The sequence below is a fragment of the Lolium perenne genome, chromosome 6 (genome assembly GCF_019359855.2).
Source record: "Lolium perenne isolate Kyuss_39 chromosome 6, Kyuss_2.0, whole genome shotgun sequence".
In the NCBI taxonomy this organism is placed as follows: Eukaryota; Viridiplantae; Streptophyta; class Magnoliopsida; order Poales; family Poaceae; genus Lolium; species Lolium perenne.
The window spans coordinates 68,900,242-68,972,330 of record NC_067249.2 but is presented as its reverse complement, the minus strand read 5'-3'; the positions used below and the strand labels follow the sequence as shown (position 1 = coordinate 68,972,330).

Here is a 72,089-nt window from a genome sequence, read left to right as displayed (position 1 = left end):
CCTTAACTTGAGTGGGTAATTGTAATCACTCAAAACCAAGAGAACTTAAGTAAGTATTAGATAATGAAGTTGGAGGAAGAAGTTATCGGAGAACAATCAAAGCCTAAGAAGATACTATACGAAGGAGTTTGACCATACTAAAACATGAGCCTAGTAGAAAGATTCCTTTCATGGAACCTAAAGAAACCAAAAGGAAGATAACTAGCATAAACTAGAAGCCATGATTGGATGGACTAAATGAGTCTAATCCATTCGTAGGAATAAACCACCAGGACCATGCTTATTGTAAATATCTTACCAAGTACCATTACTTTTGTTATGGTAGTAAGGGAAAACAATACTTTACCTTAAATGAATCTTTTAGAATTAAGGTTTGGACATCGCAGCTGGTACACCATAGTGCCATATTACATCGCAGCTGGATTACCGCAGCTGGTAGAACCAAGCTTTGAGTACCCAAATAGGAAGATGTCACCACAACCATTAGTAAAGGCCATTAACACAATAAGATGTCCTAATCCAAGAATCTTTGGAGAGTAAGCCTATAAGCTTAGAGTGTTGGAAGAAATCATAGAATTGAAGAAAGTATCAGTGCCAGACATCAGAAGACTCCAGGAAGGATCTGGACAAGGGATATATTCCACTATATCTAGTGTGATCACCATGGAGTTGAAGGATGGTGATCTATTCAAGACATTTCAACATTCTGAAACATGAGAGCGTTCGAACTTCGGGACGAAGTTCAGTTTAAGGGGGAGAGGCTGTAATATCCCAGGTTTAGAGGCTATAAAATAAGAGAACACCAAAGTGTGCATTGCATTCATGCATAGAAAATCCGGGGAATTTTCGCGCTTCAAATAAAACTTACCACAGTAACTGAAGTTTCACTTGACTTGCTGGAATTGAAGTAGATCATCAAGTCAAGCGCTATAAACTTCACTGTGATCTTTGCTAAAACCTTATTTTGGGTAGAGATGATTTGATCTATGGAGTAGATCAAATGGAAATAGAATTACAACAACACATTCTTTAAGAATCGAAGCCTAACTTATTAACACTTAAAAGTTAGCAACTACCTTTAGGTGTAAATTAATTCACTTCTAAACTTATTACCAAATAAGGTAAACCACAGGGTCTAAAGTGCATAAAAGCCACACATTCTTATTTAAATCATAACTTATTAAATACATGGAATATCATAAAACTAAATCCATTTACATTACAAATTATAGTCCACACTATTTGAATAAAACTAACTATGAGTATTTTGAAACTCATATGATCATGCCTTGGTGAAATCAAACCCAACTATCCAAATTTGAGGAATAACCTTCAACCTTGATCTTTTGATCAATATTATAATTTAAATCCAATCCAATATGATATAGTGACTCATCCACAATAATAAAACCATCCACAAGATATTTAGTAACAAATGCCACTTGGCTATCTAAAAATAAATCATATGAGAGGATATCTCTATGCCACATGGGATGAAAATATCTACATGACTTGCTTTCCAAGCTATTCCACCTCATGCTCAACGGATTGCTATGGATGAGGGCATGACAACCAAGCACCTTACTCACCAAACGAAAACAAGAGTCACCACCTATGTGTCATGATACTAGAGCTTGCCCAAGCCTATAAATAGAGCCACACCCTTCATCCATTTGCTCATCAAGTGCCATGATACATGGGAACAAACACATAGAGCCACTCCATGTGAATTAGCTAGGATCAAGATGAAGAAGCTAGGAGGTGGAGGCATACCACAAGATGCAGGTTTATCAGAATTCCTGAAGAACAAGCTACAGAAGATTAGAAGGTAGAATTCCTAGGCAAACCATTTATTTAGAGGATCATATCATCATCTCCTGAGTAGAACCTTAGGATATTCCAAGACATTGAGAAGTGAGAGAAGTTATAATACTAATCAGAGCCATGTTCCATTAGTGAAACATAACCAAAGCTTATGCTCATATTCTAATCCTAGTTGTGTATCACATTGGTGATCACTACTTAAACCCTAAACTACATTTTAATTCCAACCCATGGATTAACTTGGATTATAAATTAGAACCCTGCCATACCTCATGCCTATTTATACTTCAATTTAGTGAAGCTTATGCAAAACCCTAAACCTTTCAAGTAGAATTCACACCACATAAAATATTGTTTCCTTACTTGTGTATCATGTATCACAAGTATAAACCCAGCCATATATACCCAAGCTTAAGTGCTATTTAAGTAAGAAAAGTAAAACCAATATCCAATTCTATTTGGTATCCCAAGTACTTGTTTAGTTAACCAAATAGGAAAATGTATCATAGTTTGAACCATCACCTTAACAAATGAATTAACCATAATGAGCTTAGGATCTATGTTAAATAATTCAAGTCAGTAATTTGCTAAGCAAGATTAGTAATTACAGAGTTTGTTCAACCATCTTCTTAAACCTTTGGAAACAATTCTTCACATAAAATCATGAACCAATCCATTCCCATTGCCATTTATTTTAAACTCTAGCTATAATTATAATATGTACACAATCCATATTATGATGTACAAGTCAAACTTAACAAAGTGTTCACCAAGCACATGTTATAATTTTCAACCATTCAAACAGAGGGTTCCTAAATAAAAGGAATAGAGATAAACATTTAAAACCGTGTTCATTTTCAATTTAAAATGCATTTCACAAGAACACCAAATTAATATATTATGAAATGGTTGTTTATAAACAAAACAATACAACAGGTAGCATTATCAAACTGTTCTGATATTAAAATATTTTAGAATCTGCAAAACAACACATAATTCAAATCAAGTTAAAACCAGTAAATAAAAACAGAAAAAGAAAACAGAAATTTGAAAAAGAAAATGGAGGGAAACTTACCTGGCAGGCCGAACAGCACCGCAGCAGCCCATCACCACCACGTCCACCAAGCCCAGTATCAGCCCAGCCCAAAACCACTTACCGTTTGGGTTGCTTTAAGAATCGTGCGAGAGGAAAAAACGACCGTCGTCTTCCCCAGCGTCGACAGCGAGCTTGCGCCAGTAGGCCACGATCCTCGTCGACGATAAGCTTGTCCGGACGCGCCAGAAGGTTCCAGAACTTCGCCCTATTCATTTCGCGTCCGAGTCTATCCACGGGGGAAAAGATCTTCGCCGAACTAAACCTTCCAGAGACCGCCACCTCTCCACCATCGCCGTCGCCGTGTCGCAGCCACAGTGCTTCCCCCGACGTATAAAGCCTCGAGGAGAACCTCCGTGAAGCCTTTGATCATTCCAGACCGTCCTTATCCTTTCTCGTTCTCTCTTTCTTCCACACCGCATCAGTTCCTATCGCCGGCGAACTCCATGGCGCCGTCGATTGAGAGCATCCCGGAGTCCGTGGCGTAGCTCGTTGGATGCGCCTGCCGATGTAGGTTCTCCTGGCGGAAGGAATCGAGTAGGGGAGCTCAGGGTGAGGCCAATTTGGGATTTTCCCCTTACAGCGGTTCATCGGAATCCGCGATGCCGTGCTCGTCTCCGACCATCTCAAGCTTCGCCGAGGGTCTCATCATCTTCCTGGTGAGCTTACGCGTCTTACGAACCCATTATTTATCCTTAGCATCGCCTGTAGCTCCGTTTCAAGGTTTGGCCGGAGTGCGCCGCCGCAGCACATGGTTGTCGATGATGCTCTGGTGAGTTTCTCGGAAAACCGCCACCACCATCGTGTTCAGTAGGTTGAGGGGATCCAGAAATTTGTACTCACGCATCCCGGGAGGCCTTAAATCGGCGTCTCCGTCGTGCCCTGCCTCGCCGGCGTTGAGCCGCCGGTAGGGTGACGTGGAGAGGGACCCGCTGATCGTCATGACTCGGTCAGCTGCCAACGAGGCAGATGACTGGGGCTTGGCCCCACCTGTCTGTCTCTCTGTGGGTAGAGTGAATCGGTACGTTTAGTTTTTGTTTAATTTCAAATTCCAGAAAATTGCAGAAACTTTGTAATATCATAGAAAATTCATTTCAACTCAGAAAAATATAAATAATATATCAAAATGCTCACAAAAATAAACTCTATTCAAATAAAATATAAAACAAAAATGTGTGTCAAAATAAAAATCCATTTATTTTTAACTTCTTTAATTATGCCTTTTCATTTATCTAAAATACAAATTGAGTTCAATAAGTAATCAAGTTCTAAAATTAAATTTTAACTATTCAGTAACTAAATAAAATGTTAAGATTAATTTTGTTTACCATATTTGCATTAACTTAATTATTAGTGGTAATTCATAAACCCTAATTTGAAAATTCTAAGTTACTATCTTCTTAAATAATAATAAATCAAGAAAATACTAAAAGCCAATATTAATTTAGTAACTTAAATATTGTGAACTTAAATAATTTTAATTTGCAAGTTATTATTTTTAAAACCTAGTAATAATTGTTAAACCCTTATCTCTGAATTAAACCTAATTAGGAGTTACCCTAATTATTAATTCTTGTGTAAAATTAATAAAATGTTAAACCATTACTAATTTTGATTCAAAGTAATTAGTTACCACACCTATATTGCCAATCATCATTTTAGGAGTTGTACCATAATTTAGAAACCCTAATTTCAATTTGAGTAAGACCTTGATCCCATTATTTCATGTGATCATTTGAAAATGCTTTAACCCTAAACCCTAGTTGCTTATCACATGTGATCATGTGAATGTCACCTTACATAGAGAACCATATTATGTGACCAACAAATACAAGTCATGATCCATTAGCATAAAACCAAATCACATGAGATTATCATTTCATGTTCCTATTCTCAATTAAAACCTATATGCTCCACTAGTGCCACCTAGATATAAACCCTAGCTGGTTAATTGGATTAGTACCATTGATAACCACTCCATTATATCACACCATTAAGATCAACCTCAACCATCATAATTTAGTAGAACCATAATGATAAACCCTAGTACCAACCTTGTGTAACAATTCATATCACATGCTCCTATTCCACTACACCCTACTTAGGAAATGATAATTCACTTAGTTTAGAAACCATTAGAGATTACTTAGTGAAGCAACTGTGAAGTCATAGTAAACCCTAACTCATAACAACACCTTGACCATCATTCTTTGATATGATACCCATAATCAACCTTAGTAATAAACCTGCTACTACTTGATACATATAGACCAATTCTATTTAAGAACCCAACTAGTTCCTATCAGTGAAACTAAATGAATCCAATAGTAAACTCTAGAAGCCATAGCACCTATATATAGTAGTTCATATTCTTATTTTAACCTGTTCTTCAAAAGTTATTCTTTTGAAGTACAAATGACAAGCAAACCTTAGAAGCCCTAATCCTTCTTTGAAACACTTATCATTTCTTAAACAACATGTTCTTCAAAAGTTATTCTTTTGAAGTATAATATAAGTAATCATCAACCATGTTCTGTAGAACTTAAAATTGACAACTGTTCTTTACATATAATTCCACCACTATTCTTTATGTGTATGATTATTATGATGTCTTATATCACTTGGATATGATGCTAATATAACCAAACCCTAATAAGAACCTTGTTTGAGAACCATTCTAAAAGTGCAACACACCCTAAAGAAATCTTTACAACTCATCCATCCTAAATCATCGAGGTTAGGTTACGCTCGGGACGATTGCATCTCATACTATGCATTATAGCATCTTTGCCAGTTCTTTAAACATTGTCCTTACCGGACGATGATGGTATTTCAGAATTTGGAGTTATCACGTATCGAAGCTTTTGCCTGCATAATCTTGCAGTCAAGAAAGGCAAGTTCATCGCTTGCTCATGTCATTTGATTATTTGTATCAAACTATATGCAAAGTACTATACTTATCACTCATGCATTGAAAAGCAAAGTATTATTTTACAATTATGAATATGACTATGTGGTGGGCAATGGAACCATGGTATGTGTTGATATGGTGGAGGTTCCATTGCATGGGTTATATCACCCTAGGATTAATTACCAATGCCGTCCAGTGATTCTAGCGCCGTACAAACAGCGTTGACCATGAGATCTATAATGGCTCTGGGGAAGCCAGCCGTATCTTTTCCCTTCTGCACGCCAACGGATTGGTAGAGCCGGTGGGGTGTTGGAGGCACTGCCGCAATAGGTTGGGATATCCTTTTAAATCCCCATCCATTAGTGATGTTAAGCTCTACCATCTATGAGGGATTGTCCGGAGTACACCGTGAGTAAAGCCGTATTATCGGGGGAAGTCTACTAGGGGTGTACGGTTGGACAAAAGGGTGGGTTTGCAGTCGCGGAGAAGGCGGTGTGGGCTTGGATCTTACACCTGGCCTCACACCAAAGGAAGTGTGGACGGGAAAGCTTGCACCTGGTTGGCAACAAGGATAAGGTCTCTTATGGGAAAAGTAACGCACCTCTGCAGAGGATACTGAATTGTGACTGTCACTCCCTGTTCCGGGAAGGGAACTGCGAACGCGGCAGGAAAGGAACTCCATGAAGTTCTAGTCAACCTGTGAAGACTGACGGGCATAGTTTTCAGAATAAAATAAACCTTTTGAAGAAATGTTTATGAAAACTTGCATTGGCCTATGACTTTCTAGTCTATGGCTGTAGCTAGTGCATGATACACATATTTCCTAATATGAACTTGCTGAGTACGCTCGTACTCATTCTATCTCGTTTGAACCCCCTTCTTAGATCAAGGCACCGAAGGAGAAACTACCGTGGAACTCGAAGACAGGGGAGTCAACTGCAATAAGATGAGGAATCCAATCAAAGGAGTCAATGGAGTTAACTTCTGCATCAGCTATTATGGAAACCTAGACTAGTAATAGAAGGGAACCTTTCCCTAATCCTAGCACCTAAGTAGCTAGAATTCTATAGCAAGCCAAGTAGCTCTTAAACTTGAGTTAGCTATAAGATAGACTACGAGTCGTTCTTCTGGAGCTTTATTTGAAGTTTTACCTCACTGTAAAGTAGGAGGCTATGTGGATCTTATGTAAACAGTTCGTGTGTACTTCTATAGACATACCTTGGACTCGCATATGTTTCTGTTGTACCACTCTGAGAGATGTAATATGAGTGAAATGGTGTTTCACTTGTGTTATGTCAACGACTTGTGTACTACACCATGCAGTGGTACGCTGGGTCATCACAAGGTTGGCGCTGGGGGTCAAACACCGGAAACTCTGGCAATTCAGTCAGAAATAATGCGGAGATGAATGAGGACGCCACAAACCAGTTCCAGGGCAATCAGTATAATAGGGGTGACTATGAGGAGTACCCTATACTGATTGAGTCAGATACTGATGGAGGTAATACCTATGGCGGAGTCACAGGGGAGTATACCCGATGGGTGGATTATGATGTTTTGAATAATCAATTCATGAACATAGATTTCTCCCTCGGATCATCCTCTGATTCCGACTACCAGCCAACGGGAAGATCCTACGTTCCAGATTCTGCCAGGAGGATGACACGTTCGACCGGATGGAAGCCTGGGATGTACCGGGAGTGAAGTACGACTAGAGACCACCAAGGGAGGCGAGACTACAATACATAAGTACCACATGTATTGTAGTGTGTAATATTTGTAGAAATTTGTACATATACTTCAATAAGTGAGTTTGCATACTCACATCGACCTGAGTATTGTAATAAGACCACTTAAGTATGTATATGCATGGTATATGTTTTGAATGATTTGGATTTGCTTCTTGATTTCCATTGTGTGACTAGTTCTGTGCACAAAGTTGAGCTCAGAAAACTTGCGCATGGAGTAATTATGAGTATCACCTTGTGTTGCAGAACTAGGGGGATATGTCAGGACCGGTAGGTGAGGAGAGTGAAGCACAGCGCATGGAGCGCGAGGCTAAGCAGAAGGAAGAGGCTGATGAAGCAGCCAGAAATCAGTTTCCACCACCACCACCACCCATGACGCAGCAGAACTTCGTCCAGTACATGCAAATGATGGAGGAGAGGCAACGGATAACATTGGAGCAGCAGAACAAGTTTTTCCAGGAGCTGCTTCAACAAAACAAGGTGGAAAGACCTGACAACCAGGGAGTCACTCTGTCAGACTTCCAGAATACTAAGCCTATATCCTTCGCATACGCGCCCGAGCCTATGGACATGGAGGATTGGCTGATGGACACTGAGCGAAAGCTCAACACCGTTGGATGCAATGACCTGGAGAAGGTCAGATAAGCAACACACTTGTTGTGTGGACCTGCCGCATCATGGTGGGACAATATAGTAGCCGTTTATCCGGCTGGGAAGGTATTCACCTGGGAGGAGTTTAAGAGGAAGTTCAGGGAATCCAATGTCCCTAAAAGCATTGTGGAGTTGAAGCGTCGAGAATTTGAAAGTCTCGAGCAGAAGGATAAGGCCATCCTAACTTATGTCAGGGAGTTTTCGAAGCTGTCCCGGTACGCTGTTGAGGAGGTCAACACCGAGGACAAGAAGAAAAAGAGGTTCATGCGGGGATTGAATCCCCAGTTCAAGGTTCAGCTTAGGATGATGAGGGCAACTGAATTCCAAGAGTTGGTGGATGCAGCCATCACTCTTGAAGATGACTTCAAGCAGCTGCAAGATGAGAAAAGGAAGAAGGCTAAATTCGAGCCTAAGAGGTATGTCAGCAACAAGCCTAATACAGGCTTGAGTTTCAAACCAAGGTACAACAACAACTACTACTACAACAACAACAACAACAACAACAACAACAGGAGGAGGAATCAGGGATTCCAAACCGCAAACCAGGTCATCTGCCGCACCTGCGGATTTAAAGGACACACCTCGACGGATTGCAAGAAACCCAGGATAATATGCTTTGGGTGCCGTCAAGAGGGGCACATGATGAAGGATTGCCCCAATAAGAAGAATGGAGGAGGTCAGTCTGGAGGAGGAGGAAGCCGAGGAGGAAACACCGGAGGGAATTGGAAGAACAAGAAACCCTTCGGCAAGTTAAACTGCACCAGCTTGGAGGAGGTGGTTAACTCCGATCAGGCAGTGATAGTGTGGTGACCCGGCATACCACTGCATGGTGTAGTATGCAAGTCTGATATAACACCAATGAAACACCGTTCCACTAGCATTATATCGCTCAGAGTGGTACAACAGAAACATATGCGGGTCCAAGGCATGTCTATAGAATTACAACATTGACTCTGTTACATAAGATCATCACAGCCTCCTACTTTACAATGAGGTAAAACTGCAAATAAACTCCAGAAGAATGACTCGTAGTCTAGTCTTATCACGAACTCTATTTGTAGAGTATTTAACTAACTATTGAGGCTATGAATAGATTCTAGCTAAATAGGAGCTAGGTTTAGGAAGCTAGTTCCCTTCTATGGCTAATCTAGGTTTTCTCCTTGTTGGATGTGTATTTGACTCTTCTGACAGGGTCCTGTCCCTTGAAGTAGTTGTTGACGCCTCGGCCTTCGAGTTGTAATGTAGATCCTCCTTCGATGCCTCCATATCTAAGCAGGGGATTTAAGAGTGGGATGAGTACGAGCGTACTCAACAAGTTCATTATAGGAAAGAGGTGTTTGATGCACTAGCTACAGCATTAGACCAGAAAGTCTAATACCAATGCAAGTTTTCATAACCATTTCTTCAAAAGGTTGCTTTTATTCAGAAGAACTATGTCCGTCAGCCTTCACCGGTTTACTAGAACTTCATGGAGCTCCTTTCCGGCCGCGTTCGCAGTTTCATATCCCGGAACAGGGAGTGACAGGTCACGGTTCTTTACACTCTGCAGAGGTGTGTTGCTTTACCCATAAGAGATCTTAACCTTGGTGCCAACCGGGCGCGCAACCCGTCCACACTTCCTTTGGTGTGAGGCCCGGTATAAGGTCATAGCCAATCATATTCCTCCGCTAGCTCGCACACCCACCCTTTTGTAAGATTTTCTTCCCCTATATCCATGATGAGACCGTTTCGGGCATTTGTTCTCCCCTATACCGATTAAGGTAGACCGTTCCGAACAATTTTATATGCCTTCCCCTAGCAATCATGGATAGACCATTCCGGACATCTTACAATCCATCATAGACCGCATTACCGTGGGGACTTAAGGCTTCCCCAGCCTACCGCTTGTCCCTCAGGATACAAGTGTCTACGGCAAGCGCATCCGTTGATGTACAAGAGGTGGAAATACAATTGACTATTCCGTCCCACTCCAGATCTTATGGTTAACACGGGTATTACGGCACAAGAATCACTGGCGACATTTGTTGTTTAATCCTAGATGGATATAAACCCTTGCAATGGAACCTCCACCATATCAACACAATCCATGGTTCCATTGCCCACCACATAGTCATATTCATAGTTATGAAAGTAGTGGTTTTGGTTTTTATGCAATAGTGTTAATCATAGTACTTTGCAAGTAATTTGATAGAAATACTCAAATGACATGAGCAAGTGATGAACTTGCCTTTCTTGACTGCAAGATTATGCAGGCAAGGTCTTCGATACGCAATAACTCCAAATTCTGAAATAGCATCATCGTCCGGTAAGGACGATGTTTAAAAGATTGGCAAGGATGCAATAATGCATAAGTATGAGATGCAATCGCTCTAAACGTGATCTAACCCCGATGATTTAGGATTAGTGAGTGGTAATGATTGGTTTAGGGTGTGTTGCACTTTTAGAGTGATTCACATACAAGGTTCTTATTCAGGTGTGATTACTTGGTATTATAAACAGGTAGGTAATAAAGCATAATAATCAGTTGAGCACACAAAGAATGACAATTGGCATAATGTTATCAAGTAAAGAACAGTGGTCAGTTTTAGTATTATATGGCATGGTTAACGATTGATTATCATATACTTTTAAAGGATAACTTTTGAAGAATATGTTCTTTGATAAAGAACAAGTATGATAATTAGGTTGGGTTTCTATGGTTGAGTATGGTTTCATGTAGTTGCTGGAGTAAATATTAGATGGATCCCAACAAAGTTGGATTCATCAACACTTAGGACTTGTAAGGTTAAGATAAGTCTAGGCATCCTAAGCAATTCATTATACATGGTTGTTTGTCAAGGTGGTTTATTTTGCTAGTGATAGCTGGCTAGGGTTTATAGGTCCTTATAAGCAGGGTTGATGATGATTCCTTATTTTCTTCAAAAGAATAACTTTTGAAGAACATACTTCTCAAGTAATGAGAAGTATCGCAATCAGGTTGAGATTGTCTAGGTTTTACTATTGGTTCTATTAAGTAAGGAATAATTGGCCCCTAAATAGGATAGTGGATAAGTATCCCACACTAATAGGGTTTAGTGGAACAGGGTTATGTAAAGTAAAATAGTAGGTTTGGTTGCTGTTAGGGTTAATCACAATAGTGTGATGCTAAATAGGAATGAATAAGGATGATGACTTGGGTAATAGGATCTAGGGTTTACACTTGGTTAACCCTACTTAATTATCTAGGTCTGATGAAGATGAACACATGGGATGCTAATTAGTAGTGATAGGGTCCCCATATTTTATGTGGATTTGAACTAGTATTTAGTTGCTAGATATGAATCTATGATTATTGATGAAGTAACATGATCACATGTTACTTAGGGTTTAGGTTTGGGAATAATTTAGGTTTCACACATAAAATAGTGGAGCTAGGGTTTCTAAGGAGTTAGGGTTTTGGGTTTACACATGAAATGATGAGTTCCTAGTTTTCTTCTTTATGGAACTAGGATTGCATAATTACTGTTGAATTCCTAACTTAATAACTTCATTAATAAATTTGAAGTTATTAATAACTTTGAAATAATAATATTGGATTTGGTATTTTTATTACTTTTCCATGAATTAATAATTAAGATAGTTATTAATTAGGTTTAAATCCTTCTAATAAGGATTTAACAAAATAATAATTAAAGAAAATAATTTATAATGTTTTATTCAACTTCTTACTGGTTTTTTTTTTAGAAACTTTTCTTAATTTATTGAACTTTAATTGAATTTGGAATTAAAATTAAAGTCTTAATTAATAAGTATTAAATAAATGAATTTTTATTAAAAATAAAAATTTCATTTTATATTTTTATTGGATAGAGTTTTCTTTTCTAAGAATTTTAATATTTCATTTGTATTTTTCTGAATTATTATGAGTTTGATACGAATTTGTAAAGTTGCAACATTTATTGAATTGAAATTCAAAATGGAAACTGCTAAAGCTACACGGACTGAATACCCACACAGTCAATGACTAGTGGGGCTTAGCCACGTTGGCTGCCACGTGGTGCCGATGTGGCAACCAAGTGCTCTGCCGGCGGCCAGTGGTGGTCGACGCCGGCGATGCAGGGTTCCCGCGAGGGCGTGCGTTAGTGCATCGGAACGAGGACGACAAGGCGATGCTAGTGGTGGTCGCGCCGCCACCAGATGGTCGCCGGAGCTTGGCCGGCGGCGATGGTCTGCGGCGGTGGTCACGGGCCTACGGTGATAGGCTTGCTAGAGGAGGCTAGGGGAAGAGCTAGGATGCTCAGGCGAACCAGGAACTCACCGCGGACACGACAGGCTTGTCGACGAGGCGTGAGGGGGTCGACATCGCCGGAATTTGTCAGTCCCGGCGTCGGGGAAGACGAACTCGACGGCGTCGATTTAGTGTGTGGCGGCTCGATTCCTCTGGCAGGAAGAGCAAGTCGAGGACGGCGGTTCTGATGGTGGTCACGGCGAGGTTAGGGATGGCTCTGAACGGCGGCGAGGGAGATGACCGGGGCAAGCTAGGGTTTCGTCTGGGGAGAATTTTTGGAGCAGGGAGGAAGAACTCGAGGGCTAGGGTTCGTTGTGGGCCTTTATACGGCGCCAGGATGCGCCTCGTCACGTTGACGGTCGAGGAGAAGCTGCCACCAGCGAGTCGAAGCCGAGCACGGCTTCGTGCTGTCACCCCCGCGCGAGGAGAGGATGAGGACGACTTCGTCCCAAGATATTTAGACGAAGAGGTATGGGCTGTGGTTGCTGGGCTCGTCTTGGGCTGCCTCTGGGCTGCGTCTTTGAAATTTGTGTCTTTGGGCTGCTCGGCCAGTTGAGGCAGGTAAGTCTCCTCTTCTATATTTTTTTTCTCTTTTTGCTTTTTTCTATTTTCTGTTTTCAATTCTGTTTTATAATTCTTGTTTTAATTCAAATTTGAATCATGTGATACCATGCAGGTATCAAATAATTTGAATTTTAGTAGGACTATTAAAGAATGAATGCTTTCCTGCATTGTTTTTGGGATAAACATTTTATATATGTGAGCTACATTGCAAACTTTTATTAATCATGATTTTAGGCACTCATTTTAATTTTCTTTTTCTTGTGTAATCAACTCTGTTTGAAATTATTAGAATTGATAATTTCTACTCTAAGTGTTTTAGAGTTTAGCATTAGGGTTTGGTCTCTCAATTGAGAATTTAGCCCCTTGCATATGATTTTATGTGAACCTTATTTATTAGGGTTTTATCATTTCTAGTACAACCCCCTTGTTAAGGTTAATACTATCACTACATTTAAAAGTATCTCAGTAGGGATTGTTTCCATCATGGTTTATCTTGTTTACAAAGATAAATGGTTGATCACTACACATATGGTTTAATTATAGAACTTAGCATTAGGTGGCTCTTATGTTTTATAATTGAAACATTGGATTTAATTAATGAACCATTAGGGTTCTAATGATATTTACCTAGTGGCAATTAGTTTGAATCTCAATTATGGCATGGGTTTATATTATGATCACCATAGTGATACATAAACTAATGTTGGGATTTAATTATAGGTTGTAGAGATGAGGGGACACCATACTGCATTTGCTAGGGTTTAGTCTCCCCTAACCATGGTAATATGGTTACTTGCTTCATATCTTATGTGCTTCTCTAATCACTAAGGATTTGAGAATGGGCTCTATCTTATTCCATTGGACTTCTATTAGAATCCTTAATTCATCATTGAAGTAACTAAATTGGTTATAGTTCTTTTTGTAGTTAACTTTGGTCATATGGATGTATGATTTCTCACCATATAAAGTATAGAGTTTAACTCTAAAGTTTTCTTAGGTTCTTAAATCTATGGATTATAGATATGGTAGGATTCTACTTATGAGCACCAAGTGATTCACAAGTTAAGGTTGGAATATAAGCATATGGTTGCTTACTAGTGATCTCCCAGTAATTTCATGTGGGAATGAGATCTACTTATCCTATTAGGGTTTATTCTCAATACCTCAAGTTCTTAGGGTTTATGATCATCACTGAATTAATAATGATCAAGGTTTGGCTTCCTAAGGATCTCTCATTAAATGGGGTTCTCACTTCCATGATCAAGTATTGTCTTGATCAGCTAAGGTATAGTACTTATACTTTACTTTCTTGGATGGGACTACTATGGTTGCCTCTAGAGTTTATATCCCAGGAGATTGCCTGGGATAATTACTTAGGGTTTTACTCAAGGAATGATGGTTTAATCATTTGGATATTTGAATAAATCTCTCTCTTGAATCCAAGTGTTTTCTCAACTAACTTGAGTGCAACACCAGATCTTGAGCTCTCTTATATAGGAATGGATTATTCTACGGTTTATGGTATGTTCACAAGGTCTCATTGGATAATAAAGGGTTAAGTCTCCACCTAGATGCTTAGTTGGATTAGTTGCTACTTTACTTCATCATTTCATAGATATGATCTTACTCCATTTGGTATTGGCTATCTCACCACTCCCAATTGAAATGGTTTAACTCCTAATACTTTAGTTCAATGGTGTCCTTGATTCTTGATAGGTAAAGCTAGGTTTAGAATAAATGGTCTCTCTCATTTGGGAAGGCTTGAATAATACTCTAGGGTTCCTCTTGAAGATAATGTTGTGATCATATGGATATTTATATTCAAGATTTGCCTCAAGGTTTGTCATTGCTTCCCTAAATAAAATAGTACTCTCACCTCTTTATGTTTGATGTATAATAATATGGAATGGAGAAGGATATATATTTCTAGAGTTGATCTCCTTGTCTTGTTTCCAAGATTAAAGTAGAATGGATATCATAGGGTTTATGATAAGAGCATGGATTAGTTTAAGATATGGAGAAGAGAAGTGAAGAATAGTTTCTCCAATTATTGTTACTTGATTTCCAATTAAGTGGATGTTCATATGTTATGGCAAGGAATATCATGTTGTGATCTTTAGTAGTATCAAGTAGTTGATTCTTGATTAATAAGTTCTTGTGTTGATTTTTAATTCCATTTGATCTAACCCCTTAGATCAAATTATCTCTATCCAAAACAAGGTTTTAGCAAAGTCACATTGAGGTTTATAGCGCTTGCCTTGATGAGCTACTTCAATTCCACCAAGGTCAAGTGAAACTTCAGTTACTGTGACTGTTTTACTTTAAAGCGCGAAAATTCCCCAGATTTTCTATGCATGAATGCAATGCACACATCTGTTTCCTTTATTTTTTGTAACCCCATTACCTGGGATATTACAGTCTCTACCCCTTAAACTAAACTTCGTCCTCGAAGTTTGATCTCTCTCACGTTTCCGGAGTGTGGTTCTGACTTATGCAGACTACGACTTTTCTCAAACTCCGTATTGATCTTACTGGATATAATTGAATATATCCTTTGTCCAGATTCTTCCTGGAATCCATTAGGGTTTGTCTCTGAACATTAGTTTCTTACTCCAGTTCTATGATTTTTTTCTCTGAAATCTAATAATACTTGTTTCTGAGCCATGGCTTCTAATTTTAATTATTTGATTTCTTCCAACTCTATAATCTTGTTTCCTTTCTCATTGAAGAATCAATGATGGGACTTCTTCTGGTGCTGCTAGTCTTAACTGAAGACTAATTTGATAATATACTCCTAATTGGTAAAATAAGTCTTTGTTTTCCCTTACTACCAAAACTGCAATAATGGTACTTGGTCAGGTACTGACCATGGCAATGGTCGTGATGGTTTATTTCCTTAAGAATGGATTAGACTCATTTAGTCCATCCAACCATGGTTTATAGTTGATACCTATAACCATTTTGGGTTATTTAGGTTCCATGAAAGGAATCATTCCAATGGACTTAAGTTTTGGTATAGTCAATCTCGTTTGGTCTTTGGCCTTCTTGGGTTGTATTTGGTCTATGGTATTTTCTTCGTCTAACTTCTTTATGCTTAACTTACTTGAACTTTCGTACTTCTGAGTAAATACTAACCACTTTCTCAAGTTATAATCCACTTCTTACTTCCTCGAGGTATAAACCTCGGCTTCTGGTATAACATACTTCTAAAAGTAGTGTTCAACAATCTTATGAAAATAAGATTGAACTTCCTTTCAGTTCAGACTTTCTTCTACTATCTTGCTCAAAGTATTGAGTCCTTGCACATCCAACTCAATTTTTTTACTCTACCCCTTAGAGTTTTCTTATGGTCTTCAACTTCTTTTTCTTCCAACCATTGGACTTATGGTTAGAATATTGGTCTAGGTCTAGCTTATGGTTTGTATTCTTCTAAGATCTTGCGAAGAATGTGTGTGGTATATCCACTCAATTTGTGTACATCCAATGTGAATCCTTCGACTAAATGATTATAGGTCAGTGTTATTTGGCTAACAAAGTTTTGTTTGTTCACAATTTCTTGGTACAAATAATCCAATTATGGACTACTTGATATCAATTGTGGCTATTTGTTATCTAAAAATGGATTCTATTATAGGTTCTGATCAACTGGACGAGATATCTTCTACTTTATCTCGCAGTATTGATCCTATATCAATTGTGATCTTCTGATATCAACTATGGTCTTCTTATTTCTGCTATGGTTTCATAGGTCATCTTCCTTCTGTCAGGGTTTATTTTGCAAGAGAACCACTAACTGATACTATGAATATAGTATCCGAAGTGATTTCCCATGCATTCCCTCTTCCATGATGACTAGGGATCTGCTTGAGCTTCACCATAATCATCATATTTCTCACCTTCATGCTTCTTATGTACTAAAGTTGTCGTCGTGGTGAACGAGCAGATGCCATAGGATGGCTTAGATTGGGGCCGAATGGACGCTAGAGGATTCGGGGGAGGGTTTGCGATTAGATGGGAAGAACTTCCGGTTGCTTTCCTCAAGAACACAACCAAAGGCCGGTATACAAGAAGAGAGACAAGAGGAAGAACTCTTTACTAGATCGCTAGCTTCATTAATCTCAACATGGTTACAGGTTTGTGCTTTGTGCCTTGCTACCTTGTGCATGTGTCTCTACGTGCCCGTAAGGAGGGCTGCCCCCTCTCCTTATATAGGGGAGAGGGTGGCTTACAGTGCAAGAAACCCTAATGGCATCTTTGACTAGACAAACTACTTTACAAAGCTACTTTAATCATAGATGACGCCGGGGTCCTCTTTAATCAGGGCTGCTGATGTCCTCCGGCTTCTTTCAGCGTCATCCCTCTCTTTGGCGCCAGGGCTCTGATTAAAGCCACTTTGCTTAGCTCATCCTTGTCTTCTTGCTCTGAAGAGAATCTTTGACCAGTCCTGCCGACAGGCCCTTCACTCCGGTATCTTCTTTACCGGGTTCTGGCATACCCCCTTGGGGATGCCGGCTTGGCTTCACTTAGCCAAACTCCTACCTTTGTTTCCGGTAAGAATGTTAAACCGGTATCTCGATGGCTCAAACCATCCGGTTTGGCATGCCTTTGGCATACCGGGGGTTATCCCCCCAACATTAGTCCCCGAAGCTGGTATAGTCTGGTGGATTCTATCCTACAGACCATGCCAGGTTTTTATCTTTTTAGGATACCGGTTTAATCTTTCCGGCCTGAGCTTGGATCCGGCATCTTTGCCCTTTTTTGTCTTTTCTTCTCTTTGCAAGGCCTCTTCCGGCATCTTTTTTCTCCGGCATCATTCGCATTTACTCTTTCCTCGGCGAAGTCGAGAATATTTTGGGCCCCGCGCCTGTCAGTGACATGCGCACTGTTAACTGTCGCGCCAGTGTCAGTTGTCAGTTCGCTTCGACTCCCGCGCGGTCATTTAATGCACCACTGCGGATCCCACTAGCCACTTGGGATCCTGTGTGCGCTCCCGTGTGGCCTCCCATTTTCTCGCGTGTATCTCTTCGCCACGTGGCGGCCCGTGGTGCGAACCGTCGCGGGCCGCGAGGCGAACCGCCGCGGCCCAGCGGTTTTTGGCCCACGTCCTATCTCCTTTATAAGCACAACTGCCTCTTCTTCTTCCTCTTCTTCGCATTCCCCAACCTTCGCGCACAGTGTTCCTCGCCTCTGCGCCTTCACCGCTCTCCGTCCGCCGTCGCTCGCTCGAGCTCCGTCGCCCGGCGAACTTACGCCGCGCTTCCGCCAGACCTCGCCGTGCGGGAATCTTCCGCAGCATCTTCTTCGAGCGTGCTGCATTCTTGCTTCTTCGTGAGCTTCTCCGCCTCGCCGTCGATGGTGCTCGTTGGCGACCGCAGGTCCTCTCCTTCGCCGACGAAAGTCTTCCTCAGCGACTGCGCCGCTCAAGGTTGGTAGCAATTTTACTTTGCTCGCCATCTGCTTGCTTTTCAGATCTTGGGTCTACGGTGTTCTTATTTCCTCTTTTTCTTTGGTTTTCTTCTTACTCGTAGATCTTCACGCGGGGTTCAAGTGTGGGATTTCTGTTTTTCTGCCTACCCATCCAATGTCTGACGAGGAATCTTCCTCCGCATCTTCTTCTTCCCTTTCTGTTAAGCGTCGTAGACAATCTCCCGGCGAATCCACGGCTTCAGATCCGATGGACACCGATTCCGGCAACCAGCAGGAATCCGGTAGCCACCAAGAGTCCGGTGGCCACTTAGAATCCGGTAGCTTTAGCCAAGCATCCGGTAGCCACCTTGAAGCGAGTAGCTCTGGCGAAGCATCTAGTAGCTCCAGCCAATCATCCGGCGCGGAGCCTTCCCCAATCACTCGTGGAGCCTGGATGGGCTCCAATGTTACTGAATATGGGATCGACTGGTTATACCGGTCCCGCAGGATTCCGGAAGGAGTAGTCTGCCGGATTCCCGGTGACGAAATCGAACCGGATCCCGAGCCCGGTGAACATGTTGTTTTTCTTGCTCATTTTGAGCGTGGCTTCGGCCTTCCTGCCTCTCCCTTTTTCCGGGAGTTTTTAGTTTTTATAAACTCCAACCTCACCACCTTCCTGGCAATGCCATCTTCTATCTTTCTTGCTATGCCACCTTCATGGAGGCCTACATCGGCATTCGTCCCACTCGTGAGACGTTTGCCCGCTTTTTTTGTCTGCGGATCAATTCTGTCCAGGGCAAGGAAATCCCTAAGCCCAAGCTGCCTGTGGAGTGCGGATCTTGCATCGTTGGCTCCCGCCAAGGGAGCACTTTCCTTAAGTTTGCCGGCCTCGAGTCCTGCCGCGCCTGGCAAGGAACCTTTTTCTATGTGAAGAACGACGGCCGCGCCAATCTTATCGATCTTCCTCCGTTCCAAGCGGGGCCTCCTAGCAGAACCAACTGGAGCTACAACCCGAAGACGGATCATGCCGAAACCAACCGGGTGGTACGCTTCTTGGCTTCCTTGAAGAAGGAGACCAACATCTGCTCGGATGATATCATCCGCACCTTTATATCGCGCCGGGTGCTTCCTCTGAAGCGCCGCGTGCATAGGATGAGCGAGATGTACGGCCCCGGCGATCCTACCAAGATCACAAGCCGTCCTCTTAGCAAGAAGGATGTCGTTCGCAAGGCTAAGCAGATTTGCCAAACTGCTATGCCATTTGATTGGGAATGGGGCCTGCTTCCCCTCAGCACTACTAACCCTCCGACCCAAGAAGTAAGAGATTACGCAATTGGGGTAGTCTTTGCCGGTAACTTTCTGCTTTTGTTAACCTTCTTTTTTCGTGTTTCAGGCCAAGGACCGCTTCCCCCTCATCGAGGCAGAGCGACGCGGGATCTGCGTGAAGCGCGCCCTTGACTCCTTCGACCCAGATCCCTACATCTTTTGGAAGGATCTAAAGATGGGCAAGACTCCGGCTGCGCGCCTTGGCCGGTCTCCGCCGGAGCCAACCGGGTCCTCCGATGACCTGACCATGCTTGAGGTACTTTCTTTTCCGGTTTCTTGTACTTTTCCGCTATCGCTTTCTTGCGAATTTTTCCTTAGCTATGTTCAACTTACAGATCCACGAGCGCGCGCCGCCCCTGCGCGCTGAGGCCGGCCAGGAGTTCGTGGACAAACTCATGGCCCAAGGCCAAAAGAACAAGCTGTCGGCATCTGATGCCGGTCCCAGCCAGGCCCCTCCCTCCAAGCGCTTCCGGACTGAGCCCTTGGGGGAGAAGCAAGTGGGCGTGCGCCGCTACGGGCGCAAGGCGATGCTGACTGCTTCCGGGTAAGTTCTTCATTTTCTTGCTTGCCTCTTTTTGCCAAGTTCTTTTTCCGGTTGCTTTTTTCCAACTATCCTTCTTTCTTTCTTTCAGCCCCGCGCTCAAGCTTGGCTCAAGGCCATCGGGCTCTGAAGGTTCCGCAAGGACTTCAACCCCTCCTCCTCGCTCAAGCCCGGCACCCTCTGGTGCCGGCAACACCTCTGCCTCCCTTTCGGGGGGCACAACAAATTCGGGGTGTGCGGCCCCTTCATCATCAGATCACCGCACGGAGGAGGATCTTTCCTCTCTCCCAGAGAACCAAGACACCGGCGCCAGCAACATCGGCGCCGAAGAAGAAGAAGTTGCCGGGCGGGCGGAGCCTTCAGCTCCTCCCGTCCTTGAAAAGACGACAACTTCCGCGCCGGAATCTTCCGCGCCGGAAGGCTCCAACCTGGGTGATGCGCCTAGCGCTCCCCCTTCTCCACGAACCATTCTCATGCCACCTCCAGATGCTCCTCGCACCAAGCCCTCCAGGGCTGCTCCGACTGCGCCGCCGCCCAAGGCCTCCAAGCTCATCAAGGGGAAGGCGACGGCCTCCAGCGCCCCTTCCGGCGGCCAGCAGCCCCTGGTGCTGCACGTCGCCAAGGCCGCCAAGGATACCGCCACGAAGGCCACCGGCCTCCTTGGCCGTATTACTGAGTTCCAGCGCAAAGGCCGGGACCTGGGGCATCTTCTGCCCTACGCCCAAAAGTGGAACGCCGCGGACATGACTCCGGCGACCCGCGGTTTGGGCAAGGACAGGCTGCCGGCGCCCGACCCTGTTGGGGACCGGTCTTCCGAGGAGCACTTTATGCGGCTGCGCAGCGCCGTGAAGGAGCTCGATAGCGCGTGGTACGATGCCACGAACAATTTGATGGTATGTTTTACTGACTCTTTTCAACTTTTACCGGTTTCCTTGCTTCCGGATTTTTTCTATCTTTTCTTTAGTTCATGCCGGTTTCTCTCTTGTCTATCTTCCCAGTCCCCGAGTTTTGTGGTGAGAGCGCAGCTTTTAGCACAAAACTTTAACTTAAAAACTTAGCGCAAAACCGGCACTGCCAGTCCCCGAGTTTCGGGTTAAGAACTCTGTTCTTAGCGCAAAACTTAACTTAGAAACGCGCGAAACCGGCACTGCCAGTCCCCGAGTTTCGGGTTAAGAACTCTGTTCTTAGCGCAAAACTTAACTTAGAAACGCGCGAAACCGGCACTGCCAGTCCCCGAGTTTCGGGTTAAGAACTCTGTTCTTAGCGCAAAACTTAACTTAGAAACGCGCGAAACCGGCACTGCCAGTCCCCGAGTTTCGGGTTAAGAACTCTGTTCTTAGCGCAAAACTTAACTTAGAAACGCGCGAAACCGGCATTGCCAGTCCCCGAGTTTCGGGTTAAGAACTCTGTTCTTAGCGCAAAACTTAACTTACTTCTTTTTCTTGAACAGCTCACGGCTGACGCTCGGAAGGCCCTCTTTGAGGAGCTCCTGTGGGAACACCGGGACCTCGCTGAGGCACACGACAAGTGCCAAGGTAATTTTGTACCACCGGCATCTTTTTACCGGAAACCCTTTTTCCTTCTAACAGTTATAACTTTTGCTTAACAGTGATCCCGGAAGCTTCCATTGAGGCTCTCAAGGAGCAGCTCGCTGCCGCCCAACGTACAACTTTCTCGTTTCTCCTGTTAACTTGGTTTTCTTTTCATCTTTACCAGCGCAATCTTGTTAACATCTTCTTTTCCGGGTTGCAGGGGAGAAGGACCAGCTCATCCGGCGGCATCAGGAAGAGCTGAGCGCCCAGAAAACCAGCTACCAGGAGCTCAAGTCCCAGCTCATCCAGCTGGGGCTTGACCATGCCAAGGCCCTCAAAGCCGCTGAAGCTGATGCAGCGGCCAAGATGGATGAGGCTCTGGAAGATGCCAGCAATGCCAACTCGGTGTTGCTAGCTGAGCTGGAGGAGCTGGCCAAGGCCCAGAAGGTCGCCGAGGGGAAAGCTGCGCGGCTGGAGGAGGAGCAGAAGGAGTGCAACAGGATGGTGCTGCAAACCGACACGCTCGCCTATCGTAAGTCCTTTGCCTTTGCGCTTTCTTACTGCTGCCCGCAAGTCTTTTTTCTTCCGACCACATTTTCTTCCAGTTGCATTTTCTTCCGGTTGCATCTTTCATTCCGGTTGCATTTTCTTCCGGATTCCTTTCCTTAGCCTTTTTCTTTCTTTGCACAGGCCTTTTTCCGGACTCTCAGAAATATGCTGTCAAGAAGGTTGACGAGCGCCGCACCGCCCAGGGCCAAGCGAATCTTGCCATGCCATGGACGCCCTATGACCATCTGGTCGCGCTGAACGCGCGGGTGTCTCACATGCGCGCGATAGATCGCAACCTATCTGACATTCCTGATGTAGCTACCCAGCTCTTCAGGACTCTGTGGCCTGGCGAGGAGGTGCCGGATACTTTCTCCCTCATCAGCGATCGTCTCAAGGGCGCCGGCAGGAGGATCCGCGAGTGGCAGTGCTCTGCTGCCCGTGCTGGAGCAGACTCTGCCCTCCGCGTCGCTTGCTCCTGGTACCCGGAGCTGAACCTGGATGCCCTTACCGGAGTGCGCGAAGGCGCGGAAACCGATCTGGACCCGATTCTCACCGCTAAGCGGCAGGATTGTGCGTACCACATCGCGGAGTACGCCGACATGCGCACCTTCATCCCTCCCCCTCCTGACGTCAAAGATTATCTTGATGAGGAGGAGGATGAAGCCGAGGAGGAGCCTCTGGACGATGCTGGTGCTGGCGATGCCCCTCCTGAAGCTCCCGCTGCCTGATTACCTGCCTTAAGATTTACCTCTACTATGTTGCTCAGTCCTGCGTGTCTTTAAAACAATGTTCTGTTAAATTCTGCCCTGGTATGCCGGGGCTTATGATGTAAAACTTTAAGTCCGCTCGTGGTTGCCTGAGGGGTCCAGACGAACTTGTCAGATTTTTTCATCAGAGCATAGAGTGGCAGAGCTTTTTCTCCCAACCTGCTCACAAACCGGCTTAACGATGCCAAGCTTCCGGTAAACTTCTGCACATCTTTTAGTTCTCGAGGGACAGTCATTCTTTCTATTGCCCGGATTTTTACCGGATTGACTTCAATGCCCCGGCTTGACACAAGGAAACCGAGCAGCTTGCCGGCAGGGACACCGAAAGTACATTTTGCCGGATTAAGCTTCATCCGGAATCGTCTTAGGTTATCGAATGTTTGCCGGATGTCATCAATTAAGGTGTTCTTCACCTTAGTTTTTATCACAATGTCATCTACATAGACTTGCACATTCTTTCCAATTTGATCGAACAAGCACTTTTGCATACAGCGCTGGTACGTTGCACCGGCGTTGCGCAAACCAAAAGGCATAGTGACATAGCAATAAGCCCCGTGCGGGGTAATGAACGCAGTTTTTATTTGATCTTCCTTTTTCAATGGAATTTGGTGAAAACCGGAATATGCATCCAGGAAGGACAACAACTCACACCCAGCAGTTGAATCAATCACTTGATCGATCCGTGGCAAAGGAAAAGGGTCTCTTGGGCAAGCCTTGTTTAGGTTGGTGTAGTCAATGCACATGCGCCACACCTTCGGAGCTTTTGCCTCCAGGTTCTCATCTTTTTTCTTTTCAACCATTACCGGATTGGCCAGCCACTCTGTGTGCGTCACCTCCACAATGAATCCGGCAACAAGCAGTTTGGTTACCTCTTCTCCTATGATTTTCCTTCTATCTTCAGCGAACCGGCGCAAGGGTTGTCGCACCGGCTTGGCATCCTTCCGAACGTTTAAAGAGTGCTCAGCCAGCTCCCTCGGAACACCTACCAAATCATCAGTTGACCAGGCAAAGATATTCCGATTCTCACGGAGGAAGCTGACGAGCGCGCTTTCCTATGCTTGATCAAGCCCGGCACCGATGCGAACGGTGCGCTCTGGGTAAGCCGGATCCAGCACAATGTCCTTTGTTTCATTAGTCGGCTTGAATGCCGGTGAGCCCAAGTTTCCACTCATTGCCGCTAAGCTCAACTGTGAGGACTGAGCCAGCGCAACCGCTGTTTGCATCCTTTTCTTTTCCTCCGCGATCACCAGCGATTCCGCTAGGTTCGATCCGGCAGATGCAGTTTCCAGTGAGACTTTGTAGTTCCCCACCACAGTTAAGGGTCCACGAGGTGCCGGCATCTTCATCTTGAGGTAAGCCGTATGAGTGGTAGCCATGAAAGCTGCCAATGCTGGTCTTCCCAACAATGCATGGTAAGGACTGTCTAGATCCACCACCTCAAACTCAACATTTTCAACCCGGCAATTGTCACGTCCTCCAAATGCTACGTCCACCCGAACTTTTCCTATCGGGGCACAAGACAAGCCCGGAACAATTCCGTGGAACGTTGTACGCGTTGGCTGAAGCATGTTTTCTGTTATGCCCAGCGTATGCATGGTATGCTTGTACATGATGTTTATGCTGCTGCCGTTATCTATCAGCACCTTGCTGAACTTTACTCGAGTTTGTGGCCCTTTCATGATTGGGTCCACAACAAGAGCGTATCCACCCGGATTCGGCATGATCTTGGGGTGATCCTTAAATGACCAGGTAATTTCCTGATCTGACCACAGCATATACTTGGGGACTGCCGGCATCACGGCATTGACCTCCATGGAGCGGCGGTGTACACTTTGCCTATCTGTTGGCTCAGTGACAAAGACAACACAGCACATATGCGGGCCCTCGTAAACATTCCGGCCTAAAGGTGCCGGTGGAGGTGGTTGATCATCATCTTGCTCCACCCGGTTAACTTGTTGATACTGCTGCCGGTTTGGCTGCACCGGTAAGGCGTTTGCCCCGGTAAGTGGCAGTGGTGGTGGTAGCTGTTGTTGCCGCGGCATGTCTTGTGGTGGTTGTGCATCTTTTACTGTTCCCTTTTGCATTAAGTACTTGGTCCAGGTACAATCCTTCGTCAGATGGTTTGACGGGTGTGCCGGATTCGGTGTGTGCCACCGGCAAGGTTGGTCCATGGCAGCTTCCATGGTGTAGTTTGTGGGTTCTTGCGAGTTTCTTTTCTGGACCCAGGGTTTCTTTTCCACCCATTGTTTCTTAGGACCCGCCCACGGCTGCGATCCGGTTCTTTGCCTCTGACTTCCACTGGCCTCAGAGTTTTCCTGCACAGCAGCAACTTGCTGCGGACCGTACCTTCGATCCGGAAAATCTTCCCTTCTTTTGTTATTCCGGTTATCCCGGTGTTGTTTTTGGCGCAGCTGTTCCGGCTCAGGTTGCACTGCCGGCTGCGTTGGGTCTCCCAACGCATAGCTATCCGCCACACGTATCATCTCTGCCAACGTTGTCGGCATGTTCCGCTGCAGCTTTTGCCACAACGGTGAACCTCTTCTGCACCCACTGCTAAACCAAGCAATGGCCTGTGCTTCGATTACCCCTTCACAGGAGTTCCTTGTGGTGTTCCACCGGGCCAGATAATCCCGGTCTGTTTCGTTCGCGCGCTGTACGCACAGAGCGAGTTGCTGCGGCCTGTTTGGCCTTTGATAGGTGCTGCTGAAATTGCTCACAAAAGCCTCCTCAAAATCCAGCCAGCCATTTATGCTTCCTGCCGGCAACTTGTTTAGCCAGATTCTTGCCGGTCCAACCAAAAACAATGGTATGATCCTCACGGCCCAACGCCGATTCCTCCTCCTGCTACGGTTCCTCCACCGCCTGCGACGTATACCGTGGTTACATAATCCGCGAGCCAGTCTTCCGGCTTCGTAGTGCCATCGTATGTTTTTGTGTCACGGGGCAACATAAAGTTGCGCACTGGTGGTTTTTCTTTCATGATCCTTGGGCCAAAGCACTTTGGGCCTGGGGGACCTTCCTCCTCGACCATTTCTGACAAGTACACTCTATCCAGACGGTGCCTCGCATCCCGTTCCGGTAAGTATCTCTCTCTCAGGCGTTCTCCCAATGCATTCCGGAAAGCTGCCGGTCTTGCAGAATCAGCTTCATCATAACATTCCGGTACCGCGGCCCTTGCCTGCCGGTACCTCGGGGGATCTGTTTCCTCCTCATCATACGCTGCCCTTGCAGGTCGATAATTTTGCCCGGTTTCGTATCTACCGGCATGATTGTTTCCGGCATGGCCTCCTCTGGCGTAGCCTCGTTCTGCCCCTTGGCTTTTTCTACCGGCATCATGTTGCCCGGCTTGTTGTTTTCCGGCAAGAACCGGATCGTACACAGTCATCTGCTGTGCGTTCATGTCTTTTTCTCTTCTTCTATCCGGATGGGGGGACGATGCCTGCACATGGGACTTGCTTCCTGCATTCTTTGTTGAACGCACGGATTTTGAGGCCGCGGCCTTGTTCAGCTTAGCCAGCTGCTCAGCATTCTGCTGCTCAATAGTTTCCAGCAGCTCTCTAACACGCTCTTGCTGTTTTGCCAAAGCATCTCCGGAAAGCGACTCGCACAGCTCTACTGCAGCTTTAGCAGCTTTTATAGTTTTATCCGGGCTACTGTACTTAGGTTTTTCCACGATGCTAACAGATGCAGAGGTACTTTTGCCGGCATGAATTTCTTTGCGCAAATCCTGATCTAGGTTGCGAGCTTTTAGCCGGTTCTCCGGTATCCTAGCAGCATGCGCGCTAACGGAAGCAAAGCCATGGGCAGCGTTATACTCACGTACGGTTAGGTTCAGCTCGCGCTGCGCCCTGACGACGTCCTTGCCGCTCTCGAGTATCTTCTGGCGCTGCGCCTCCAGCTCCGCCTGAGCCGCTGCCGGGTCGATGTTCTGCGCGATGGGGGTGGCGAGAACGTTCATCGCTGCTTGGAGTGCTGTTTCCGGTGGTGCGGATGATGCTCCCGCAGCACCTGCGCCGCGCTCCAGTGGTGGCTTGGCTACACGGGTCGAAGCCGCACGACCAGCACCTTCACCCACAGCTTCTTTTCCTGCACCAACCACGCCGGTCATCATTACCTCGACGCTGCCGGCGGCGCGGCCAGCACAGAGCCATCTTGGCGGGTCCGGTGCCACCAGCACCGGCGAGAGGCGCTGGCGCACGGGGACGGTGCCGAAGTAGATGCGGTGGCTGCCAAACTCGATGATGCGGCCGTTCTTGGGGAAGATGCCGCCGTTGGCGAAGCAGCCCGCGTTGTCATTGATGAAGTCCATGGCGTAGATGCGCTGCACCAACGCGGAGACCGTACGCTGACCGGCGACGTCGAGGATGCCCGCCCGAATGTGAACTCCAGCAAGCGCCACTTCATGCCCCACAGTGGGCGCCAACTGTCGTCGTGGTGAACGAGCAGATGCCATAGGATGGCTTAGATTGGGGCCGAATGGATGCTAGAGGATTCGGGGGAGGGTTTGCGATTAGATGGGAAGAACTTCCGGTTGCTTTCCTCAAGAACACAACCAAAGGCCGGTATACAAGAAGAGAGACAAGAGGAAGAACTCTTTACTAGATCGCTAGCTTCATTAATCTCAACATGGTTACAGGTTTGTGCTTTGTGCCTTGCTACCTCGTGCCTGTGTCTCTACGTGCCCGTAAGGAGGGCTGCCCCCTCTCCTTATATAGGGGAGAGGGTGGCTTACAGTGCAAGAAACCCTAATGGCATCTTTGACTAGACAAACTACTTTACAAAGCTACTTTAATCATAGATGACGCCGGGGTCCTCTTTAATCAGGGCTGCTGATGTCCTCCGGCTTCTTTCAGCGTCATCCCTCTCTTTGGCGCCAGGGCTCTGATTAAAGCCACTTTGCTTAGCTCATCCTTGTCTTCTTGCTCTGAAGAGAATCTTTGACCAGTCCTGCCGACAGGCCCTTCACTCCGGTATCTTCTTTACCGGGTTCTAGCATACCCCCTTGGGGATGCCGGCTTGGCTTCACTTAGCCAAACTCCTACCTTTGTTTCTGGTAAGAATGTTAAACCGGTATCTCGATGGCTCAAACCATCCGGTTTGGCATGCCTTTGGCATACCGGGGGTTGTCCCCCCAACAAAAGTACTCCTCTGTTGAGGTAAGCATGAGTTTCTGATTGTACTTCCTTCTAAATATTGTGGTTGCTTCCCACAACTTTGTTTCCTTCATCTGATGAACCTTCATCTTGTCTTCAGAATTCGTCACTTCCTCACACGTTTACCATTACCCTCTAGATCTATAGCATCAAGTAAGGACTTGATATTGCAACATGCATTTGCATATCAAAGTCTAACCTCATGTATGGATCTAGTCAAACAATGAAAATCCAATAAAATCCAAGAAGATTCAGCTTTGTGCATATAATACACACCATCTTAAGCCTGAATATAACAGTTGAGTAAGACGTCTCTAAACATCAGGTTGAGATGTGTAGTATATACACCACATAATATAAGTTTATATCATGATACATAGCACGACTATAGGGGACTCTACTATTTGTCTCAACATTTACCTTAATTGCACATTTGCAATGAGATAAACTTGAAACAAAGTGGTCTAGGTTAGTTAAGATTAACTTAACTTTCTTTGGAAGTACTACTTAACCTTCATTTTATTGAGGACTATCTCACATGATATGTCTAGGTTCTAATATTGCTACACTAAACACATAACTATGGAAATATAGCTCATATACTTCCATATGTTCTTACCATATAACTAGGGTTCTAATATACTTGACACAGTTCCCATGGTTTTGGAACACAAATCTTGCACTATTGTTTTGCACTTGGCTTCTTATTGTACTCCTCTTAATTAATTATAAGGTTCTAGTCCATCACATAACGATTCTCAGGTGAATCATATATGATTTCTATCTCTACCATGTAGGCATATTTTATTCCTATCTCTCTTACTTACCTCTCATGATTGACTCATCATGGTCTATACTACCTCATAAAATTTATATTTATCACATGCTATTAGTTGTTTTCACAAGTTGAGTGAATTTTACCTTCCTATTACTTGTTTTGGTATACCTATTCTAGTATGCTATCTTCCTACTTTACTTATCTTTATTACTTGATATCACTCCTATTTCAAGTCTGAATAATTCTTATTTAACCATAACATTTGTTGGTACACATCTTCCAATAGGATATCTTCCTTATGGTTGTATCCTCTCTTCGGACTACCATGTATTGTATACCAACTGGGGTCTACTCATCTATTGTTTAAGGGATTTATGGTGTACTACATGTTTGGGATTATCTAACTAACTTTATTTTAGCTAGATAAGAAATGTTGACTCAAGTGTGTCAGGATTCTTCTCAAGTGAATATCCATCTCAAGTCATAAAAAGGATTTGGTTTACCTAGGACAACTTCCTATAGACACTACCAATCCTGTAGGTCTCCTTTTAAGGGTTTTAATCCTAGGGTCAAAGCATTTGCTCTGATACCAACTGTGGTGACCCGGCATACCACTGCATGGTGTAGTATGTAAGTCTGATATAACACCAATGAAACACCGTTCCACTAGCATTATATCGCTCAGAGTGGTACAACAGAAACATATGCGGGTCCAAGGCATGTCTATAGAATTACAACATTGACTCTGTTACATAAGATCATCACAACCTCCTACTTTACAATGAGGTAAAACTGCAAATAAACTCCAGAAGAACGACTCGTAGTCTAGTCTTATCACGAACTCTATTTGTAGAGTATTTAACTAACTATTGAGGCTATGAATAGATTCTAGCTAAATAGGAGCTAGGTTTAGGAAGCTAGTTCCCTTCTATGGCTAATCTAGGTTTTCTCCTTGTTGGATGTGTATTTGACTCTTCTGACAGGGTCCTGTCCCTTGAAGTAGTTGTTGACGCCTCGGCCTTCGAGTTGTAATGTAGATCCTCCTTCGATGCCTCCATATCTAAGCAGGGGATTTAAGAGTGGGATGAGTACGAGAGTACTCAACAAGTTCATTATAGGAAAGAGGTGTTTGATGCACTAGCTACAGCATTAGACCAGAAAGTCTAATACCAATGCAAGTTTTCATAACCATTTCTTCAAAAGGTTGCTTTTATTCAGAAGAACTATGTCCGTCAGCCTTCACCGGTTTACTAGAACTTCATGGAGCTCCTTTCCGGCTGCGTTCGCAGTTCCATATCCCGGAACAGGGAGTGACAGGTCACGGTTCTTTAAACTCTGCAGAGGTGTGTTGCTTTACCCATAAGAGATCTTAACCTTGGTGCCAACCGGGCGCGCAACCCGTCCACACTTCCTTTGGTGTGAGGCCCGGTATAAGGTCATAGCCAATCATATTCCTCCGCTACCTCGCACACCCACCCTTTTGTAAGATTGTCTTCCCCTATATCCATGATGAGACCGTTCCGGGCATTTGTTCTCCCCTATACCGATTAAGGTAGACCATTCCGAACAATTTTATATGCCTTCCCCTAGCAATCATGGATAGACCGTTCCGGACATCTTACAATCCATCATAGACCGCATTACCGTGGGGACTTAAGGCTTCCCCAGCCTACCGCTTGTCCCTCAGGATACAAGTGTCTACGGCAAGCGCATCCGTTGATGTACAAGAGGTGGAAATACAATTGACTATTCCGTCCCACTCCAGATCTTATGGTTAACACGGGTATTACGGCACAAGAATCACTGGTGACATTTGTTGTTTAATCCTAGATGGATATAAACCCTTGCAATGGAACCTCCACCATATCAACACAATCCATGGTTCCATTGCCCACCACATAGTCATATTCATAGTTATGAAAGTAGTGGTTTTGGTTTTTATGCAATAGTGTTAATCATAGTACTTTGCAAGTAATTTGATAGAAATACTCAAATGACATGAGCAAGTGATGAACTTGCCTTTCTTGACTGCAAGATTATGCAGGCAAGGTCTTCGATACGCAATAACTCCAAATTTTAAAATAGCATCATCGTCCGGTAAGGACGATGTTTAAAAGATTGGCAAGGATGCAATAATGCATAAGTATGAGATGCATTCGCTCTAAACGTGATCTAACCCCGATGATTTAGGATTAGTGAGTGGTAATGATTGGTTTAGGGTGTGTTGCACTTTTAGAGTGATTCACATACAAGGTTCTTATTCAGGTGTGATTACTTGGTATTATAAACAGGTAGGTAATAAAGCATAATAATCAGTTGAGCACACAAAGAATGACAATTGGCATAATGTTATCAAGTAAAGAACAGTGGTCAGTTTTAGTATTATATGGCATGGTTAACGATTGATTATCATATACTTTTAAAGGATAACTTTTGAAGAACATGTTCTTTGATAAAGAACAAGTATGATAATTAGGTTGGGTTTCTATTGTTGAGTATGGTTTCATGTAGTTGCTGGAGTAAATATTAGATGGATCCCAACAAAGTTGGATTCATCAACACTTAGGACTTGTAAGGTTAAGATAAGCCTAGGCATCCTAAGCAATTCATTATACATGGTTGTTTGTCAAGGTGGTTTATTTTGCTAGTGATAGCTGGCTAGGGTTTATAGGTCCTTATAAGCAGGGTTGATGATGATTCCTTATTTTCTTCAAAAGAATAACTTTTGAAGAACATACTTCTCAAGTAATGAGAAGTATCGCAATTAGGTTGAGATTGTCTAGGTTTTACTGTTGATTCTATTAAGTAAGGAATAATTGGCCCCTAAATAGGATAGTGGATAAGTATCCCACACTAATAGGGTTTAGTGGAACAGGGTTATGTAAAGTAAAATAGTAGGTTTGGTTGCTGTTAGGGTTAATCACAATAGTGTGATGCTAAATAGGAATGAATAAGGATGATGACTTGGGTAATAGGATCTAGGGTTTACACTTGGTTAACCCTACTTAATTATCTAGGTCTGATGAAGATGAACACATGGGATGCTAATTAGTAGTGATAGGGTCCCCATATTTTATGTGGATTTGAACTAGTATTTAGTTGCTAGATATGAATCTATGATTATTGATGAAGTAACATGATCACATGTTACTTAGGGTTTAGGTTTGGGAATAATTTAGGTTTCACACATAAAATAGTGGAGCTAGGGTTTCTAAGGAGTTAGGGTTTTGGGTTTACACATGAAATGATGAGTTCCTAGTTTTCTTCTTTATGGAACTAGGATTGCATAATTACTATTGAATTCCTAACTTAATAACTTCATTAATAAATTTGAAGTTATTAATAACTTTGAAATAATAATATTGGATTTGGTATTTTTATTACTTTTCCATGAATTAATAATTAAGATAGTTATTAATTAGGTTTAAATCCTTCTAATAAGGATTTAACAAAATAATAATTAAAGAAAATAATTTATAATGTTTTATTCAACTTCTTACTGGTTTTTATTTTTTTTAGAAACTTTTCTTAATTTATTGAATTTTAATTGAATTTGGAATTAAAATTAAAGGCTTAATTAATAAGTATTAAATAAATGAATTTTTATTAAAAATAAAAATTTCATTTAATATTTTTATTGGATAGAGTTTTCTTTTCTAAGAATTTTAATATTTCATTTGTATTTTTCTGAATTATTATGAGTTTGATACGAATTTGTAAAGTTGCAACATTTATTGAATTGAAATTCAAAATGGAAACTGCTAAAGCTACACGGACTGAATACCCACACAGTCAATGACTGGTGGGGCTTAGCCACGTTGGCTGCCACGTGGTGCCGATGTGGCAACCAAGTGCTCTGCCAGCGGCCAGTGGTGGTCGACGCCGGCGATGCAGGGTTCCCGCGAGGGCGTGCGTTAGTGCATCGGAACGAGGACGACAAGGCGATGCTAGTGGTGGTCGCGCCACCACCAGATGGTCGCCGGAGCTTGGCCGGCGGCGATGGTCTGCGGCGGTGGTCACGGGCCTATGGTGATGGGCTTGCTAGAGGAGGCTAGGGGAAGAGCTAGGATGCTCAGGCGAACCAGGAACTCACCGCGGACACGACAGGCTTGTCGGCGAGGCGTGAGGGGGTCGACATCGCCGGAATTTGTCAGTCCCGGCGTCGGGGAAGACGAACTCGACGGCGTCGATTTAGCGTGTGGCGTCTCGATTCCTCTGGCAGGAAGAGCAAGTCGAGGACGGCGGTTCCGATGGTGGTCACGGCGAGGTTAGGGATGGCTCTGAACGGCGGCGAGGGAGATGACCGGGGCAAGCTAGGGTTTCGTCTGGGGAGAAATTTTGGAGCAGGGAGGAAGAACTCGAGGGCTAGGGTTCGTTGTGGGCCTTTATACGGCGCCAGGATGCGCCTCGTCACGTCGACGGTCGAGGAGAAGCTGCCACCGGCGAGTCGAAGCCGAGCACGGCTTCGTGCTGTCACCCCCGCGCGAGGAGAGGATGAGGACGACTTCGTCCCAAGATATTTAGATGAAGAGGTATGGGCTGTGGTTGCTGGGCTCGTCTTGGGCTGCCTCTGGGCTGCGTGCTGGGCTGTGTGCTGGGCTGCTCGGCCAGGTGAGGCAGGTAAGTCTCCTCTTCTATATTTTTTTCTCTTTTTGCTTTTTTCTATTTTCTGTTTTCAATTCTGTTTTATAATTCTTGTTTTAATTCAAATTTGAATCATGTGATACCATGCAGGTATCAAATAATTTGAATTTTAGTAGGACTATTAAAGAATGAATGCTTTCCTGCATTGTTTTTGGGATAAACATTTTATATATGTGAGCTACATTGCAAACTTTTATTAATCATGATTTTAGGCACTCATTTTAATTTTCTTTTTCTTGTGTAATCAACTCTGTTTGAAATTATTAGAATTGATAATTTCTACTCTAAGTGTTTTAGAGTTTAGCATTAGGGTTTGGTCTCTCAATTGAGAATTTAGCCCCTTGCATATGATTTTATGTGAACCTTATTTATTAGGGTTTTATCATTTCTAGTACAACCCCCTTGTTAAGGTTAATACTATCACTACATTTAAAAGTATCTCAGTAGGGATTGTTTCCATCATGGTTTATCTTGTTTACAAAGATAAATGGTTGATCACTACGCATATGGTTTAATTATAGAACTTAGCATTAGGTGGCTCTTATGTTTTATAATTGAAACATTGGATTTAATTAATGAACCATTAGGGTTCTAATGATATTTACCTAGTGGCAATTAGTTTGAATCTCAATTATGGCATGGGTATTATGATCACCATAGTGATACATAAACTAATGTTGGGATTTAATTATAGGTTGTAGAGATGAGGGGACACCATACTGCATTTGCTAGGGTTTAGTCTCCCCTAACCATGGTAATATGGTTACTTGCTTCATATCTTATGTGCTTCTCTAATCACTAAGGATTTGAGAATGGGCTCTATCTTATTCCATTGGACTTCTATTAGAATCCTTAATTCATCATTGAAGTAATTAAATTGGTTATAGTTCTTTTTATAGTTAACTTTGGTCATATGGATGTATGATTTCTCACCATATAAAGTATAGAGTTTAACTCTAAAGTTTTCTTAGGTTCTTAAATCTATGGAATATAGATATGGTAGGATTCTACTTATGAGCACCAAGTGATTCACAAGTTAAGGTTGGAATATAAGCATATGGTTGCTTACTAGTGATCTCCCAGTAATTTCATGTGGGAATGAGATCTACTTATCCTATTAGGGTTTATTCTCAATACCTCAAGTTCTTAGGGTTTATGATCATCACTGAATTAATAATGATCAAGGTTTGGCTTCCTAAGGATCTCTCATTAAATGGGGTTCTCACTTCCATGATCAAGTATTGTCTTGATCAGCTAAGGTATAGTACTTATACTTTACTTTCTTGGATGGGACTACTATGGTTGCCTCTAGAGTTTATATCCCAGGAGATTGCCTGGGATAATTACTTAGGGTTTTACTCAAGGAATGATGGTTTAATCATTTGGATATTTGAATAAATCTCTCTCTTGAATCCAAGTGTTTTCTCAACTAACTTGAGTGTAACACCAGATCTTGAGCTCTCTTATATAGGAATGGATTATTCTACGGTTTATGGTATGTTCACAAGGTCTCATTGGATAATAAAGGGTTAAGTCTCCACCTAGATGCTTAGTTGGATTAGTTGCTACTTTACTTCATCATTTCATAGATATGATCTTACTCCATTTGGTATTGACTATCTCACCACTCCCAATTGAAATGGTTTAACTCCTAATACTTTAGTTCAATGGTGTCCTTGATTCTTGATAGGTAAAGCTAGGTTTAGAATAAATGGTCTCTCTCATTTGGGAAGGCTTGAATAATACTCTAGGGTTCCTCTTGAAGATAATGTTGTGATCATATGGATATTTATATTCAAGATTTGCCTCAAGGTTTGTCATTGCTTCCCTAAATAAAATAGTACTCTCACCTCTTTATGTTTGATGTATAATAATATGGAATGGAGAAGGATATATATTTCTAGAGTTGATCTCCTTGTCTTGTTTCCAAGATTAAAGTAGAATGGATATCATAGGGTTTATGATAAGAGCATGGATTAGTTTAAGATATGGAGAAGAGAAGTGAAGAATAGTTTCTCCAATTATTGTTACTTGATTTCCAATTAAGTGGATGTTCATATGTTATGGCAAGGAATATCATGTTGTGATCTTTAGTAGTATCAAGTAGTTGATTCTTGATTAATAAGTTCTTGTGTTGATTTTTAATTCCATTTGATCTAACCCCTTAGATCAAATTATCTCTATCCAAAACAAGGTTTTAGCAAAGTCACATTGAGGTTTATAGCGCTTGCCTTGATGAGCTACTTCAATTCCACCAAGGTCAAGTGAAACTTCAGTTACTGTGACTGTTCTACTTTAAAGCGCGAAAATTCCCCAGATTTTCTATGCATGAATGCAATGCACACATCTGTTTCCTTTATTTTTTGTAACCCCATTACCTGGGATATTACAGTCTCTACCCCTTAAACTAAACTTCGTCCTCGAAGTTTGATCTCTCTCACGTTTCCGGAGTGTGGTTCTGACTTATGCAGACTACGACTTTTCTCAAACTCCGTATTGATCTTACTGGATATAATTGAATATATCCATTGTCCAGATTCTTCCTGGAATCCATTAGGGTTTGTCTCTGAACATTAGTTTCTTACTCCAGTTCTATGATTTTTTTTCTCTGAAATCTAATAATACTTGTTTCTGAGCCATGGCTTCTAATTTTAATTATTTGATTTCTTCCAACTCTATAATCTTGTTTCCTTTCTCATTGAAGAATCAATGATGGGACTTCTTCTGGTGCTGCTAGTCTTAACTGAAGACTAATTTGATAATATACTCCTAATTGGTAAAATAAGTCTTTGTTTTCCCTTACTACCAAAACTGCAATAATGGTACTTGGTCAGGTACTGACCATGGCAATGGTCGTGATGGTTTATTTCCTTAAGAATGGATTAGACTCATTTAGTCCATCCAACCATGGTTTATAGTTGATACCTATAACCATTTTGGGTTATTTAGGTTCCATGAAAGGAATCATTCCAATGGACTTAAGTTTTGGTATAGTCAATCTCCTTTGGTCTTTGGCCTTCTTGGGTTGTATTTGGTCTATGGTATTTTCTTCGTCTAACTTCTTTATGCTTAACTTACTTGAACTTTTGTACTTCTGAGTAAATACTACCCACTTTCTCAAGTTATAATCCACTTCTTACTTCCCCGAGGTTCAAACCTCGGCTTCTGGTATAACATACTTCTGAAAGTAGTGTTCAACAATCTTATGAAAATAAGATTGAACTTCCTTTCAGTTCAGACTTTCTTCTACTATCTTGCTCAAAGTATTGAGTCCTTGCACATCCAACTCAATTTTTTTACTCTACCCCTTAGAGTTTTCTTATGGTCTTCAACTTCTTTTTCTTCCAACCATTGGACTTATGGTTAGAATATTGGTCTAGGTCTAGCTTATGGTTTGTATTCTTCTAAGATCTTGCGAAGAATGTTTGTGGTATATCCACTCAATTTGTGTACATCCAATGTGAATCCTTCGACTAAATGATTATAGGTCAGTGTTATTTGGCTAACAAAGTTTTGTTTGTTCACAATTTCTTGGTACAAATAATCCAATTATGGACTACTTGATATCAATTGTGGCTATTTGTTATCTAAAAATGGATTCTATTATAGGTTCTGATCAACTGGACGAGATATCTTCTACTTTATCTCGCAGTATTGATCCTATATCAATTGTGATCTTCTGATATCAACTATGGTCTTCTTATTTCTGCTATGGTTTCATAGGTCATCTTCCTTCTGTCAGGGTTTATTTTGCAAGAGAACCACTAACTGATACTATGAATATAGTATCCGAAGTGATTTCCCATGCATTCCCTCTTCCATGATGACTAGGGATCTGCTTGAGCTTCACCATAATCATCATATTTCTCACCTTCATGCTTCTTATGTACTAAAGTACTCCTCTGTTGAGGTAAGCATGAGTTTCTGATTGTACTTCCTTCTAAATATTGTGGTTGCTTCCCACAACTTTGTTTCCTTTATCTGATGAACCTTCATCTTGTCTTCAGAATTCGTCACTTCCTCACACGTTTACCATTACCCTCTAGATCTATAGCATCAAGTAAGGACTTGATATTGCAACATGCATTTGCATATCAAAGTCTAACCTCATGTATGGATCTAGTCAAACAATGAAAATCCAATAAAATCCAAGAAGATTCAGCTTTGTGCATATAATACACACCATCTTAAGCCTGAATATAACAGTTGAGTAAGACGTCTCTAAACATCAGGTTGAGATGTGTAGTATATACACCACATAATATAAGTTTATATCGTGATACATAGCACGACTATAGGGGACTCTACTATTTGTCTCAACATTTACCTTAATTGCACATTTGCAATGAGATAAACTTGAAACAAAGTGGTCTAGGTTAGTTAAGATTAACTTAACTTTCTTTGGAAGTACTACTTAACCTTCATTTTATTGAGGACTATCTCACATGATATGTCTAGGTTCTAATATTGCTAAACTAAACACATAACTATGGAAATATAGCTCATATACTTCCATATGTTCTTACCATATAACTAGGGTTCTGATGTACTTGACACAGTTCCCATGGTTTTGGAACACAAATCTTGCACTATTGTTTTGCACTTGGCTTCTTATTGTACTCCTCTTAATTAATTATAAGGTTCTAGTCCATCACATAACGATTCTCAGGTGAATCATATATGATTTCTATCTCTACCATGTAGGCATATTTTATTCCTATCTCTCTTACTTACCTCTCATGATTGACTCATCATGGTCTATACTACCTCATAAAATTTATATTTATCACATGCTATTAGTTGTTTTCACAAGTTGAGTGAATTTTACCTTCCTATTACTTGTCTTGGTATACCTATTCTAGTATGCTATCTTCCTACTTTACTTATCTTTATTACTTGATATCACTCCTATTTCAAGTCTGAATAATTCTTACTTAACCATAACATTTGTTGGTACACATCTTCCAATAGGATATCTTCCTTATGGTTGTATCCTCTCTTCGGACTACCATGTATTGTATACCAACTGGGGTCTACTCATCTATTGTTTAAGGGATTTATGGTGTACTACATGTTTGGGATTATCTAACTAACTTTATTTTAGCTAGATAAGAAATGTTGACTCAAGTGTGTCAGGATTCTTCTCAAGTGAATATCCATCTCAAGTCATAAAAAGGATTTGGTTTACCTAGGACAACTTCCTATAGACACTACCAATCCTGTAGGTCTCCTTTTAAGGGTTTTAATCCTAGGGTCAAAGCATTTGCTCTGATACCAACTGTGGTGACCCGGCATACCACTGCATGGTGTAGTATGTAAGTCTGATATAACACCAATGAAACACCGTTCCACTAGCATTATATCGCTCAGAGTGGTACAACAGAAACATATGCGGGTCCAAGGCATGTCTATAGAATTACAACATTGACTCTGTTACATAAGATCATCACAGCCTCCTACTTTACAATGAGGTAAAACTGCAAATAAACTCCAGAAGAACGACTCGTAGTCTAGTCTTATCACGAACTCTATTTGTAGAGTATTTAACTAACTATTGAGGCTATGAATAGATTCTAGCTAAATAGGAGCTAGGTTTAGGAAGCTAGTTCCCTTCTATGGCTAATCTAGGTTTTCTCCTTGTTGGATGTGTATTTGACTCTTCTGACAGGGTCCTGTCCCTTGAAGTAGTTGTTGACGCCTCGGCATTCGAGTTGTAATGTAGATCCTCCTTCGATGCCTCCATATCTAAGCAGGGGATTTAAGAGTGGGATGAGTACGAGCGTACTCAACAAGTTCATTATGGGGATCACCTGTGATCTTCGTGGATAAAAGAGATGGAGGTAGAAGGATGTGCGGAGACTACAGGAATTTGAACAATGTCACAATCAAGAACAAGTACCCACTTCCTAGAATACAAGATCTATTCGATCAAGTTAGAGGCGCGGGAGTCTTTTCCAAAATTGATCTAAGGTCCGGTTATCATCAGATTAAGATCAAGAAGGAAGACGTTCCGAAAACCGCCTTTGTCTCAAGGTATGGACATCATGAATACCTTGTAGTGCCTTTTGGATTAACCAATGCCCCAGCAATCTTCATGAATCTTATGAATAAGATCTTCATGCCATATTTAGACAAGTTTGTCATCGTATTCATCGATGATATCTTGATATACTCCAAAGATAAAACTGAACATGCTGAACATCTGAGGTTAGTGCTGCAAACACTAAGAGAACATCAACTCTATGCCAAGTTCAGCAAGTGTGAATTTTGGCTAGACCAAGTGGAATTTCTTGGTCATGTCATTAGCAAAGATGGAATAGCTGTTAACCCAAGCAAGGTAGCAGCAGTTTTAGATTGGGAAGCACCAAAGACTGTCAAAGAAATCCGAGGATTCCTAGGAATGGCAGGATACTATCGGAGATTCATTGAAGGATTCTCCAAAATAGCAGGACCAATGACGAAGCTGTTAAGAAAGAACACACCATTCGTGTGGTCAGAGGAGTGTGAGAAGAGTTTTCAAACTCTAAAAGAGAAACTCACCACGGCACCGGTGTTAGCAGTTCCGGAAGTTGGCAAGGATTACACCGTGTACTGTGACGCATCCAAACATGGATTGGGTTGCGTACTCATGCAGGATCGGAAAGTAATATCTTATGGATCGAGGCAACTCAGACCTCATGAAGTGAATTATCCAACACATGACTTGGAACTAGCAGCAGTCGTTTTTGCACTTAAAACTTGGAGACATTTCCTCTATGGAGCCAAGTGTGAGCTCTATACGGATCATAAGAGTCTCAAATACTTCTTCACTCAGAAGGAACTCAATATGAGGCAGAAAAGATGGCTTGAACTAATCAAGGATTATGATTTGACCATCAATTATACTCCAGGGAAGGCCAATGTTGTAGCAGATGCCTTGAGTAGGAAGAGCACTGGAGGAGTAGAACAAGAGTTATCACCGGAGTTGAGGAAGGAAATAAGCCAAGCCTAGATACAACTTTGGGAGAAAGAGGCTCATGAAGGGCTATCAGCTTTACAAGTAGCCGATGAGCTAAATGTTAACTTAAAGAATGAAATAATGATGGGTCAATTGGATGATCCCTTCATAGTAGAGGAGATGAGAAGTATTGATGAAGGAAGACCATCTAAATTCCACCGAGGAGAATCAGGATCACTATGGTTTCAGAAGAGGATTTGCGTTCCGGATATTTCTGAGATCAAGGAAGTAATACTCCGGGAAGCCCATCAAACATCGTACTCCATACATCCGGGAAGTACAAAGATGTACATGGATCTCAAGGAGTTATTCTGGTGGAATAATATGAAGAGAGAAATAGCACAATACGTGGCGGAATGCCATACCTGCCAAAGAGTGAAGGCTGAACATCAGAGTCCGGCAGGAAAGTTACAACCCTTACCCATCCCAGAATGGAAATGGGAGGAGATAGGAATGGATTTCATCACCGGACTACCCATGACAAATAAAAAGAAGGATATGATATGGGTAATCATGGACCGGTTGACGAAAAGCGCACACTTCTTAGCGGTAAATCAGCAGGATAAAGGAGAGAAACTCATCGATCTTTACATCAAAGAGATCGTGAGTAAACATGGAGTGCCCAAGAAGATCATGTCAGATCGAGGATCCGTGTTCACGTCAGCATTTTGGAAGCAATTACATGAAGCTTTAGGATCTAAGTTGGACTATAGTACCGCCTATCATCCTCAGACAGGTGGACAAACCGAGAGAACTAACCAGATCCTAGAGGATATGCTTAGGGCTTGTGCCCTAGACTTCGGAGGATCATGGGAGGAGCACTTGCCACTAGCAGAGTTTTCATACAATAATATCTATCAAAGCAGCATCAAGATGGCACCGTTCGAAGCTCTGTATGGAAGGAAGTGTAGATCACCCATATGCTGGTATGAAGCTGGAGCAAGCAAAGAGTTCAATCCTGATTATGTCAAGGAAAAGCAACAAATAATTGACATTATAAGAGATAGGTTGAAGATAGCCCAAAGTCGATAGAAGAGTTATGCCGATCAGAAAAGAAGGACATGGGAGCCACAAGTTGGAGACATGGTATATCTCAAGGTGAGCCCGATGAAAGGACTTCAGAGATTTGGAGTAAAGGGGAAGTTAAGCCCTAGATACATCGGACCTTTCAAGATTCTGAGTCAAAACCGAGGGTTAGCCTTTGAATTGGAACTACCGGGAAGGTTAGCTCAAGTTCACAATGTATTCCATGTGTCGCAACTCAGGAAATGCTTAAAGGCCCCAGATGAGCCAGTGTCATATGAAGAGCTCGAGTTACAACCAGATTTAACTTACATCGAGAAGCCAGCCAAGATTCTCGAGGAAAACTGGAAACAACTTAGGAATCGAGCTATTAAGTACTGCAAGATACAGTGGAAACATCATCCCGAGAGGGAAGCCACCTGTGAAAAAGAGGAAGACCTGAGGAAAACATACCCCGAACTCTTCAGGTATTGCAACCACAACTTCGGGACGAAGTTTTCTTTAAGGGGGAAAGGCTGTAATATCCCAGGTTTAGAGACGATCGAGGGGTAGATTTTAGAAAGGGATGTGCATTGCATCGTAAATTCTGGGGAAATTTCGTGCTTTTAAAACAAAACTGCATCGAAGGGGGACAAGTTTCTCTCTCGACACCTTACAAGGTTAGGGTTTCGAGAGTGCGACAAACTTGCTCTTATTCAACTAAACTAGGGTTTTGGAGAAGAGAGAAGGGATATTGCATCACAAACTTAAGTTGCATGATTGAATTCAATATTTAGTTGCATGATTGAATTCAAACCTAAAGTTGAATTTGAATTTCAAATTCAAACATCAAATAGAGATCTCATAATTCAAACTTGAGGAAATTCAATAAAGGAATTATAATAATATACAATTTGAACAATACAAATAATAAGTAAAGCTCATTAGAGAAAACCTTGAGCTTTATTGATTCACACACAATATACATTGTCTTTACAATATTCACAAATTGAAATAAAGGAATATTACAACACATTACAAGAATTGGAAAAAATAGAAAGAGAAATAAAAAGGAAAGTACAACATATTGATCTATCCTAAAACTACAAGCTAATCATCATTTAGTCTTGAGCTTGATGATCTTTATGTCCATTTGATCATCATCTTGATCCCTGCATAAAACACAGTAAACACAAGTTATGCCAAGTGGCATAGCCACTTGGCAGGTTAGAAAGAAATGGAATTGGAGAGGATATGACCAACAGCTGCCGAGCTGATCCTCTCACAGCCAAGTTCATGGCATCAGGCACACACACACAGGCAGCTCACACCGCATGTGTGCATGCAGCACAACACACAAGCACAGTGAGGAGTCACCAACTGCAATTAGCCAAGCTGTCGACCAGGAGAGCAAGGAAAGGGTGGTATATAAGCCTCCACAGTAAACCCTAAGCCAAATCCATCGACAGGCTGCACTGGGTAAGTCACCAGCAAACCAAGAACACAAGAACAGGAAGAACAGCATTGCTGTTCAACCTGTCCAAAATCATCACAACACCAAATCAAGCACCACCAGCTTGCAAGGAGGAGCAGGGCAAGCATAAGATCAACACAGCAGCTAAACCTCTACGCCAACAACTTTTCTAGGAGCTGGAGTGAGGTATAAAGCAAATCAATCTGAGCAAAACACTGATTTGCTCATAAATAAGCATACACTTGCATCACAGAAGCAAAGTGGGTAGAAACCCTATGTGTGAGTCATCATATGGCTAATAGCCAATTGGTGCAAGTAAAAAAGAGAGAACCCAATAGGAAGTCACCATGGGAACATTGTCTATGCCAAACCAGTGGCATAACCAAAGACATCCAGCAAGGGATGATCCTATCTAGCTAGCCAAAGCTACTTAGCACCTATGACCACTACACCATCAGACAGATAGACAAATTGTGTCTATTCTTGTTTGTCAACAGCAAAGCTCACTGGAAATCCAACAAGGAATTATCCAGTGAGGTATTCACTAAACCACAGCAAGCCAACATGGGTGGGAGCTTCCTGAACAGCAAAGAGTTGCTGTTGAGGCCACCTCAACCATTGAAACAGCCCAAACCATCAAGCCAAACACTTGTATCATCACCCAGATGGGTTCAAAGAGGATCTAGGGTCCCCAACAGATGTTGGCATCCCTCTAGCTCAATCAAATTAACTGTAAGAGTCATCACTGCAAGCAGTTCATCTCATTTATCCAGTAAACAAGGACAAGCTATACAGATAAATGAAATTCACAAATCACAAGTAACTGAAACACTTGCACATGATCTAGAGGATCATTGCAAGCATCAACAGATGCTTGAGCAAGCACCAGCACACACCAGAACAAGTCTGTGTGACACACACACATCACAGGGTGAGCAGCAGTGAGGCACGGGAACAGCACAACAGCTTTTACAAGCAACTGATGATCACTAGATCATCAGAAGCTTGCTAGAGCATGCTACAACATGCTAGAATCAATTCTAGTATCAATACATGGACCAGATAATTAAATCAACCATATAACATGAACAATTGCATCACAGATAAGTGAATACAGGCAGTACAACTGTATCCAGAAGCACTCCAACAAGGAATGGAGCTGCCAAGTCAACAACAATGCTCAATTGAGCATGACCATGAATTATAGCACAGAGATAGCACACCAGGAGCACTGGCACTTGCCAAAGGCAAGGATCATGCCTCATGATCAAGCCAGGGAAGAATAATCGCACACACAGGAGAGACAGGAGCAAGATAGCAGCAGCAGTAACAATTAAATAAAGCATAGCATCACAGTATGCTCATGAGCAAGAGCTCATGAGTTGCAACAGCAAGCTATAGAGCAGAATAGCATAGCACAGCAGCTAGAATCCATGGCAGATGCACAGCAGCAGCTAGCACAGCACCAGAACTGGCATGGCGCAAGGCACACAGAGGCGTAGTAGCAGCAGCATCACGGCCTGACCAGCATCTCCACCAGGAGAAGCAGGCCAGTGGTCAGAGCTAGACAAGAAGGGAAGGAGAAGAGGTAGAACAGGTAGTAGAGAAGGAAGGAGGAGGTGAGAACTTACAGGTTAAGCGGAGAGAAGCTCGGCCATGGCGGCACGGCGGCACACGCCGGGCGAACGACGACGCCAGGCCAAGCCAAGCCAGGCACCACCTCGCCGCAACGCCAGCACCACCACGGCGAGGCACACGGCCGCGCCACAGCACCAGGAACGTCGGCGGTGACGAGATCTGTAGGAAAACGTTGCATAGAAAACAAAAATTTTCCTATCGCGAACACGCAATCCAAGCCAAGATGCAATCTAGAAGATGGGAGCAACGAGGGGATGATCAAGACTAACCCTTGAAGAGATTCCAAAGCCTATAAGAGTAGGCTCTTATTGCTGCGGTAGACGATCACTTGCCGCTTGCAAAAGCGCGTAGAAGATCTTGATCACGATCGGTTCCGGTGCCACGAACGGGCAGCACCTCCGTACTCGGTCACACGTTCGGTTGTTGATGAAGACGACGTCCACCTCCCCGTTCCAGCGGGCAGCGGAAGTAGTAGCTCCTCTTGAATCCGACAGCACGACGGCGTGGTGTCGGTGGCGGTGGAGAACTCCGGCGGAGCTTCGCTAAAGCTACGCGGGAGATATGGAGGAGAGGGGGCGGCTAGGGTTTGGGAGGGGGTGGCCGGCCTCAAGGGGGTGCGACCAACTTGTGGCTTTTTTAGTGGCCGGCCCCCTCCCCTATGCCCCTCATTATATAGGTGGATCCCCAAGTGTTGGTGTCCAAGTCTTCGAATAAGACCCGAACCAAAAACCTTCCATATGAGGGGGAAACCTAGCCAAGCTAGGACTCCCACTAGAGGTGGGAGTTCCACCTCCCATATGGGGGGGTTGGCCGGCCCCCTAAGGGGGAGTCCACTTGGGACTCCTCCCCCACTAGGGTTGGCCGGCCATGGAGGTGGAGTCCCATGTGGACTCCACCTTCCTTGGTGGTTTCTTCCGGACTTTTCTAGAACCTTCTAGAACCTTCCATAGAACCTTCCGCGACATTTTAATTCACATAAAATGACATCCTATATATGAATCTTATTCTCCGGACCATTCCGGAACTCCTCGTGATGTCCGGGATCTCATCCGGGACTCCGAACAAATATTCGAACTCCATTCCATATTTAAGTTCTACCATTTCAACATCCAACTTTAAGTGTGTCACCCTACGGTTCGTGAACTATGCGGACATGGTTGAGTACTCACTCCGACCAATAACCAATAGCGGGATCTGGAGATCCATAATGGCTCCCACATATTCAACGATGACTTTAGTGATCGAATGAACCATTCACATACGATACCAATTCCCTTTGTCTCGCGATATTTTACTTGTCCGAGGTTTGATCTTCGGTATCACTCTATACCTTGTTCAACCTCGTCTCCTGACAAGTACTCTTTACTCGTACCGTGGTATGTGGTCTCTTATGAACTCATTCATATGCTTGCAAGACATTAGATGACATTCCACCGAGAGGGCCCAGAGCATATCTATCCATCATCGGGATGGACAAATCCCACTGTTGATCCATATGCCTCAACTCATACTTTCCGGATACTTAATCCCACCTTTATAACCACCCATTTACGCAGTGGCGTTTTATGTAATCAAAGTATCTTTCCGGTATAAGTGATTTACATGATCTCATGGTCATAAGGACTAGGTAACTATGTATCGAAAGCTTATAGCAAATAACTTAATGACGAGATCTTATGCTACGCTTAATTGGGTGTGTCCATTACATCATTCATATAATGATATAACCTTGTTATTAATAACATCCAATGTTCATGATTATGAAACTAATCATCCATTAATCAACAAGCTAGTTTAAGAGGCATACTAGGGACTTCTTGTTTGTCTACATATCACACATGTACTAATGTTTCGGTTAATACAATTATAGCATGATATATAAACATTTATCATAAACATAAAGATATAAATAATAACCACTTTATTATTGCCTCTAGGGCATATCTCCTTCAGTCTCCCACTTGCACTAGAGTCAATAATCTAGTTTACATTTGTAAAGATATAACACCTTGGCCTTCTGGTGTTTTATCATGTATTGCTCACGGGAGAGGTTTTTAGTCAACAGATCTGACACGCTCAGAAACGTATGTATTTTGTAATTCATTTGCGTCTCAACGCATTACTCATTTCCAAATGAGTCGGCATTAAATATGTTTGATCTTCTGGTGGAACCTTAATTCCGCTGTCTGAAATATGTCACTAATATTGTAACACACAATATAGCTTCAAAGTTCTGACTCTGTCGGAACTACACCAAGTTCTCAAAGAACCTCTTGACTTAACATCCTTTGTCATTGTCAAAATAATGACATACTCTGCCTTCTTTTGTAGAATCCGTCACAATATTTAGAACTATTCTAAATCTAGCATAGACAACTTCTAGCTCATTGTGCTACCTTTTAAAACAACACTTAGTCTAATTTGAGATTGAAATTTTATTTTCATATGTGACAGAACAAATATCGGTGCAACATCTTACAGCGATTTGTTTGTCATTTCTCCATACAAAACTATATATATATATATATTCTTGGTTCTTCTTAAGTACTTCAAGAATATTCTTACTGTTTTTCAATGATCATCTCATGAATCATTCTGGTATATGCTCATAACACTTTATAGCACATGATATCTGATTGTGTACATATTATTCGTGATCTATAATCACTCATGTGTTTTTACTCATTGAGTGTCAGATACACTCAAGTCTTGTTAAACCTTCACATGACAAGAACATTTTCTTAATATTTCTATATTGAACTACTTCAATATCCATCATATGTACTTTGACTTAAACTTATTTATGTGTTTCAATCTATCTTCATAGATCTTGACACTAAATTTGTTTCAGTCCATATCCTTTCATTGAAGTTAATTCTCAATGAAACCTTTTAATCAAGTATATAATTACATCATTTATAACCAACTATATGTCATCTACATAAGTATTATAAATATGTCTCAGCGCTCCCACTTAATTTCTTGCAAATGCAAACCTCTTCATCGTCTTTGATGAAATCAAAAACTCTTTGACTATTTCATCTTGGTGAAGATTCCAACTCCGTGATACTTACTTCATCGAATTGAAGTTCGTATACCTATCTAGTATTCTACGGACTAGCAAAACAATTGGTTGTATCTTGTATACATACTTCTGTTAAGTAGTGTATTTTGCCATCCTACTATCATATCTCATAAAAGAAATATGTAGTGATTACTAGAATAATCCACATAGACTATAAGCATTGCTACGGAAGATCTAATCTTATCGTAGTCAATTCTTTGAACTTTGTCGTAAACAACTTTTCGACAAGTTGAGCTTCTTCAAGGATATTTCATCCAAGTCCATCAATTTCATAGATCCATTTACTTTCAAAAAGTATTCATCTATCTTGGATTTCATGGCGTATAGCCATTTTAACGGAGTCAGGGCCCATCATAACTTCTTTGTTTGTAGTTGGTTTATCATTGTTCAAAATCAATCCTTTGTTCACAAATCATTTATTTGATCACAAAGTAAACCATACCTACAAGGTTCAATATGTACTTCGATCTCCATGGCTAAAACACTTTATAGTCATGGGAGCCATGATCGTCGTGGCCGCTTCCGAAACCAATTCCGATGTCGCGCTACTCGATCATTATGCTCAGGTTCATAAACCTTATCAAATTATATTGTCCTCCCACTCAAAAACTTCACTAGAAACAATTTCTTGGAAATAAGAAACATTGACAAACACTTTTGTCTTTGTCTCCATAGTGGGAAGAATTCCCAATCAATTCTCTGGGATAACCAACAAAGACATTCATCCGATTTTGGTTGAAAACTCTTAGACCAAAATTTAAAGAAAGGACTATTAAGGTTTATACCCATGCCATAACTCGTATGGTGTCATTTCAACGGATCATGATGATGCTCTATTCAGTGTAAAAGCGGTAGTCACTAAAGCATAATTCACAAAAATATAATGGCATCATAATATTTTATCTCATCATTAATCCAACAAGGTTTGGATACATATCTCGGATACTATATCATCATTATGATACTCCAAGAAATGTGAGTTGTAGAACAATTTCATAACTCTCTTAGATGTTCGCTAAAACTCGTAATTCAAATATTTCCACCATGATCCAATCATAGATATTTGACTTTTCTATTACGATGATTTCCACTTCATGCTGAAATTTATTTGAATCCATTCAAAATGTTTCAAACTTTTCCTTATTGAATATATCCACATATATACTCAATTCATTGTTTGAAAGTTTTCATGAAGTAGAAGAATCTCCCGCACACAACTATGCCCAGTGAACCATATACATCATTATGTATTTTTCAACTAAGTTTGTTGTCCGTTCAATTCTCGGCCTATGAACGGTATTTTAATCATTCTCTTTAGAAAAGATTTGCAAGCGCCAAATGATTCAAAATATCAAATGACTCCAAAAATCCATTTGCATGGAGTTCCTTCATGCGTTCCTTTCTAACATGACCTAAATGGCGGTTCCACAAATAAGTGGAATTCAAATCATTTGCCTTATGGCATTTTTAGCGTCAGTGTTATGTATGTGTGTTTCACCATTAAGATTTATAATAACTTATCCATTTTACATGGAGTAATGTCATAATTTAAACAACTCATTGTTTTATTTGACCAGAGCAAAACAATTATTAAGTTCTTTATTATAAATTCTAAGGGCTAGATAGAATGCTAACGACGAACATAATAACACTTTATTTTGTTCCAGGCGTGTATTCTTATCATATTCCTTGTCAGTCACTTAGGCCATTGTATTCTTGTATTGCGTTGTTTTGTATGACACTTCATACCAACCAATATAGTACTAATACCCAAGAATTTCATTGTGTGACTTAACTAGGAATACAACCATAACATGTATATCATTTATATACACCTGAGCTAGACTTTCTAGTCTTTTGTTATCTTTTTGCCAGAATATCTTTTGCAGTTTCTCTTTTAGCTTTCCTCATTATTCAGAAAAACACTTCAACATCAATAACTTCTAGGTTTGTTGGTCAAATACCAATAACCTTGAGGTTCTTACTTTGAAGTTGATCATCATATGACAAGTGTTCTAGATTTCACTTATTAGTAACTATGATGAACAATTTCATTCATAATTTTATCCATCAATTCATGACAACCTTTTTGAGACCATGTCTGTACATGCTAGGCTCATAAAGTTTAACCTTAGTATTCGTATGTGCAAATCTGGCTTGCATCCGTTGTAAGCACACGTAGAATCTATAACACCCGATCATCACGTGATGCTTTGAAACGACGAGTCTTAACAACGGTGCATACTAAGGATGATAACTTCATGGATATGCGAATATTATTAGTGCCCCAATAGTTGGAGGATTGTGACGCCTGGCGTCTTCAACCTTCATACATTCCCATAAAACTTATGAGTTTATGTAGTCTCACCAAATTATATTCTATTATCTTGTAATAAGGTCTTAGATATCACATATATCTCATACCTTGATTATTTCTGAAAACTAAATTTTCAGCTCCTTACTTTTCAAACAGATTTGAACTTCAAGTTTCATGGAGACAAGATAACTTTAGGTACTAATTGAAATCATAGCTCTTTGAATCAACAATGTGAGGTTTACTAAAAGTTTGCAATAGGACTTAATCAATTCTTGATTCTTTAACAATACGGTACCAATCCATAAAGTTTCTTGTCAGATTTTAACAGTATTTCTATCTCAATTACAAGACTAGCGCATGGTAGAAAACGGATGCCAATACTACAAAATTAATTCAAAATACTACTCAGACTATGTTTATGATAATTAGTTCATGTTTTAATCTAATTACTAATGAACTCCCACTTAATACAACATCCCTCATAGTTGTTAAGTGGTACACGATCCAAATTCACTACACCAAAAAACGATCATCACGTGAGATGATGTAGCTTCAATGGTGAACATCAACATGTTGATCATATCATCCATATGACTCGTGTTCAACCTTTCGGTTTCCGTTGTCCCGAGGCCATGTCTGTACATGCTAGGCTCGTCAAGCAAACCCAAGTATTCCGCGTGTGCAACATGGCTTACACCCGTTGTATGTGAATCGTTGAATCTATCACATCCGATCATCACGAGATGCTTCGAAACGACGAACTGTTACAACGGTGCATACGAGGGGAGAACACTTTATTATCTTGATATTAATGTGAGGGATCATCTTATAATGCTACCATCGCAATCTAAGCAAAATAAGATGCATAAAGGATTAACATCACATGCAGTTCATATGTGATATGATATGGCCCTTTTGTCTTTGCGCCTTTGATCTTCATCTCCAAAGCACGGACATGATCTCCATCATCAACGGGCATGATCTCCATCATCGTCGGCGTAGCGTCAAGGTTCATGGCGCCGTCTTCATGGTTGTTCACCTCATGTAGCAACTATTACAACTACTTTGAAATACTACTCAACATGAAAATTAAAGACAACCATAAGGCTCCTGCCGGTTGCCACAATACAATAATGATCATCTCATACATATTCATCATCACATCATGGCCATATCACATCACCAAACCCTGCAAAAACAAGTTAGACGTCTCTAATTTGGTTTGCATATTTTACGTGGTTTAGGGTTTTCGAGAGAGATCTAATCTACCTACGAACATGAACCACAACGTTGATACTAATGTTTTCAATAGAAGAGTAAATTGAATCTTCACTATAGTAGGAGAGACAGACACCCGCAAAGCCTCTTATGCAATACAAGTTGCATGTCGAACGAGGAACAAGTCTCATGAACGCGGTCATGTAAAGTTAGTCCGAGCCGCTTCATCCCACTATGCCACAAAGATGCAAAGTACTCAAACTGAAGATAACAAGAGCATCAACGCCCACAAAAACATTGTGTTCTACTCGTGCAACCATCTATGCATAGACACGGCTCTGATACCACTGTAGGAAAACGTTGCATAGAAAACAAAAAATTTCCTATCGCGAACACGCAATCCAAGCCAAGATGCAATCTAGAAGATGGGAGCAACGAGGGGATGATCAAGACTAACCCTTGAAGAGATTCCAAAGCCTATAAGAGTAGGCTCTTATTGCTGCGGTAGACGATCACTTGCCGCTTGCAAAAGCGCGTAGAAGATCTTGATCACGATCGGTTCCGGTGCCACGAACGGGCAGCACCTCCGTACTCGGTCACACGTTCGGTTGTTGATGAAGACGACGTCCACCTCCCCGTTCCAGCGGGCAGCGGAAGTAGTAGCTCCTCTTGAATCCGACAGCATGACGGCGTGGTGTCGGTGGCGGTGGAGAACTCCGGCGGAGCTTCGCTAAAGCTACGCGGGAGATATGGAGGAGAGGGGGCGGCTAGGGTTTGGGAGGGGGTGGCCGGCCTCAAGGGGGTGCGGCCAACTTGTGGATTTTTTGGTGGCCGGCCCCCTCCCCTATGCCCCTCATTATATAGGTGGATCCCCAAGTGTTGGTGTCCAAGTCTTCGAATAAGACCCGAACCAAAAACCTTCCATATGAGGGGGAAACCTAGCCAAGCTAGGACTCCCACTAGAGGTGGGAGTTCCACCTCCCATATGGGGGGGTTGGCCGGCCCCCTAAGGGGGAGTCCACTTGGGACTCCTCCCCCACTAGGGTTGGCCGGCCATGGAGGTGGAGTCCCATGTGGACTCCACCTTCCTTGGTGGTTTCTTCCGGACTTTTCTAGAACCTTCTAGAACCTTCCATAGAACCTTCCGCGACATTTTAATTCACATAAAATGACATCCTATATATGAATCTTATTCTCCGGACCATTCCGGAACTCCTCGTGATGTCCGGGATCTCATCCGGGACTCCGAACAAATATTCGAACTCCATTCCATATTCAAGTTCTACCATTTCAACATCCAACTTTAAGTGTGTCACCCTACGGTTCGTGAACTATGCGGACATGGTTGAGTACTCACTCCGACCAATAACCAATAGCGGGATCTGGAGATCCATAATGGCTCCCACATATTCAACGATGACTTTAGTGATCGAATGAACCATTCACATACGATACCAATTCCCTTTGTCTCGCGATATTTTACTTGTCCGAGGTTTGATCTTCGGTATCACTCTATACCTTGTTCAACCTCGTCTCCTGACAAGTACTCTTTACTCGTACCGTGGTATGTGGTCTCTTATGAACTCATTCATATGCTTGCAAGACATTAGACGACATTCCACCGAGAGGGCCCAGAGCATATCTATCCGTCATCGGGATGGACAAATCCCACTGTTGATCCATATGCCTCAACTCATACTTTCCGGATACTTAATCCCACCTTTATAACCACCCATTTACGCAGTGGCGTTTGATGTAATCAAAGTATCTTTCCGGTATAAGTGATTTACATGATCTCATGGTCATAAGGACTAGGTAACTATGTATCGAAAGCTTATAGCAAATAACTTAATGACGAGATCTTATGCTACGCTTAATTGGGTGTGTCCATTACATCATTCATATAATGATATAACCTTGTTATTAATAACATCCAATGTTCATGATTATGAAACTAATCATCCATTAATCAACAAGCTAGTTTAAGAGGCATACTAGGGACTTCTTGTTTGTCTACATATCACACATGTACTAATGTTTCGGTTAATACAATTATAGCATGATATATAAACATTTATCATAAACATAAAGATATAAATAATAACCACTTTATTATTGCCTCTAGGGCATATCTCCTTCAAGATCACCGTGGATCACCACGGCCAGGCGAGCAGAAGTGTTGGGGGCGAAACGAGGAGGCGACGAAGAACAAATCGGCGCGGTGGATCTGAAGCGCCGTCGAACGGCGGTTCAGATGCACCACATCTCGCCGGCGGCGATGGCCGGAGTTGGCCGGAGTAAATCGGCGAAGGCGGCGGCGACGCGGGAGTCGCCAGAGCACGGGAGCGATTAGGGTTAGCGCGTGCGCGAGAGGAAGGGGACGGATGCGTCCGACCGAGCCGGACGTGCGGCTCGGGTTAGGGTTAACCCGCTGGGCCACCCTGACAAGTGGGCCCAGGGGCATTTTAGACTTTTCACAATTCCAATTAAAACCAGAAACTTTGAAATTAAATAGAAAATGGATAAAATCTCTAAAAAAATAATTAAAATATGAAAACTACTCAGCATAAAATTCTCTATCATAATAAAATATCAAAAGGAATTTTTGAAGACAACTAAGAATAAGTCCTAATTTGATGATTAAAATAGTCATTTAAATCACACATATTATTTTCAATAATGAAAATAAGTCCATAAAATCTTTTGGACTTTAAAAACACCTTGACAACATTTCAAGGTTGTATTTTGCCCTAAATAAAGTATCCCCAAATCATTCTTAGTATTAACCTCTCACATGAATATTAACGACATCGGAAGGGGGGATCAAACCCTAAAACTGGAATCATGCATCAATGCTTCTTTAACCATTGCCCTTATCGGACAATGATGCTATTTTTCAGAAACAGAGGACAAGGGTCAGTCCACACCATCCAACTGCAAACTTTGCAGTGTTCAGGCAAGTTCATCGCTTGCTCATGCCATTTGAGTATTTTTATCAAATTACTTGCAAAGTACTATGTTTATCACTATTGCATAAAAACCAAAACCACTATTTTCATAACTATGAATATGACTATATGGTGGGCAATGGAACCATGGATTGTGTTGATATGGTGGAGGTTCCATTGCAAGGGTTTATATCCATCTAGGATTAAACAACAAATGTCGTCCAGTGATTCTTGTGCCGTAATACCCGTGTTAACCATAAGATCTGGAATGGGACGGAGTAGTCAATCGTATTTCCACCTCTTGTACATCAACGGATGCGCTTACCGTAGCAGTTGTATCTTGCGGAGCAACTTGAGGGTGGGGATCCCACTCTAATTCCCCACGGTTATGCTGTGCATACCGTAGCTGTTGCGGCTTGTGGAACAACTTGAGGGTGGGGAACCCACTCTAAGTCCCCACGGTAATGTGGTCTATGATGGGTTGCAGCTACCGGCGAAGGAGTTTGGTTCGATCCGAGACTGTTGTCGTGGTCGGGGTCCGTCCTTAAGTGGTGTAAGTGGACCGACGAGGACCCAGGGTCGGGGTTTGCAACAAAGGGTGGGTGTGCGAGGTAGCGGAGGAATATGATTGGCTATGACCTTATACCGGGCCTCACACCATAGGAAGTGTGGACGGGAAAGCTGCCCGGTTGGCATCAAGGATAAGATCTCTTATGGGTAAAGCAACACACCTCTGCAGAGTGTAAAGAACCGTGACCTGTCACTCCCTGTTCCGGGATATGGAACTGCGAACGCGGCCGAAAAGGAGCTCCATGAAGTTCTAGTAAACCGGTGAAGGCTGACAGACATAGTTCTTTGAAATAAAAGCAACCTCTTGAAGAAATGTTTATCAAAACCTGCATTGGTATTAGACTTTCTGGTCTAATATCGTAGCTAGTGCATTAAACACCTCTTATCTATAATGAACTTGTTGAGTACGCCCGTACTCATCCCACTCTTAAATCCCCTGCTTAGATTGTCTGGACCATATGGAGGAGGACAACGACAACCTTGAAGGAGCCGACATCATCGGCTATGAAGAACCAGACCTCTCTGGAGGTGTTGAAGGCGTAGACTACCTTATAGTCTACGGAACCGGGGAGGGATCCGGAGGAGATCAAGTCTAGACTAACCGAGTAGTAGTAGTATCCGAGCAGTACGAACTCTTAGTACTTAACTGCTCGAGGGAATAAATGTACCACTTAGTAAGACTCTTGTATTATAAGTTAAGTTGGGTTCGCCTCGAACCCAGGAGTATCCCTCTTAGGATCCAAGAGGAGCTCCGAGATGATATGTACATTATGCTTGTAATAATAAATGAATGAGTTATGGACCTGCTATGTTCTGTTGTACTACTCTGAGGGATGTAATATTTGCGGAATGGTACTTCGTGAATGTTATATCAACGACTGGCATACTACAATATGCAGTAGTATGCAGGGTCACCACACATGAAACCGTGCCGAAGCAGGTGCAGATGAACTTCTCTTGAGGAAGAGTAACCCTTCTGATTCTTACAGCCAACACATTGACATATAACAAAACCCCCCTGCTTGTTCGCATTAGCCACTACGAGGAAACCTTTCAAACCCGTAGTGAACTCGCGGGAGAGTCGGTTACCGTACATCCATTGCCAATTCATCTGCATTATTATTATATAAAGTATATAATTAACCATCATGCATTTGTTAAACTAACTAGCTAGAAATAATAGAAATTAAACAATGAACTACACACATGCCATATTTTATCAATGACACATGAAAGGTTCAAGTTGCTAACCGCGATCGAGGAAAAATAAATGAGAAAGCTCAAGTGTGGCTCGGACACTTCATATCATGTTTCTTTCAATCTCTCGGGCATTTCATCGAACACCTTATGTGCATAAGAGGAACCAAAATCAAACCCACCACCCACTTGTGAAGATTGTGAAGAGATGTGACACCAAATGGCTAAGTGAGTGTGCTGAACGGTATATATAGGGGTGCGGCTTTAGTCCCGGTTGGCCTGGCCAACCGCGACTAAAGCCCCTCCCGCACCCCAGCTGTCGACCGAGCCCGCTGGGCCCAGACGTTTGGTCGCGGGTCACCTCCCGAACCGCGACTAAAGACCCCATTAGTCGTGATTCGTATATTTTGGGGACGGATGGAAGGCTCTTTTTCTACTAGTGCTCCGTCGCCATCTCCTCAGGCTTCGCCGCGTCGCAGCCGAGGAGGACGTGTACATGCTATCATATGCTAGCATGCAGAGCGCATGAGAACACCAAAACGTCGGACATGTTGGGTGGATAATATTAAGACGAAAACTTGGCTACTTACATTTTGTGATTATTAAAACTGAAATTAAAGTAATTTGCTGAGGTATGTGGATGGCTTGCAGACATATAGATAGAATTTATAGATAGTCCTTGCGGCACTCGTGAGCTCATCTGGATATTATCTACAGCAGTCTCGAAACAGTCGCGGGGATTATTTACCCAATTTTAGTGACATGTTAGCGAGTATCAATGTACTCCCTCTGTTTCATAAATTTTGTCATAGAACTCAAACGATGACAAGAAATTATAGAACAGAGAGAGTATGTAGGATACACCTGGGCAAAAGTCGGGCCGGGCTTTGGGCCAACCCGAAAAAGCCCAAACCTAAAATGCCAAGCCTGAGCCCAGGCCGACTATCGGGCCTATAAATCGAGCACAAATCCGGCCTCAACGGGAAAAGCCCAACCTGAACTTTACCTGAAGCGCGAAAACTGTGAGCCCAAGCCCTGCCCGGCCCGATGTTCGGGCTCAAAAATCAGACCCGAGCCCAGTCCGAAGTATAAGCCCAATCTAACCCGGAATTTTTGGGCCAGGTCGTCCGGGCAGGGCTGCCCATGCCCAGCTGTAACATAGGAGTTGTACCATCTTCCCCGATGTTCTCTTCTGTGGGAAGAGACATTTTTGTAAAGGAGAGTACCGGAATAAACTGACTCGTGCACCAATGATGCTTGTCGTTTTTCGGCAACCAGATCATTTGATCTGTTTGTGGGTGTTGTATAGCTTCAATAGAAAAAGAAAGTAAGTTTAGTTTCTACTATCTCCGTTTCAATGAGTAAGGCTTAAATTTAAAAATAAAAAGGTTAAGCTAAGTGAAGTTTAACTAAATTTTTAGGGAAAATATCAATAACTATAAAATTATATAGATATCCCATGAAAATATATTTCATGATGTATCTAACGGTGTTGATTTTGTATTGTCCACGTTAATGATTTTTTTCTAAAAACTTGATCAAATTTTACATAGTTTGATTTTAAAAAAATATTCCTTATAAATTAGAACTGAGGTACTATAAAAATAAGTTTAGCATCAGAGCCTCGAGTTTTTTATGTGCATATAATCAACCGGCGTTGCTAGTTCCCGACTGATCAAGAAATAGGGTAGTGCTCGGTAGCTAGATTAGGTCACGGTTACGCTGGACTTGATGGTGGGCTTTTCTAGGTTATGGTTGTTATCCCTTTTTGTCTTTTTGGTTTTGATTGGGTTTTTTTCAGCTATTTTTTGTTCTTTTACCGTGTTGGGCTTGCGTTAATGGGAAGAGAGTACGCGCTGCTGGAGGGAGACAAAGACAAGCATATAGTTGTGAGCAATTGCACAATAGCTTGTCCTTGTTTTTTATCCTTTTTATAATTGTAGTTGCCATAACTTTTTTTCCTATATGCAGAGTGATGTTTTGGCACATGGGAGCGTATACTCCCTTTATTTTAAAATACATGTTAGACATATTTTAAAATGTCAAAAAAATTGAAACAAAAATTTCGCACGCACATCTTTATGTGCTATGCTCACAAAGTCGTTTCATGAAAAATCGACATGTCATGTGGCGTGTGTAAAAAAGACAAAATTCGGTGCTGAAACAAAGACTTGTCACAAGATAAATTTTCTCTTTTTCGCTTAGACTACAAAAAATATCATTTTTTCGTGAAACTTGACGAATACACATATATTATAGAGATGTACATGTAAATTTTTTTGTCAAATTTTTTTAACACTTGAAAATATGTTTTTATGGTAGAGGGATCATACGCACCCGGGAGCCGAATTGAGTTTCTCGTTATATGGTTGGCGATTGCATGCGTATAATGGACAACCTATTGTTTTAGGTGCAATTGCACATATGTGTGCAATTCGGACCCGTTACCAATTTTTTATATGTGTGCTTGCACACATGTGTGTAATTGCACATATGTGTGTAATTGCACATATGTGTGTACTTAAGATCCAACCTGACAATGTGTTCGCTTCGTGGTTCTCAAATTCTAATGTTCACTGACACTCCATATAATTCCCTACTTATAAAACCTCTGCCCAGCAAGGTTTGATTATGATGGACAACGAATCTCATTTGAACAAGACAAATGACTAAAAGCACATCGGGTCAAATTGGACAACCCTTAACAGCAGACGGTGAGACGGCAAATTGATGGCCGTGGAAAACAATGGACGGCATTCCTTTCATTTCGCCAACAGGCATCACAACTTACAACATCCACAGCAACAAGGAAAACAGCGGACCACAAGAGACGACCGCTATGACCCATGAGCGTACCCGCCCAATGCTCACAGCCCCTCCATGCAGCCAGGTCACACGAGCCATGGCACTAAATTACATACGTATGTTACCTAGTGTTAGTTACAGCACCGTGGGTCGTCAGGATCTTCACGTCAGTCCAAACGGGATCAGATGTACGTGTCAGCTATAGTCGCTGTCCAGATGATGATTGAGTTCGCCTGTGACGAGACTGCCCGAGGCACATCCTCAGACGCTGAGAGAGGCTGTCCCCCATCTCCTCCCTCTCGCGCTTCAGCTTCTTCCAGAGTGCATGAATCTTCTTCTCCTTCGTTTTTGGGGGTGTTGATTTGGTTGATTTCCTCTGTTCATGCCTCAGCGGTGTGGCCAGAGCCTTTACCGTCATGTTCTGTGGAGTAAATTACCAGGTGAGAGGTTCTTCTTTTCTCAGTTAAGTTAGTTTGCTGGCAATATTTTTGGAGAAAAAAATGACTGATACTGGCAAGCGTTGCTTCGAATGGGGCATAATAGCACGCCCGACTAAAGGGAAGCACATGGATCATGGAAATCTTGATTTCTTACACGAATACCTCTCGTACCTAATGTGCCTACTTTTCGTCTCAGGTCTAGCACTGAATGGATAGAGTGGAAGGCAAGAAACTCGAGAAAAGTACCTCATGCTTATCATTAGTACCGCCTGGAGGTGATCCATCACTGGCCGCACCTAAAGATGAACATCTGCCCCAACTTTCTCTGTTAGAGCTTGTGTATGAGCAGGACTCCTCGTTGTGCCTACTCGTTTTATCCTATTACGAAAGGTATACTCATTAGTTATTACCATCAGAGAGCTATACGATGTTGATGACCAGCAATGGGTATTGACCACCCGTATCAATATTCCACTGATCACAAATTCTTATGATGAAGTGACTTAATGTAAGAAAAGGCCAAATAATCATAGGGCAGATGGAGATAACAACTTGACTGCAAAATAGGTACAACATCCATTCGGAAATAAGTGAGACTTTATCTAGATACGGATGTATCTACACATTGAAATGCGTCCAGATACATCCACATCTAGACAAAGCTGAGTTACTTTCCGAACCGAGGGAGTAGCAGCTAAAGAAATTTATGTACTTTACCTGCAAATGCTGTCCAACACTACCACCATCCATGCCTGAGAGGTTATGATTCTCATCCAAAAGGAAATCCTGCATTTGACGGAATTTGTTAGGAAAGGGTCTTCCAAAATAGATGCCAACATACTGCTAACAAACCTACCAAATCGTCATTCTTAATGGACAACTGATTCGCACTCTCGGATAGCAATTCAACAACTGAAGTTGTAGCTGCAGAAAAATAAAGCAGTTAGTGAACAACACCTAGTCATAATTTACAACATGAGAAGGGCCTGTGCCAGACCATTTTGAAAGCCATGTGCATCTGTTGATGAACTGCCTGCATCAGTTCTAGCTGCCCTCAGACCATTGATGATCTCAAAGAACAAACTCTGGAAAAAGAGCAACCAAAAAACAAGGGTGATTTCCTTTATATACTTCATTTCAAACAATAGAATACAGCAGTTTCCAGTTTGGTTACATAGTAGTATTTCCCAAATTTTACCTCATTGGTCATGGTACCAACTTTTAAAGCACCCATATGTAGCTTATTTGAGCCTGATGCAGGCAACTGAGGAGGACGCAGAGTATTGTAGAAAAATATCGAAACTGAATCATAATATGACTGAGGTCTCGGGGAATTATGATCTCCCTCAAATTTTACTATACTTTTATCCCCCTGTACAAAAACACATATGTTAAAAAATTGGCTAGCATGCTCATTGACAAGGAAAGTCAACCAGCAATCCCTATATTATTTTAGATGTGGTGTCTGGTGTGACATCTATTTGCCTGTGAAACTTTATAAGGAAGCTACATATTCATTTACCCCATATGCTTCGTGAATACGATCACAGTGGTGAGGCTGAATAAACATGTCATTTAAACCATGTCCAAATAATGCAGGAATAAATGTCTTGGGAGCAAGCTGATTAAGAAAAAAAGAGAACACTAAAGTCAGTTGCAGTTTGAAATTAGCAGACAATTTAAAAGTTGCTGGAATTTAACATAAATCAACAACACTTGAGATGTCTATGCTGAATAATCCACGCTATTAGAGGACCAAGGTACCCCCCTTCAAAACCCAGCAATAACGCATGCTGTTGGTCTGTCATGAAACTACAGTAAGACATCTAATTTACTTACGAGGTAAATTTAGGAAAAGGGGATAATTTGAAGTTTTCAAAGAGTGAGCTTTTCTTAGAGCATCTCCACTCGTGCCCCCGACGAGGCCCCCGAGCGACGTTTTTTCCATCCGGACGGCGAAATTCGGCCCAGTCGCGCCCCCGGTTCCTCGTTTTCGTCCGGATTTGGCCCTTCATCCATCCGGCGAGCCCACGCCATCCCCGGCCCCCCGGGGCGCGCTCGGGGACTCCGGACGAAAGATTTTGGCGCGAAACGTCGTGTGGACCCGCGTAGTCGGCGACTGGAAAACCAAATCCTGTCGATTTTCCCTCCAATTTGCTTGCATATCCCCATTCCCTCCAATTTGCTTGCATATCCCCATTCTCTCCCGCCGAAATTCCCCAATCTCCTCGTCTTCCAGCTCCAGTTCCCGGCGGCGTCTTCTCGTCCAGCACCACTCTCCTCCTCGTCCTCTCGTCCACCAAAATGCCGCCGAAGGCGCCGGCGAGGAAGATGCGGGCGAAGAAGACGAAGCCGCCGAGCATGTCGAACGCCGAGTGGGCGGCGGACGAGAAACGGCGCGAGGTGGAAACAAGCGGCAGGGCGGAGAGGGTGAAAAAAGCCGCCGCCAAGAGGGCGGCGGCGGCCCAGACGAACAAGCGAGGATGGTCGGCATGGCCATGGGCGGCGCAAGATGTTCCCCGGCCAATGGCCGACGCAAGGTACAACCAGTTCCCCGTCGTCCTTCTCCCTTCGCCGTACTCGCCGTCGCCGATCGCCGTGTTCCAAGAGGGCGCCTACGTCCAACCGTCCGTGCCCACGCCGTCGCCGCCCGAGCTTGACGTCGGCGGCCGCTCAAGGACACCTCGCCGGCCATGCGACGAGGGCCGCTCGCGTTCGGTGCGATGGCGGCGCCGAACGAAGAGGAGATCCACGAGATGATCACCTCCGCTCGCCGCCGCCGCCGCGAGCCCGGGGTTTTTCATGGCCGCCGCCGCTGCGTGCCCGGGGTTCTTCACGCAAGAGGAGCAGAGGGCGACGGCCGCTGTGGCGGCGCGCAACGAGCATCGGGAGGATGTTGCCGACGGAAGCCAAGCCGTCGAAGAAGAAGACGAGGAAGAAGAAGAGCCAACACAAGCCGCCGCCAACCTGTCGAAGGGGAAGAAGAAGAGGAAGAAGGACTCGCCGCCTGCCGAACCGCGTATCAAATGGACGCCGAAGGAAGAGGAGTGCCTCGCCGAAGCTTGGAAGGTCGTGTCCATGAACGGCATAATCGGGGCCAATCAGTCGTTCGACACATATTGGCTTCGAGTGAAGCAGGCGTACGAGGAGCGCAAACTCGTCGATCCCTACTTCAACAAGACGAACATGAACGTGTTCCGGGGAGACAAGGCAATGGCCATCCATTGGGGGCTCATGCAGACGGCGTGCAGCAAATGGCACGGCATACAGGAGGAGTGCGACAAACGGCCGATCAGCGGCCACGACATGGAGCAAAAGGTATGCTCCGTCGACCCTGCATCACCGAGGTACATCGTCGTTAGCTGACCCGTATCGCCGTGCTCTTTTTTCCCCAGCTGCGCCGAGCTTTGGACATGTACACGGACGACACCGGCCTGCAGTTCAAGTTCCTCAACGTCTACGCCCGCCTCGAGAAGTGCGAGAAGTGGAAGGAAGTCCGCACGACCCTCTCGAAGAGCAAGACCGAGCAAGACAACCCCGACGCTCCGGCGGCAAGCGCGGCGGAAGGGCGCCCGAACTCGGCCGAAGAAGCTCAAAGAGCTCAAAAAGACGGGCAATCCCGCCGACAGGATGCAGGCGTCGATCGACAAGTGCTGGGCCGACTTGAGGACGCACGCCGACGGGAGGAACGACAAGTTCGACGGCAGGTGGCGGGAGATGCTCGCCAACCAAGGCGTCCGGATCGCCCTGCTGAAGACGACGGCGGCGGCGAAGAAGAGGAACACAGACTTGGCGTTCCTCATGGGCGGCGGTGACATGGAACTGATGGACGAGGAGACGAGGAATTGGTACCAGGGCCACCGCAACGACATCCTCCGAGCCCCTCCGGCCAGTCCTTCGTCGTCTCCGCCGGCTCCTACCTCGTCTGCCTCACCATCTACCTCGTCGACTGCGGCTGCTTCGACGTCCACTGCCGCTGCTTCATCGTCGGCCGCCGCAGCCGCTTCGGCCACGACGTGTGAGGAAACTGGTCCGTCGGACACCGCCGTGCCGGCCGGGACTGCCGACGAGCCTGTCTCCGTGTAATTTCCCTCCGATCGCCGATCTGTGGCTGATCCTTTAGCTCCTTTTGCCGATCAACTGGCCGTACTTGTAGCGCGGGACGGCGGTTTGTTTGAATTTAAACTCTATCCGCCGAACTCCGGGTGGACGACTGGAAATACGGTACTCCCCACGACTTATTTTCGTCCAATCCGGCGGTTGTTTCGTCCGGATTTGGGCGTGGGGAGCGCCAACGAGTGGGGATGCTCTTAGTTTTGCATAAGAAAATTTTGTAGCAATAACAGGCTAAAAAATGGGTTCCTTAAGTTTTAACTGAAATTGGTTAATCAGTAATTACATAGTATCCTTGGTGAGAACTGGAGAACACCAGTTCCAAAATCTGACGCTGGCACAATGCAACAGATAACAGAAATCGCTTTATAACCTTGACACCTTATGAAGTTACTGAACACACATAGGGTGCTTTGTTGCCTGCATGAACCCCGGCCAGGCCCGCCAGATGCAGGCAACGGGTGTTTCGTTGCCTGCATCCGCCCACCAGATGCAACAGAGAGCTGTTTGGTTGCTTGCATGAGGAGCACGAACTTCACGCACCCTCAGCTAGGCTCCTACGAAACAGAACTAGAGTATTTCTCCATGGCCAGGCTGAACTGATGCAATGTATGGTACCAAGCCCACCTATGATCATCCTCCTCTATCTCCACGCCATGGTTGACATGGGGAGCAAATCCACAATTCTTTCACCTATCCTGGCAACAAAATTGGAATTGTCGTTGCCGGGGACACACGATGCTCCCTCTGTTTCTCCTACATCTGGTCCTGCGTCTCGGCATATACAACATCGCAGACTACACCACATGTTCGACAAGATGCTTGGTGGGCTCAAGCTCGCACCGTGATAATACAGCCATGTCAAGGTCCCCTCCAGGCACGCAAGCAACAGGTGTTTCCCTCCCCAACGCGCAACAATACCTCCACGTCATGCTGCTGTCCTCTTCTCATGCCTCGCCACATGACATGCTGCTATCCTTGTCCATGATGAGCCGTGCAGGCTGTGAGCTGCGGCATGGGAGCGCTGTGACAGAGGGCTAGGTCACGCCACACTGTGCTTTGGCAAGACCACATCGATCTCAAGCTGACTTGCGCATGTGTCTCACCGACATGTGTCACCTGTCTGATGGAACCATGGGTTAATCTCACCTAGTCATGTTTCTGGGCAACCATACTCAATCCCATGCAGGCAACCTAGAAAATCTACCGGGCCTGGCTTTCCAAATGCAGGTCATCAAACACCCACTCATGTACTGACATAGCTAGACACAGGGCTGAAGCTCACACCACAGCAAACTGGCTCACTGGAGTCTGGTAGCCAAAATGATGCAGGCAGCCAAACATACCATATTTGTTTGTCAATCTCCCGTATTTAAAGAAAACATGAGAATGCTCTATGTTGAGTTCCTTATGTAAAGATACCAGACCTGCTATCTAATCTGAGACATGATCCCTACAGTGAGTCATGGGCAGTATACACCATTGCAAAGTTGTTTTTATTATCTTCCGTGAGGTTATCGAGCTATATGTTACGAGCTATAGTTTATGAAGTGCACCTTTACAACATTAAGATCCATTATGTCAAACTTGGCTCTTTTCTGAATGGTTCGTCGCATGTACTGTAATGCCATCTTAACCTGTAAAGACAGAACAACTCATTAGCACTATGCAATTACAGCAATGCTCACAAAGTTTAGAAAAAAAAAATATCTTAGTGAGAATGCATCAAGGAACTTCACCAAATCTAATTATTTAATGAACAAATTGTCCTTCTATACACAGTAGTGATAAAACAGATTCCTCTAACTCAAATGACAGAAAAGAAAGCTCCAAATGTAGGAAAGCAATAATTCAACCAGTTTGTCCTTCTGTGCTAAAGTTGAGTGTTTGAAAAAATATGTTTCAGTAGCAGAATAAGAGTGTAATGAGATAATTTTTCGCAATCTTTTGCAAGTTGCAACTAGAGGGTGAATTGATTCGCTGTCCAAGCTAAATTCAGCTGGGTACTAATCTGATCGAAGTAACTCATACTTGGCACATTCTATCGAAGATATAAACTTTTGTTTCGTAAACTAACATCACGTCTAAGGAAGCATCGACATTAGTTTTTTTTGGGCTACAGGGCACATAGAAAAGTTCAGATGACATCAACCATAACTTCAGTTGTATCTGTATTGCATACGGACTGTATAATTTATGTCTTTTGCATTTAAACAACTGGTCAATATTGGTCACATGGTTTTTTATATAGTTGTAGCTTGATAAAGTGGCACACAATTGAATCGTGCAGCCATAATTGCAGGGAAAAACTAAAAATTGGGTGCTGGATAGAAAAACACAGATTTTGATGGGGCGTGGTCAAATCATTGTACTGCTATATGAAAACGTTGTGTCTGAAAGGGAACAAGAACCACAGTGATTAAGACACGGTTCCCAAATATTAAGGCAATGGACCTTCCAGAATTTCCATGATCATTTCTTAATGGTGGGGAAGCAGAATCTGAAGGAGATGCACGCACCGTGAATTTAGGAACACGGATTTTGTACACATCCACAAGTTCCAGCATCAAGCCATACAAGTTGGTGAAAGCGCTATCCAATACCATGCCAGCAATTGAGGGATCTTCTGCTCCATACAGTAGGCTGTAGAAAAAACATACAGAACAGGAATTCAAGGCCTGAAGATGTTCTTAAAGTATAATCTAAGAGCTAAACGGAATAACCCAAAATCAATTAAATAACACAATTCTGTACAGTAACCAATCCAAAAATATTGGATCGTTTGGAATTAATAGAGATGCCGCAATGTAAAAGGAGCACACAGTGTAGCTAACCCAGAAAGTACCTTGTAACAGCACCCATCGATCGCCCCCAAACGCCTATACGGGAAACTTGCTTATTGGTCCGCAGAAATGATACTGCGCATTTGAGGTCTTCTTTCTAGAAGCAAGTTACTGTGAATTTCAGGATACAGTGAACACCAAATATATGAATGCAGAAGAACAAAACTGATACTGATTATATACCTCATGCCAACCAAGACTGACATAATCTCCATCCGATAGACCTGACCCAGAAAAGTCTAGTGTGAAAACTGTGATGTTTGAAGGAAGAAGAATTACGGCAGCTTCATTTGCATCTGCTCGGCATCCGCTGCATTGAGTTAGAGCAAAATCCTGGTAAATATTCCACAAGATAATTGGTGACTGCTCGAGCTGATCAGCTGAATCACACTACTACTAAAGAGGAATTCAGAAATTTTAAATTGTACTATTAATCCAATGCGGCAGTTTCCAAAATCTTAAAATATGTATTACTAACATAAAGTAAGTTACACAAAAAAGGAATAATGAAACAAAGAAGCCCCATGTGCATTAGAAAACATATTATAGCAGTGAGCTGATCAGGGTAGGTACCTATTTCCATGGCAGTAGATCACACACGGAAGGGCAGTAGTTTCTGGAATGAAAGCGGGAACATAGTGGCTGCATTTTAAGGTATGACCCCTTGCATTTGTAAGCTGCCAGGTAAAAGTATACCAATAAGGCTATGAACAGAGATAGCGTCACTTGTCATCAGCAAACGAAAGAAAGAAGAAACCTCGATAATTGGTCTCCGTACTTGCCTCCAAGTCTTGTCGTTTGTACCTTCGCCCTGCGAGCATAAACTCTGTCTCCCATAAATACTGATCTGGATTATACTCTGATCTGCAAATTAGCAATCATTCAATCTCATCAGATCAGGTGCAGACGCTTTAAAATTTGAAAGTTAGCAAAACCGTATCAATGGACATGTGGTTCGAAAATGCAAAGTAACAAGTAAACATTGCATAGAAGTTAGGTTTGCAGCCTACGATATACATGGCATTGCAGGACAGTTTAAGGTTACTTCTCAACGCTATATGGATAAACATCATGTCTGAAACTCTGAACACATACAGGTACAACTATGCATAACATGACAACTTTAATGATCATCACATTGTCGTAACCATAGCTTTAATGGCACATGATGGTACTGATTTGCCATGGCCGAGCAACTTAATCAAGTCCAATGTACTATCATGAAAGACTAGCTGAAAAACTGCCCTTGGCTTCCTCACGCATCCTCCTCTAAACTGAACTTTCGATTTCCAAACTTGACCGCTGGTACGATAAACGTAGCTGGCTAAATGCTTGTCACGCGTATCACAAATTAAACAGCTGCATGCACTAGCATTTTAAAACCATCGACCATTTCGGGCCTGATGTGGCATGTGTATCGAAATCCCAATTGTATCCCACCCGCATTGTTCCAATTACAACGGCCGCGTGCCAATGCAACGCCATGACAATCAGCACCAAACAACAGAAGCAACGGAGGATGATGCGGGAGGCAGGAAGGTTACCGAGGAGGCCGGATGACGAAATTGACGAACTGCTCGATCATGGCGCGCGGCTCCTATGCGACGCCGCTGGGTCGTATGGGGTTGGGGTGGGTGGGCTCCAAGCGCTCACGGTGAGCACGCCCGCGGCCCCAGCTTCTCTCCCTCTTGGAATTCCGCCCCGCCCACCCGCGAGAACGCGGCCGAGCCCACCACGGGCGCTACAGCAATCCCCGGGAGTCCCAGCGAGCGCAGGCGCGCGCGTCGTCGGATCTGCGCGGGAGCTCGCTGCCGCGCCGGGAGCCCGCCGGATCCGGCGCGGTTGCCGGCGACCCGAGGCTCGGGACTCTCGCCGCGAGCCGCGGAATCCGGCGGGGAGGGCGGCGAGCGGGAGGTGGAGGTGGGTGGGCTCTGGCTCGCGGAGGTGGGAAGAGGGGAGGAGCAATAGCCGTGGGAAAATGGAGGACGGTAATGAAAGCCGACGTAATCGGGGCAATAAAATTGAAATTGTTTTTATTTCTGCAAATACGGAGAGTTGCACAAGTACAGTGTGTGTGCTACCGTATACCTGTTCGTCTTGGACAGGTAGAATCATATAGGGCGCGTTTGGTTGCTCGCATTCTCCTTAGCTCGCATGGGGCCAACAATTTTCAGATCGTTTGGTTGCTTGGGCCGAGCCACGTTGTTGCACGAACCGCTTCTCAAAGCAGTGTCGGACCAGGCCCTGGAGGAACGCCCGGTTCGGCAGTTTCCAACGGTGCAGGCAAATCTCCACGCCCGCTGATGCAAAGTGGAATCTTCGGCGCACGGGTGGAGACAAGAATGGAGATGGCGGGAGCTGCGGCGCGCATCGGCGAAAAGCGAAAAGGGGGGCGGGAAGGATTCCGTCACCTCCCGCTGCTCGCCATGGCCTATTTCTACCCCCTCCTCCACTGTCCCCCCAAATTTCGAGCTCCTCCTCCCGTCAGCAAGCAGGTAAGAGGCGCACGCATCTTCGGTCGGCGACGGTTGCAGCGGCGGCGGCGGCGAGTACATCTGGGTTACCTCCTGGTCCAGCGCATCTTTCACCTCCGGCCATGACTGTAAGCCATCCCTTATCCCCGTTCCGCGGTGATGTTTAGATCTAGGTTAGGACTTGTCAGATCTTGCCTAGGGTTTGGTCTTGTAGCAGGGGTTAGTCCAAAATGTGCTCACATGCCATGATCTTGCTGGGATTCGTCATTTTCGTATGCTACTGCCATGATCTTACCTAGGGTTTGGTCTTGTAGCAGGGGTTAGTCCAAAATGTGCTCACATGCCATGATCCTGCTAGGATTCGTCATTTCCGTATGCTACTGCCATGATCTTGCCTAGGGTTTGGTCTTGTAGCAGGGGTTAGTCCAAAATGTCCTCACCTGCCATGATCTTGCTATGATTCGACATTTCCGTATGCTACTGCCATGATCTTGCCTAGGGTTTGTTTTTGAACCAGGGGTTAGTCCAAAATGTCCTCACCTGCCATGATCTTGCCTAGAGTTTGGTCTTGTAGCAGGGGTTAGTCCAAAATGTGCTCACATGCCATGATCTTGCTAGGATTCGTCATTTCCGTATGCTACTGCCATGATCTTGCCTAGGGTTTGGTCTTGTAGCAGGGGTTAGTCCAAAATGTCCTCACCTGCCATGATCTTGCTATGATTCGACATTTCCGTATGCTACTGCCATGATCTTGCCTAGGGTTTGTTTTTGAACCAGGGGTTAGTCCAAAATGTCTCACCTGCCATGATCTTGCCTAGGGTTTGTTCTTGTAGCAGGGGTTAGTCAAAAATGTGCCCATCTGCCATGATCTTGCAGTAGCTTTGTGCTATTCACCGTTGCAATGAACTGCTTGTCTGATTTAGGTTGTACTACGATGTGTGTAGGAATCTTTCTGCGATCAGTTTAGTCAGGCACTTGTCTGCGTTGGGGACTCTCAAATCCCTTCCCAAGTTCGCGATTCGCAGCCCAAGTTTGAGTCCAAGGTCACCCCTCTGCCGGTGTCTGACCTGGTGGCTCAGGTAGCGGCAGGGGTGGCGGCTAGGTTGGCCACCTCTAAGAAGAACAAGAACCGCAGGGAAGTGGAGAGGCCCTTGTTGAAGACCGGGCAAGAAAGGAATGAAGGAGATATGCCCAAGAGGCAATAATAAAAGTGGTTATTGTATATCTTTATGTTTATGATAAATGTTTATATGTCATGCTATAATTGTATTAACCGAAACATTAGTACATGTGTGATATGTAAACAACAAAGATTCCCTAGTATGCCTCTTAACTAGCTTGTTGATTAATGGATGATTAGTTTCATAATCATGAACATTGGATGTTATTAATAACAAGGTTATATCATTGTATGAATGATGTAATGGACACACCCAATTAAGCGTAGCATAAGATCACGTCATTAAGTTATTTGCTATAAGCTTTCGATACATAGTTACCTAGTCCTTATGACCATGAGATCATGTAAATCACTTATACCGGAAAGGTACTTTGATTACACCAAACGCCACTGCGTAAATGGGTGGTTATAAAGGTGGGATTAAGTATCCGGAAAGTATGAGTTGAGGCATATGGATCAACAGTGGGATTTGTCCATCCCGATGACGGATAGATATACTCTGGGCCCTCTCGGTGGAATGTCGTCTAATGTCTTGCAAGCATATGAATAAGTTCATAAGAGACCACATACCACGGTACGAGTAAAGAGTACTTGTCAGGAAACGAGGTTGAACAAGGTATAGAGTGATACCGATGATCAAACCTCGGACAAGTAAAATATCGCGTGACAAAGGGAATTGGTATCGTATGTGAATGGTTCATTCGATCACTAAAGTCATCGTTGAATATGTGGGAGCCATTATGGATCTCCAGATCCCGCTATTGGTTATTGGTCGGAGTGAGTACTCAACCATGTCCGCATAGTTCGCGAACCGTAGGGTGACACACTTAAAGTTGGATGTTAAAATGGTAGAACTTGAATATGGAATGGAGTTCGAATATTTGTTCGGAGTCCCGGATGAGATCCCGGACATCACGAGGAGTTCCGGAATGGTCCGGAGAATAAGATTCATATATAGGAAGTCATTTTATGAGATTTAAAATGATCCGGAAGGTTCTAGAAGGTTCTAGAAAAGTCCGGAAGAAACCACTATGGAAGGCGGAGTCCCAAAGGGACTCCACCTCCATGGCCGGCCAACCCTAGAAGGGGAGGAGTCCCAAGTGGACTCCCCCTATGGGGGCCGGCCACCCCCCCACATGGAAGGGGGGAATCCCACCCCAAGTGGGATTCCCACCTTGGGTAGGTTTCCCTATCACATGGAAGGTTTTGGGTTCGGGTCTTATTCGGAGACTTGTAGTCCAACACTTGGGGCTTCCACCTATATAATGAGGGACAAGGGAAGGGGGCCGGCCACCCCAACAACCACCAAGGTGGCCGCACCCCTTGAGGCCGGCGCCCCCCTCTCCCAAACCCTAGCGGCTCTCTCTCCTCCACCACATCCCGCACGCTTAGCGAAGCTCCGCCGGATTTCTCCACCACCACCGACACCACGCCGTCGTGCTATCGGATTCAAGAGGAGCTACTACTTCCGCTGCCCGCTGGAACGGGGAGGTGGACGTCGTCTTCATCAACAACCGAACGTGTGACCGAGTACGGAGGTGCTGCCCGTTCGTGGCGCCGTGATCAAGATCTTCTACGCGCTTTTGCAAGCGGCAAGTGAACGTCTACCGCAGCAACAAGAGCCTCATCTTGTAGGCTTTGGAATCTCTTCAAGGGTGAGACTCGATAATCCCCTCGTTGCTACCGTCTTCTAGATTGCATCTTGGCTTGGATTGCGTGTTCGCGGTAGGAAAATTTTTGTTTTCTATGCAACGTTATCCTACAGTGGTATCAGAGCCGTGTCTATGCATAGATGGTTGCACGAGTAGAACACAATGGTTTTGTGGGCGTTGATGCTATTGTTATCTTTAGTTGAGTACTTTGCATCTTTGTGGCATAGTGGGATGAAACGGCTCGGACTAACTTTACATGACCGCGTTCATGAGACTTGTTCCTCGTTCGACATGCAACTTGTATTGCATAAGATGCTTTGCGGGTGTCTGTCTCTCCTACTATAGTGAAGATTCAATTTACTCTTCTATTGACAACATTAGT

At 43.4% G+C, this 72,089-nt stretch overlaps 1 protein-coding gene across 1 annotated transcript; it reads right to left on the bottom strand.

The window, feature by feature from the left end:
• Positions 1 to 58,947: 58,947 nt before the first annotated feature.
• On the bottom strand, positions 58,948 to 68,376 carry LOC127307609 (uncharacterized). The gene is made up of 14 exons (XM_051338340.2): positions 67,946 to 68,376; positions 67,191 to 67,265; positions 66,975 to 67,085; positions 66,585 to 66,711; positions 66,404 to 66,498; positions 66,078 to 66,201; positions 65,115 to 65,195; positions 60,968 to 61,066; positions 60,644 to 60,817; positions 60,443 to 60,530; positions 60,302 to 60,369; positions 60,163 to 60,231; positions 59,692 to 59,823; positions 58,948 to 59,426 (listed from the first exon to the last, which is right to left on the bottom strand). Exons 1-14 carry the CDS (start codon positions 67,984 to 67,986, stop codon positions 59,205 to 59,207), a joined length of 1,506 nt encoding a protein of 501 aa, XP_051194300.1. The 5' UTR covers positions 67,987 to 68,376; the 3' UTR covers positions 58,948 to 59,204.
• Between the last annotated feature and the right edge of the window lie 3,713 nt (positions 68,377 to 72,089).

Excerpts from the sequence above, each read along its gene's own strand:
- LOC127307609 (XM_051338340.2), bottom strand. The coding sequence starts at position 67,986 with ATGATCGAGCAGTTCGTCAATTTCGTCATCCGGCCTCCTCG. Across the intron at positions 67,086-67,190 it reads CGAAGGTACAAACGACAAGA|CTGGCAGCTTACAAATGCAA; the intron begins CTTGGAGGCAAG and ends GTATACTTTTAC. Across the intron at positions 65,196-66,077 it reads TCCGTGTTCCTAAATTCACG|GTTAAGATGGCATTACAGTA; the intron begins GTGCGTGCATCT and ends CTGTCTTTACAG.